Raw genomic sequence first — 60,948 nt, forward strand, 5'->3', positions numbered from 1 at the left:
AATACGATAGTTAACTTTCTTTTCATCTTAAATTGAGACGTTTAGAGCATTCTAAGTAATAGCCTTAGTATAGCATAGCAACTATAGCAACTAGCAAGTATAACATAAGTAAAGACTTTACTTGCAGGTTAAAAAAATGAAGGTATGTTTTAAATCAGAGCACCGACATCAGGCAACGACAAGAAAGCGAGTTCATTAACTAATCATTATTGGGAGAGAAGATAAAAGGAACTTTTGGTTTTCTTATAAAGTAACTATTATATTTTGTTAAGTATATATTGTTATCCCGCCAGTTGAGCAAGCAACGTGCAAACCCTTTATTAAATTGAAAAACTTCAATCGTTATAATTTCGCGGAGGAAAGGTTGTTTGAGAAATAAAATTGGTTAACGCCATGAGACTGTTTACTTTTAATTAATTTACATTTACTTCATTACACCCAACAATATTGATTTAACATTAATTTATTTAAACACTACACGTCTAGATGATTCCCGCAGCTACGGCCACGTCATTTTAAAAATCCCGCGGGAAGTCTTTGATTTTCGTCAAAATCAGGCGTATGGGCCGTGAAAAGCTAGCAGACAGACAGACAGGCACGCTTTCGTATTTATGATATTCGGGTGGATTTATCGCAACCCCACTGAGGACGCGTCTCCTCTCAGAATGAGAAGCATTTAGTCTTTAGTCCACCACGCTGGCCGATAATATATTTGAGAACATTTATTTACAGTAATGTCCTCGTTTGCCAGTTATTAAAGAAGAAACAGATTGATATATTAACGTAAAGCGGGAAAAACTTGAAAGTTTTATTAGTATAAAGGAGAAAGTAGTTAGATACATATTTTCAGAAAATTCATGCGAGCGAAACCGGGCTGGTCAGCTAGTTCGATAAGTTATACGTAGATATAGATAGATAGAAATACTTTATTGCACACAAAAAATATTACATAACTATTACAGAAACTAAAACTTAAAAATAATAATTGTATGCAAAGGCGGCCTTATTGCTCACAGCAATCTCTACCAGGCAACCTTTGGTGAAAGGAGAAACTAGGTGTGTTGGATAGTACTTACACGCAATACAGAAAAATGAAGTAGTATAATATTATATAATATAATTAACTATTTCAGTAATACATACATAACTATCATACATATACATAACTATTATAAATATCAATATATATACAATCCATAATAGAAATATATATTTATAACTACAAGGCAAGGATTTCGAATCCCGGATATTTTTGGGCAGAGCATTCCACAGTTGTACAACAGCTAATGTAAAAGATTTTCCGTAGAATTTTGTGCAGTTACGTGGGGTTTGGAGTTTGTTATCTGTGGATGAGCGCAACTTCCTGTCGCGATCGGCAGCACCAAGAAAAATGAAGCGATCTTTAAGGTACGAAGGAGTGTGGGGAGCATAGAGGATAGAGAAGAGTAAGGTGAGTGCGTGGAAATCCCGACGCCGTCTAATTGTCAACCACTTGAGACGCGTACGGTATTCGGTGATGTGGTCAAATTTCCTTAGTCCATAAATAAATCGAATGCAAAGGTTTTGCAACCGCTCCAACTTGTTTAGCCGACAGCAGCGAGTTAGCGTAGTTACCTACAACCTTGCCTACAACAGAAACGTGAGTCCTGTCAGATAATCTGTCAGAAGTTTTGACAGATTATGATCGGGGGGACGTGGGGGGGGGGGGGTTCCCTCTCTTTATTTAGAAGCTTAGTCAGTGTGCGTCGGAGGTTAAAACCAAAGTAAATCTAGGTGTTATGGTAATGTGTCGATTTGTAAGCAAATAGCAGCTGGGTGGACGTCACGGCCGCGCCTCGTCGTCGCCGCGTCGTCGCCGCGCCGCTGGGTAGCGCCTAGCGACTAGCGAGCAGGTAGTGGAGTGGAAACATTAACTTGCTACACATCGTCGCGTCGCGTTAAGTGACGAAACTTTACCTAGCATATGATAGTAGGTAAAGTTGCAGTATAGAGAGGCACAGTAGGCCGACGCCTTCGATCTCGTGCTTTACCACGACGTGGTACTGCCGAGGACCGTTGCGTAGGCCAGTTCGGGTCACTCCTTCGTCCCGCACTTATCGCACGAGGGTAATACGTGTAGAGGGCATCGTGCTCGCCCGAGGTAGCGGTAGGCCCCCGCGCCCCCGCGCCCCCGCGCCCCCTCTCGCTCCTCCGGTATCCGTCCGCGACGGCGACGCGCTATTTGTTACGTGCCTACAATAGGTGCGCGTGCGTCAGTCGATCGCAGCTATAGGCCGATCCGTGTGTCCGAGTTAGATTAGCAACTGTAGGCCGATTTAACTAACCTTGTTATATAATTTCCCGTGGTCAGGTCCACTCCGTGTTGTAAATAACTTGTATAGTAGGATTAAGGTTTTAGTTTAATAAATTGTTGATACCTATAGGTACGTTCCTCGCAATAAACCCCGACTAGATGTCAAGTTAAGCAGGAATCCCTTATTGTTATGTACGTAGACAGGGCGTTGCAGGCACGACCTCTTCGCTACGTTACATTACGTTACGTTACGTTACGTTACGTTATTACCCAGTGATCAAATCAGAAATGAGAAGATCCCTAGGAGAACTGACATAGCGCAGAAGGTTGCGAAGCTGAGGTGGCAAAGGGCAGAGCACATAGTTCGAAAACTGATAGACGTTGGGGTCCCAAGGTGCTAGAAAGGCAACCTCGGATCAGAAAGACCCCACTAGGATGACAGACGACATCAAACGAGTCTGCGGGAGCCGCTGGACGGCCTCCTCCTTTTTTGAAGTCGGTTAAAAAAACGATACTATTTTTAAGGTAATATAGAATGTTTTTCATAATAATTATTGGCTTTTAGGTAATGGCCGGTCGTGTTGGTGGTCGCGTGATAATTAACGATATTATATTAATAGCCACTTAAACCGCGAATGAATTTTATGTATAATAATATATTTTTTAAGCATTATTTCATGGATTTCACCATCGAGGTTAATTACTTAATTGCGCTAAAACATGGAAATGATTTCAGAATAATTTCAAAGTTCCAGTACCTAACTTAAAAAAAAATATAATTATACAATGTAGATTGTAGGTATGTATTACATTACCCACAACAAAAACTACTTTTAGTTGAAGCTCTGCGATCAGACCCTGCTTTACTCGGGTGGAACTGTTTTAGAATCCTTCCTTAAAAGGGGCCGTAGTTATAACATGAAAAATCAAGTTTTTGGACCCGGCGGTTTCATCTGTGAAAAATCAGTGATAGCCTACTGGTTAAGACGTCCGATTCCGAGTTGGGGGGTCCGGGGTTCGACCCCGGGCATGCACCTCTAAATAATTATTGTCGGAGTACCTATCTCCCTAATGTGCGTTTTAAGTAATTAAGTATCACTTGCTTTAACGGTGAAGAAATACACAGTGACAAAACCTGCACGCCTGAGAGTTCTCCGTAATGTTCTCAAAAGTGTGTGAAGTCTGACAATCCGCACTTGGCCAGCGTGGCAGACTATGGTCAAACCCTTCTCATTCTGAGATGTGAGTAATTAATTTGATCTGTTCACTGAAATATCAGACGCAGTTAGATGGGTGTACCGTAGACTCTCCCCCAAAAACCTGCTTCGTCCACAGAAGTGCAGTACCTACTACGTCTGTCCGAGTCAAGAGCACGAAAAGGTCCCTTTTCGACGTCAATGCCAATTATAAAAATTAAAAATAATTTGGTTATAAAAACGTCAGCTGAAAAAACGCGTTTTATCCTGATTCCTGAAAAAACACGAGCCTCGCCTCGCTCCAATTAGTTAAGTACATTCCCCGACAATTCCGAGTATCTACTTGATACTACATTATTGTGCGTGAGTAATATAAATTTTCAGAGTATTTTTAACTGCGGATCTGAAATAGGAAGTGATCATCATCATCATCATCAACCGATAGACATCGAACGTAGGTCTCTTGTAGGGACTTCTACACACCACGGTCTTGCGCCGCCTGAATCCAGCGGTTCCCTGCAATCCGTTTGATGTCGTCTGGCCATCAATTGGAGGTCTTCCAACGCTGCGCTTTCCGGTGCGAGGTCGCCATTCCAGCACCTTGAGAGTCCCAATGTGTATCGGTTTTTCAAACTATGTGGCCTACCCACTGCCTGCAGCCTCGCAACCCGCTGAACGATGTCGGTTCTCGTACGGATCTCCCCATTTGTGATTTGATCACGTACAGAACATTTCCCGACGTGATCAAATCAGGAAGTAATAAAAGGATATGAAATAGTATTGATAATAATAACTCGTAATCGTGTCATTGCATCATTCGATTGTGTTCGATTGCTTCCGTCAAATGAGATATATCGTGTCCTCTCAAGCTGCAATTTTCCCAAAATTCCATACATACAAGATACATACGGACAATCAAATGTCATTGAGCATTAGAAGTGGTTCAATCATAAATAGAATTGAAGGGAATTGAAGCGCTCAACTTTTAGCCTCGGGGTTTAACTGAATTGCTTGGGCGCGACTGCGACTTTAGTACGGTAAGTAGGTACCTACCTTGTTCATTGGGTCGAGTTAACATAGGGCGCTCTCTCACACAATTGTATGGAAGTGAAAAAGAGACGCTATATGCTGTGATCAGTCATTGCGTGTGACCATTCCTTAAAAAACTGGTCAAGTGCAAATCGGAACCGCACACGAAGGGTTCCGTACCATCGCTAAGATTATCAGTATGTACTTTAAATAAAAAATTGCATGGCATGGCAGACATTTCAATTTTTTATTTATTTATTGTTATAGCGGCAATAGAAATACAGATTCAGTGAAAATTTGAACTCTCTACCTATTACGATTCACGAGCAACACGCTGAAAGACAGACGGACAGACGGACGGATGAACAGCGGAGGCTTAGTAATAGAGTCCCGTTGGCAACCTTCGTGTACGGAACCCTAACAAATGTAAAGGTGCATTCATATTGCTCACTACAAAACACTCAAAGTACGTGAAGTACCCTCCTCCCCCTCAATGAGGAACACTTAAAATAAGGTGTTACAACAATTTGTCATATCAACATCAACATTCAACGCGAAATCTTGAAAACAACGGCAATTAATTCCTCGCATACGAGCCGTTTATACAAAATATTAACGAGAGGGAGTCGGGGTGGAGGTGGGGGGGGGGAGGGGGGTCTGTCGTGTAAACAATGCGCGAGATTAATCGGCCGTTTATGAGAAAACTTTTATGTAAGCCTTCAGCGAAGCAGCAGTGTCCTCCTCGCGGAGTTGTCGCACCGATAGAGCAGCAGTTCGCCGCAGTGACGACATCGACAGGGTCTTCTCCAGTTTGTCAAGGACTACGCGTGGGTGGGCGACGGGCGTGCTATCCCGTTATAGTAGTGTCTGCGGACGATGCGACGAGCCAGTGTCGTGTCTCGCGTCGTCATCATCATCGCTAGGAGCGCCTGCGTGCCGACACCAACTAGGCAAGACGAGCATGAGACCTCCTATTACGGTGGTCAGGAGTTCGATCCCGGACACGCACCACAGTTCTCCATAATGTTCTCTAAGGTGTGTGAAGTTTGCCAATCTGCACTGGGCCAGCGCGCTGCAGCGTGGTAGACAATGGCATAAACCCTTCTCATTCGGAGAGGAGACTCGTGCTCAGTAGTGGGCCAATAATGATCGTGGTCTGCACGGATGAGCGAGTGCCCCGGCAGCGGGAGGCTGCGCGCTGTGAGATGAGATGTGATCATTTCGGCAATTTTCTCGCGATTTGTTACAATGCCCGCCATTTTAACGACATACCTATCTCAAATAAATGTCCATTTATAACTTTTTCATTATTCTCGGATTGTTCAGTTGGTTTTATCAATTTATTTTTACGAGCCCAATGTTTTTGTTTACCCTCGTTCAATTAGCTGTCCCTTTAATTCAAATATCCCTTTCAAAGATAAGCTTCTGTGTTATTGTTTGTAACTTTTAAAAGCCATTTTCCTTACGAACCTGTCTACTTACCTACCTACCCAGTACCTACCTACCCAGTACCTACCTACCCAGTACCTACCTACCCAGTACCTACCTACCCAGTACCTACCTACCCAGTACCTACCTACCCAGTACCTACCTACCCAGTACCTACCTACCCAGTACCTACCTACCCAGTACCTACCTACCCAGTACCTACCTACCCAGTACCTACCTACCCAGTACCTACCTACCCAGTACCTACCTACCCAGTACCTACCTACCCAGTACCTACCTACCCAGTACCTACCTACCCAGTACCTACCTACCTAGTACCTACTCACCACAGAACAGGGAATCTGCTTATTTATTTACCAAAAAGTAATGAAAGATCAACAACAAAATTGTGAATGTTGTTGATGTTTATACAGCTCGTATCTTCTGCGTGTGATTTCTCTCCGTTCGTGTCGGATGTCCAACCGGACTATGAGAATGAGGGAATAGAGAGTGCACCTGTGTTCGCGTTCACTTGTGCACTATACCTACTTACTATTTCCTGGATAGCAAGACTCAATTGAGACATATTTTCCGTGGTTGAATTCAGACTATGAAAAAATCATTTCCAGAAATGCGTAACAACAGAATAGGTTGTTTCCACTTTTTTATTATTCAGATACAAGTTGAGTTGAGGACTGCAACTTCGCACCTGTGATGGTAAGTGATGATGCAGTCTAAGATGAAAGCGGGCTAAGCTGAAAGGGGTATGGTAGTTTTTATTACGTCCATGCCCCGTTGGTTTCTACACGGCATCGTACCGGAACGCTTAATCGCTTGGCGGCCCGGCTTGGCCGGTAGGGTGGTTACTACCGGCCAAGCCGGCCGAAGGCTCCCACCAGACCAGACCAGAAATTTAGAAATCATTAAATTACAAAGCCCTAGCAGGAATCGAACCCGGGACCTCCCTCTAAGAAGGCTGTGCTTATCTCTGCGCCAGGGAGGTCGTCATAAATAATAATTTTCAGCAACAAATTACACGGACAATAATTACTCTGTTTTTGTTGACAAAGTTCGGAAATTGTTGTTGTGTTTAATATTCAGAACACGGGACGCTGAAAATTGTAAAACAATACCATTTCATTATCGTCCAAGTTTGCCGACGACAACATGCGGCGCTACAACAACAACATCCGTCTACCTACTTCGTCCAACAACAACAACATCCGTCGTCACAAGGAAGTCGTTACTTATACATCGATGCTTCGTACCTACTTCGTCCAACAACAACAACATCCGTCGTCACAAGGAAGTCGTTACTTATACATCGATGCTTCGTACCTACTTCGTCCAACTTTGAACACGTGTTATTTGATTATTGCAAATGATTGCAAAGTTCTTTTTTTTCGTCTTCATCCTAAAAATGAACTAGACTTCACGGACTCATACGAAGCGATTCTAATACGCACTGCTAGAATACAGAATGCCCTTCTTTCTGGCTTTCGTTTTCCACTCCAATTACGATATAGTGTTAGCTTATTGAAGTTAGTTTAATGAATTAGACAATATTTGACTCGTGCGATGTCACGCAATCTGTGGTGGGCCATCTTGATTTGTATAAATACGAGTGTTTGACAGTTATTACTTCAGTCTCGTTCCGACTCGAGACTCGACGACTAATAAATACTTTTTGTGTTTAGGTCGCTATTTTGATTATGTGGTTGCAATAGCAATTGTGCCCTAATCAAGTTTATATTGCAGTTAGGTTATAATAAAGATTAAATCTCTCGATTAGCCTCTACGCGTTGTGATCTATATCCACGTGCAAGCTTTATATGAGGGAACATTTTAATAACTTATAAAATTAGTTAAATTTAACCTGCTTTTCTGACTTAAGCTTAAAATAGGGACGGGGGATCTTTAAAAGAAGAGTGATGAGCCTATGTACAGCAGGCAAGCGCAAGCCTATTTTAATAATAAAAAATAGATATTTTAAATAACATACTCCTTTGAGTTATTTGTGATGTTCAGAGTACCCTAAGGTACACTTCTTCGTTCTTCGAGAAGTTCGAAAACTTCGGAGGTTTCTTCTTCGATCTTCTAATAGAAGTTACGCATATCCTTCCTTACTTCCTTACTTGTAGTTGATGGATATGCAGACTTACGAATCTTCTCATAAGTGATAGGCATTAAGATCATAAATTATTATCTAGGTAAGTACAGTTATTTTACACAGTCGTTCCTTTTTATCTAACCGTAGTGGTTACAAAGTTTTCAAATAAACGAACACAATTACACGCTAAAATTACCTCTGTACAAGTCTCTGTTGGCCCGCCTGGCGCTCTAAGCTAGTTACACAACTATTTCACTCAACTCCGGCACCGGCAAGGCAACACGAATCCGTGCTGAAGCCTGCAGCAAAGCCGCAAACGGGCGATTCTAACCGCGCCGGAACTTCCACTGCCGTGCTCACTTATATATATATATAAGGTAATAAATAGTACATTACTGCACGAGACCGGGAAGTAAGCGTTTTCTGGTCGAGTGTGAGTTATATATAGCTATAACACGAGGCCAGAAAGACACTCCCGGTCGAGGAGAGACTTTTCTAAAAAATTATAATATGAAATGAACACATACCATTACTCTATAGATTGGTTGGAAAGTTACACTTCCCGGGCAGTATTACAACTGTCAAGAAAAGTAATTTCCGCAGTAATCCGCCGTCAGTTAGCTGACGCGGGCGTATAGGCAATGCGGTTTTACAAAATAAATCCAAGCTGTACCTGTAAAGGAATCAACATATCACAATATAAGACAGACCTTTTTTAATTTTCATGGAACTCCAAAGTAACATACCCAGCATTTTATTCATAAACCATATTTTAAAGGATAACATTTCAGCATTACCTTCACATACGTGCCGCCCGTGTCGCCGCCTGGTGGTCTGGGGCTTGCATTATGTTATCATTTAGCGCGGGAAAGCTTTTAATATCCGGTTGACGAAGCTCGAGAGTTTTTCAAAACCAACCCTTTTATGTTGCGCGTGGAGCGGTTGTCGAGTAGCTGCAGTTTTTAATTATATCCCGGGTGCCTTTCTGCTTTTATTTTTCCTGTTAACATTATTATAATTGCAGTACATTAAAACTAAAATGTTCCTCCATATTTCGGCTGAAGCGGGATTCTGTTAGTCGTGATAATTTAACTTTAGTATTTAGTACAGAAACTTTTAAAGAGTTATGGCAAGTTTTCACTTCCTAATGAGTTTGTGCTACCTAGACGCCTTTTGAAAATTTTCGTCTCGGATTGGCGTCCTCTCTGACGCAATGACAGGCGCTGTAGTTTTGTATTGGGTTCGATTCTCGGCCGGGGCAATTGGGGAATTTATTATTGCAAAATTATAATGCGGAGGGGTTTCGGCGAAGCTATGCCGCCGAGCGATTTAGCGTTCTGATACGATGTTGCGTAGACAACAAAATAACATTTCATTTTTTTGTTTTTTTTTTTCATCACCGTAGTTTTTAGATTCTTTGTTTTTTGTCTTGTTTATTTCATGTTTTGTGTGCTATAAAGTATGTCTACCTACCCATCTATCTGTTTATCTATAATATTGAAAATTCAAATACTACTTAAGTAAACTTACTTCAACCCTTTGTTATTAGATAAATTGGAAAGTAACATGGCCCTTTTCGATTTTATTGAACGTATTTGAGTTCCAAATCCGAGCCGCGGCACACGGAGGTCACTAATTTGATTTAGTTTAACCTTCCCAGTCCCCGACGCCGAGATCTTTTATTGTAGGAGTTTGTGATAATAGTGCTTTTTCATGTTGCTTTATCTTGTTTCTCTTTTTTTCGAATTTATCTTAACTATTATTTCTATCTGCCTAAAAATCAGGGTCTCAGTTAAATAAGTCCCCGGACTTAAATGTATTCAAGTCTGCAAGTTATCTTACCGTATAACCGCACAACTACTTCGCTGATATAATATTATAATCCGGTCTGTGTTTGCCGACCGTACACCGAGCGGCGGTGAGAGATGCTGTAATATTCAGATGCAATCTCGGAGAAGGCGGTTAATATCACACTAATGATGTGGAAGCAAGCTGTGATGTTATAACATCTACAGAAATGCGACAATGAAAACAGAAATGTGATGATGAATATATGTATAGAGAGCGGACCCGTGCTCAGTAGTGGGCCAGCGATAGGTCGATCATGATATGCCTTTCTGCTTTCTCATTCTCATTAATATTAACCAATTTATTGACATCTCAGTAATGTCATAATTTGTAGCTCAGAATAAATTACTACTTACGCAAAGTCATCAACATCGGAACAGCCATAACCCGGGACAGAACCTCTTGTTCTCATTGTGCGGGCCCGGAACATCCCAGAACGACAAGTATTGAATAAATAATTAGAGTTCACAGCGGTATGAAGGCATGGCGGGGAAGTCATTATTTTTATCTTCAGTCCCATGAGTTTACCCACAAATGGCAGTTTGCTTGCAAATGTTATCGCTCGACCCGGCAGCTTCCCGGACAACTAGGGCTTGCTTATTATTCATAACTGATTTGATTTTCACAACAAATCGAGGATGCTCCTCCGACGGACAGAAGAACATTAATATGTAAATACGTTGGTAAATTGATAGTTCACCCATCTCGACACCGGGCTTGGGTTATCTTTTTATTTCATCATCATCATCAAACCATCGCCGGCTCAATACAGAGCTTAGAGTGAGAAGGGTTTTGGCCATATACCTAGTCTACCACGCTGGCCATGTGCGGATTGGTAGACTTCACACACCTTTGAGAACATTATAAAGAACTCTCAGGCATGCAGGTTTCCTTACAATGTTTTCCTTTACCGTTAAACCAAGCGATATTTAATTAATTAAAACGCACATAACTCCGAAAAGTTAGAGGTGCGTGCCCGGGATCGAACCCCCGACCTCCGATTGGAAGGCGGACGTCCTAACCACTACTGAAAGCTAAAGTCAGAAAAGCAGGTTAAATTTAACTAATTCTATAAGTTATTAAAATGTTCCCTCATATAAAGCTTGCACGGGGATATAGATCACAACGCATAGAGGCTAGTCGAGAGATTTAATCTTTATTATAACCTAAATGCAATATTAACTTGATTAGGGTACAATTGCTATTGTAACGACTTAATCAAAATATCGACCTAAACACAAAAGTATTTAATAGTCGTCGAGTCTCGAGTCGGAACAAGACTGGCTTAAAAACCTTCAAACACCGGTATTTATACAAATCGATTCAAGATGGCTCCTCCTCCGGCACAGATCGCGTGACATCGGATGAGTCAAATATTGTCTAATTCATTAAACTAACTTCAATAAGCTAACACCAGGCTATCACAGCTTTTATTTATGTGTAGCCATAACACAACCTATTTCAGTAATCAATATAAGTAAGTACATATTATTATAAAAATAAAAATCCTGCCTCATTATAACGCCCAGCCTAAACCTTTATACCAACAAAGCGGATATATGTATTTTTGCACAGAAGTTCCCTTTATAATGTACCTAGACAAAGAACAACGCCCGATTTTTCGAAATTCCTGTGTGATAGGGATTAAAGATTTGTTTTTTCGACGGACGAAACCACGAGCGGATGCTAGTCGTTAAATATTATCAATTTTATACCAAGTGTTATAAATTATAATACTGATATATAATAATATATAATATCATAATTTATTATCAGTTTCGCTAAACCAAAGTAGGTACCTACCTAATTAATTTCAGTCTGTGAGGCGTTAATTTTAGCGAATCATAATATTTAATTAATGCAAAGTTAAGTGCTATAATTAATACACTGATGTATATTATGTTACGCTCAAAGACGAAAAACGCTCATTGAGCGAAAAAAACGCTCACACCGCGTTGTGGCAATCACAGAAAGGCCACATAGTGAAATTCATGTCGTGGCTGTCATGCTATACGCGTTGTGGCAATAAAGAAGAGCCCTGGCGCATATGGAACCATATTAGAAATTCTAATATGGTGAGCACAGTGATTTGCGATATGGGTTATTAAAAGATGGCCTCTCTCCTACAGCGCCTTCGTAGCAGTCACAGTCAACAGCATTCTGGGTGCAATTAAAGATAGAGTAGGCTGCCCAATAACTAAACATTGGGTGGCTGTGGCCACGGGGCGTCTAGAGCTGCCACAGCAGGCCATTTTATTTATTCATTTAGTACTAATATTTCTAGCATATTTATAAGTAAAAATATGAATCACAGAGGTTTGTCGGGCACAGATGACAACTTTGAAATGATGAAAAAATGTGTTTTTATCTTTATCACTCTTCAGAGCTTTTCTATACACCTAGCTTGCTCTTACAAGGTATTATTATTTTGATGCTAAATCTGCTTGGTCTTTAGTCTGAGTGGCACGAATTTCACGACGTGGATGTCTTACAGTGACCAGAACGCGTCGTGAGCAGATTTTTCGCTCAATGAGCGTTTTCGGATAAAGTAAAGCTTAACCTAACGTGACAGCTAAGGGTACCCCGATATTACTTAACATTAACGTGATGTAATTTAACGTTAAGAAGGTTAATTTCGTGAAGAGCTTTTAGTATAACTTGTTTGTGTTAAGAAGTTATAACTACTTACTTATTGTCGGTAACTCTATTACAGAAAACATAAACTTAACTCTTAGAGGATCTTATTAAAAACTACCGCTGCCTAGCTTTAGCAAATTGGTAAAGTTTATAAAAGCAAGCGAACAGATTAGCTCTACGATCCTTTCTTATTTTTATGGTGGTTTTTTAAACCGGCCAAGTGCGAGTCAGACTCGCGCACCGAGGGCTCTCGCATCGCCGGCTCACTACAGAGCACGGGTCTCCACTCAGAGTGAGAGGATTTGGTCATAGTCTACCACGCTGGCCATGTGCGGATTGGTAACTTCACACACCTATGAGAACATTATGGAGAACTCTCAGGCATGTAGGTTTCCTCACGATGTTTTCCTTCACCGCTAAAGCAAGTGATATTTAATTAATTAAAACGCACATAACTCCGAAAAGTTAGAGGTGCGTGCCCGGGATCGAACTCCCGACCCCCGATTAGAAGGCGGACGTCCTAACCAGTGGGCTACGTAATATTCAAACCATACCTTCAAATCAGAAGTGAATAGATAACATCTTCACTGATTAATTGGCTTTACCAAAGCCTATTTACCTAACCATAAATTCACGGTTTTTAGATTTTTCCCCTCATGCCTGCTATAAGACCTACCTACCTGCCAAATTACATGGTTCTAGGTCAACTGGAAGTACCCTATGGGGGACAGACAAACAGACAACAAAGTGATCCTATAAGGGTTCCGTTTTTCCTTTTGAGGTACGGAACCCTAAAAAGAATGACAGCTTAAAATTCAGAAGAGATTTAAGATTCCAGATTGAATCTACACGATCCCTACACGAATGAAATCAGTTCACTAAATCGTTCGCAATATACTGCCGTCTGCCACACGTGACACACGTGACACACGTGACACACGTGACACACGTGACGCGACGAGCCCTCGAGCCTGGCGAGGAATCCAATTAGGAAGGCGTGGAGCCTTAAGTGACGTCATTAAGGCCACGTCGGCACCGCGCCACATGTCGGCGAATTACCTACTGACTGCTCAAACATGACTCTGTACTTTCAGATTGTATAATTAATGTAGATTGTGTTGTATAATTAATAGATTGTATAATAAATTTGAAAGATGACTCGGGAAATTAATTTGGAGACTTTCCTCTGTGCTTTCATCGTTTCCATTTAATGTATATCTCTTTGGGAAACAACATCCGTAGGTACTCAGAACTCAGAACTCTGAATATAATTAAGGGAGACATGACGGTTAAGTGGTTTTCACTGTGAGACGAAAATATTACTATCAAAGGAGGCGAAAAATATGTTCAAAGTAAGAAAAGAAAATAAAGTGATTTATTTTGTTATAGTGCATTCAAGTCTACCAACAATCAGCACATGGCCAGCGTGGTAGACTATGGCCAAAACTCCTTCTCAGTCTGAGAGGAGACTCGTGCTCTGTAGTGAGCCGGCGATGGGTTTGATCATGATGATGATAGTGCATTCAATATCAACTGGCGTGTTGTTTCCACTTGAACGTAAACAATAGGGGTAATAAACCAAACACTCATAGAGCCCATTCATTTTTAAAGGTTCAAGTTCAAAGCCGGTTCAACTTTATACATATTATTTTGTTGCAAACCAACCAGTGTTGATACTTTTGAATTCACCCGCCACGACTTAATCCTATTGTTATTGCTAATGACGGTCTCAAGTGGAAACACGCCAGTTAATATTGAATGCACTATACATTTTATTGATGACTAGCAAATAACAACCGCCCGCGGTTTGGCAACCGTGGCGTGGGAATTTACGATTTACAATGAACCAAAAGCTTAATTTTCTAAAATCCACTGAACCAGGTCGAATCTGTATGGTGCAACATACAGCATGCGATATGCACCGCTCGCCCTCCCACTGCTAAACATGCAGGAAAAGTCAGCCACCACGCAGCACCACACAAATCCCAAAACACACTCGACGGCATCCTCAGGAGATGTACACCTTACAATGCACAATTGCAAAGTGTGAGTTGAATTATACAATTCTATTCTAAATATATTCTATTCTATTGAGACTATAAGGATACTCGTAAGTGGCGAAAAGATCAAAGTAGTTTTAAATATAAACATCAAAAGAACAGAACCGTGTACTAAAACTAGTCGTGAAATAAATTCATTTTTCTTTAGAATTCAACAAAGCAGAAAAATATGTTGAGTACCGCTATCAATCAATCGTTGCGAACGTATTGACAATTTGACAGTTGTTCGAGCGGGTGTATTGTTCTGCTTATCATTCAACGCCTGCCTGTCTGTCTGTCTGTCTGTCTGTGTGTTGGGAATACGTCTTATTTGCGAAAAGAATAAAAGGTGAAATATTTCCGACCTACCTACCTGTCATTAAATTAGGATAAAGTTACACCAAAGAGAGAAAATTGTGTGAAAATAAATACACTGTACACGTACTAGCTGATGCCCGCGACTTCGTCCGCGTGGATTTAGGTTTTTAAAAATCCCGTGGGAACTCTTTGATTTTGACTCGGGATAAAAAGTTGTCTATGTCCTTCCCCGGAATGCAAGCTACATATATCGCTATACCAAATTTCGTCAAAATCGGTTGACCGGATGGGCCGTGAAAGGCTAGCAGACAGACAGACAGACACACTTTTGCATTTATAATTGGATTTATGTAAATTGATGCTAGAAGATGCTACCGTGGAACATACATAAATACAAACAAACATACACAGCTACATACACACACTGCTAAAATCATAACCCTTCATTTTGGCTTTGCCGTGGTCGGGTAAAATAGGTCAATAGCGAGTATTGTAGGTATATTCAGTATACATCCCACTGGTGGGATTAGGTCCCCGGGCGCGTGGGATTTATCGGCCGCTCGGTGGGATCTGCAATTCAATTAACAACGGCTTCAGATAATTCGTTTTCATTACAGCCAATTATTTTGTTTGTTTACTTTCGTGGATCCCCACGTAAGGCTACGGACACATCTAGCGGGAAAACGCGCGCGGAATTTCCTTAGAAAGTCACACCTTGGAAAACATGATGGAAAATTCTTATGCATGCAGGTTTCTTCACGATGTTTTCCTTCACCGTTAGAATATTATCATATCACCCATCGCCGGTTCACTACTGAGCAAGAATCTCCTCTTAGAATGAGAAGGGTTGAGACCATAGTCCGCCGCGCTGGCCCAGTACGGATATACAGACTTCATACACCTTTGAGAAAATAGATTCTTGGAATGTAGTAATAAAATGACGTGATTTTTGTACAGCGGTAGTTCTAGAATTTATTATCAAAGAGAATAATTTGAAAAAATCATGATTTATATTCATTTTTAAAATAATAATTAATTAATTTAACCGTCACGCTCTACAGAAAGCGATTAATGACGTAACAAGACGTAAACGACAAATATTTTTCAATTTTTTAACATAAAAAATCACTCTTATTTTTATGTTAAAATTGGAAAAAAATTGTCGGTTATGGATTGTGAAGTCATTAATCACCTTCCGCAGCGTGACGTGTTTTTTTCACGTGAAAAATCGTGATTTTTTTCAAATTATTCTCTTTAGTAATGAATTCTAGCCCCATATAAAACATCACATCATTTTATTACTACGGTCCAAGACCCTATTACTTAAAATGCGCATAACTCCGAAAAGTAATGCACGGATCGAACCCCCGACCTCCCCATCACTGCTCAGTGCTCACTGCACTATCGCCGGTCCTAAGTATTGTGTGCCCAAGCCTTAAGTGATTGACGCGGCATTACAAGAGTGTAGACACAATAGTATTAATTCAAACGGAATAGAATGAATGTAATAAGTGTAAAGCAAACATTACCTGCCCCCTGCGACGTAACGGAGGTCGTTACGCCCTAGTGCGGTAACTACCGCTAATTGATTAGAGCGACACTCGGCGGGTGTCACTGTTATTACAATGACACCGCCTTGTCTAATTAACGATATGTATGTTTTAATTGACTTTCTGCCGCACCTAGCTCACCTACCACCTACCACCTACCACCTACCACCTACCACCTACACATACATACGTACTCTACTATATCATTGACCTATTAGCTGTACTATACATCATCATGATCATGATCAACCCATCGCCGACCCACTACAGAGCACGGGTCGCCTCTCAGAGTGAGAAGGATTTTAGCCATAGTCTACCACGCTTTTTTTTTTTTTTAATGTGTTCCTCCCTTTTTTTCCTCCGACATGGCGGTCGGAGACTGTTCTTGGTCGGTACTAAGATTGACTTTTTTTTCCATTTGCCTTTCTTATTGCTTTGTTGAAATCGGTGCTACTACGCACTAAGTGCAGTGCGTTAGGGATACTACGTTACACTAGGCTTTACTTAGACTATGCCAGTTTTTTTTTTTTTTTTTAATAATAATATTCTTATTTTTCTTTTTTGTCTTTTTTTGCATCTTTGCAGCCTTTATGCAGCGCGCGGTGTGTGTAAGCCTTAACTCGCCAGCTGCGTTCTTTACTATAAATAACACAACTGACTGCCGGTATCGGGTTCTCTTCCCGCGTGAAGCATTCGGCGCTCGCGAGCATCACTCCGAGCTGAAGCTGTGATTCATATTATAATCTATCTTGTTTGCGCCGACCAAACAATGCTGCAAAAAACCTTCTAAAGCGTCTTAGGTTTGCTGAGAAGTTAGCTGTAGATACATTCCAACTTCCAATTTAGGTGTCAATTCGTGTGTATTTCCGAAAAACACATACCTCCGATGAAGCTGAAATTTTGAATTCTTATCACGAAAATTGGCGCAAAAAAAATACAAAAAAAAAACACCCCACAGTTCCTAATATACCCCTAAAATAGTCTAAATCGGTTAGGAATGCGCGATTATGCACATCGAACGAAACGGTCTCGTTCGTTTTTGATATATTATATTCAAAAACCAACTTCCAAAACCACTACAAAGTAAAAAAGTCGGGCGAGCATAAAAGAAACTAGAAATCAAAGCGTGTAGTTCGCCCGACCACCCGACTTCAACATACATACCTACACGTGTTGAAACTAGAAACAAAAGTTATTTTTTACTTTGTAGTGGTTTTGGAAGTCGGTTAAAAATAGCGTTTGCGCCAATTTTCGTTATGATGTTTGAGACTAGGAGCTCATAATACGTTATTAGATATACCAAATTTCAGTTTCATCGGAGATACGTGCTTCTCCAAAGTTTATCCTAATTCGTTAGACTTATACCATTCAAAAAATGAAGCGGAGACAAATGTGCAGCGAAAAGAATTTGCAGTTGGAACGTCTGTTGATGCCTTAAGAAAATATTATTTCATCTTTGAAATATTAACGGATTCGGAATGGAAACTCCAACTCTGACAAAGTAACGAATTTGAGAAAATCAACATAAGTTAATACTTAGTTCATCCATTTTCCATCGTTAAGACCTAGAGATAATAATGTAAGCTAAAGTAAATCTGTTTTTAATTGAATCCCGAGCATTAATGAGCGGAGGTATCCCTCGGAGCGTGCTATACATCTCCCCGCCTGCGCCGGCATTAGCAGCGTGGATAATTCAACAGAGGTAATCTCGGGATGTACGAAGCTTTGTTAAAGTTAATTGATAAGCTAAGATCAAAAACCGATCTCTGCGGCCAGCGACCCGTACGATGGCGGTCAAACTTCACTTCAACAAAACGGTCGACTGGCCGGTATATATATAGTATATACCTACCGAAGTTGTGTCCACTTGCAAAAACTTCCTGAAGTCTAAATATACAAAAGGAAAAGTTGACTGACTGATCTATCAACGCACAGCTCAAACCACTGGACGGATCGGGCTGAAATCTGGCATGCAGATAGCTATTATGACGTAGACATTTGCTTAGAAAGGATTTTTGAAGATTCAACTCCTAAGGGGGTAAAATAGGGCTTTGGAATTTGTAAATATACAAATAATAATAAACCTGCGACTTCGTCCACATGGAATACCATGGGGACAAAGTCGCAGGTTTATTATAATGTAAAATAAATACCCATTAAGTATAAATGATAAATGGCGTACACGAAATAAATCCGCAAACTCAGTGGCTTTCGAGCCAATATTCGTTTCAAATTGAAATTGATTTGAAGATGAAGAAAATATGAAAATGAAGGATGGAGACTGGAATCAACCATTAACGCCGACATAATATCATTGTGGAGGTCGGGCTGCTGGATGTTAGGGAGATAAAACGAGCTATTTGCGGTGATAGCCTTGTGGTTGACACGTCGGCTTCCTTTTCGGAGAGTCCAGGGTTCCATCCCAGGCACGCACTTTTAACTTTCTAAAGATATGTAGATTTTGAGCAATTCAACACACGGGCATGATTTGTATAGTAATTAGATAAGGCTAACTTTAAGTTTTATTGTTTTTTTTTTCCAGGTGTATTTATTTTATTTATTTAATAGGAAGATACAAAAAACAAAAATACCAAACTTATCAAAATATCGACCTAAACACAAAAGTATTTAATAGTCGTCGAGTCTCGAGTCGGAACAAGACTGGCTTAAAAACCTTCAAACACTTCAAACACAGAAAGGCCACATAGTGAAATTCATGTCGTGGCTGTCATGCTATACGCGTTGTGGCAATAAAGAAGAGCCCTGGCGCATATGGAACCATATTAGAAATTCTAATATGGTGAGCACAGTGATTTGCGATATGGGTTATTAAAAGATGGCCTCTCTCCTACAGCGCCTTCGTAGCAGTCACAGTCAACAGCATTCTGGGTGCAATTAAAGATAGAGTAGGCTGCCCAATAACTAAACATTGGGTGGCTGTGGCCACGGGGCGTCTAGAGCTGCCACAGCAGGCCATTTTATTTATTCACTAGCTGATCCCCGCGGCTTCGCCCGCGTAGATTTAGGTTTTTAAAGATCCCGTATAGCCTATGTCACTCAGGAATAATGTAGCTTTCTACTGGTGAAAGAATTTTTAAAATCGGTTCAGTAGTTCTAAAGATTACCCCCTACAAACAAACTTAACGACATTACCTCTTTATATAATATAGCTGATCCCCGCGGCTTCGCCCGCGTAGATTTAGGTTTTTAAAGATCCCGTATAGCCTATGTCACTCAGGAATAATGTAGCTTTCTACTGGTGAAAGAATTTTTAAAATCGGTTCAGTAGTTCTAAAGATTACCCCCTACAAACAAACTTAACGACATTACCTCTTTATATAATACTAGCTGATCCCCGCGGCTTCGCCCGCGTAGATTTAGGTTTTTAAAGATCCCGTATAGCCTATGTCACTCAGGAATAATGTAGCTTTCTACTGGTGAAAGAATTTTTAAAATCGGTTCAGTAGTTCTAAAGATTACCCCCTACAAACAAACTTAACGACATTACCTCTTTATATAATACTAGCTGATCCCCGCGGCTTCGCCCGCGTAGATTTAGGTTTTTAAAGATCCCGTATAGCCTATGTCACTCAGGAATAATGTAGCTTTCTACTGGTGAAAGAATTTTTAAAATCGGTTCAGTAGTTCTAAAGATTACCCCCTACAAACAAACTTAACGACATTACCTCTTTATATAATACTAGCTGATCCCCGCGGCTTCGCCCGCGTAGATTTAGGTTTTTAAAGATCCCGTATAGCCTATGTCACTCAGGAATAATGTAGCTTTCTACTGGTGTAAGAATTTTTAAAATCGGTTCAGTAGTTCTAAAGATTACCCCCTACAAACAAACTTAACGACATTACCTCTTTATATATAAAAATAATACAACGGGCCGTGCAGCAGAAATCGTAATATTTTAATTTCGCCATAACTTCAAAACCAAACGTCCAATTTTAATCATTCAAAGACCAAATATTATCTCCATAAACTGTTCTTAGTGATGAAATCATTTATTTTGATAAGGATTAATAGCATGAGTAAAATAAACGCGTTTAAATGTAGTCCAAAAAAAAATTCAAGATTTTTAAATAAAAAAATGGTTGCTGTGCCTCACTCGACATAGATGGGTATAGTGTGTCGCGGACTTTTTTGTAGATATTTATAAGATCTACAATTAATTAGAACATTTTATGGTTCTATCTTTATAGTTTAGGCAGCGTACGCAAAATAAGTAACTTTTCTGGTTGATTTTTTACACCTTGTGTCCGAAAAACCCAAATATCTTACGGAACCCTATTTTTTTCCAAAATAAAATATAGCCTATGTTACTCGTGGATAATGTAGCTTTCGAATGGTGAAAGAATTTTTAAAATCGGTCCAGTAGTTTTTGAGCCTATTCAGTACAATCAAACAAACAAACAAACAAACAAACAAACAAACAAACAAACAAACAAACAAAGTTTTCCTCTTTATAATATTAGTGTAGATAGCTGACCTGCCCCGGCTTCGCTCGGGTGGAGTTTAGAAAATTGAGGGGGAGGTTGAATTAAATTTTTCTCTCCGTAAGAACCATCCTCGAACTTCAAGAAATATTATAAAAAAAGTATTAGCGAAATCGGTTCAGCTGTTCTCGAGATTTGCGATGAGCAATACATTTAGTGATTCATTTTTATATTATAGAGCCGCGCGGATACCTTACTCATAGATCTAAACTCCCCTCCCGCACGCGCACCCCCGCCTTGGTGACGCCCACTTCGCAACGGGCCGTGCAGCAGAAATCGTAATATTTTAATTTCGCCATAACTTCAAAACCAAACGTCCAATTTTAATCATTCAAAGACCAAATATTATCTCCATAAACTGTTCTTAGTGATGAAATCATTTATTTTGATAAGGATTAATAGCATGAGTAAAATAAACGCGTTTAAATGTAGTCCAAAAAAAATTCAAGATTTTTAAATAAAAAAATGGTTGCTGTGCCTCACTCGACATAGATGGGTATAGTGTGTCGCGGACTTTTTTGTAGATATTTATAAGATCTACAATTAATTAGAACATTTTATGGTTCTATCTTTTATAGTTTAGGCAGCGTACGCAAAATAAGTAACTTTTCTGGTTGATTTTTTACACCTTGTGTCCGAAAAAACCCAAATATCTTACGGAACCCTATTTTTTTCCAAAATAAAATATAGCCTATGTTACTCGTGGATAATGTAGCTTTCGAATGGTGAAAGAATTTTTAAAATCGGTCCAGTAGTTTTTGAGCCTATTCAGTACAATCAAACAAACAAACAAACAAACAAACAAACAAACAAACAAACAAACAAACAAAGTTTTCCTCTTTATAATATTAGTGTAGATTTAGTACTAATATTTCTAGCATATTTATAAGTAAAAATATGGATCACAGAGGTTTGTCGGGCACAGATGACAACTTTGAAATGATGAAAAAATGTGTTTTTATCTTTATCACTCTTCAGAGCTTTTCTATACACCTAGCTTGCTCTTACAAGGTATTATTATTTTGATGCTAAATCTGCTTGGTCTTTAGTCTGAGTGGCACGAATTTCACGACGTGGATGTCTTTCAGTGACCAGAACGCGTCGTGAGCAGATTTTTCGCTCAATGAGCGTTTTCGGATAAAGTAAAGCTTAACCTAACGTGACAGCTAAGGGTACCCCGATATTACTTAACATTAACGTGATGTAATTTAACGTTAAGAAGGTTAATTTCGTGAAGAGCTTTTAGTATAACTTGTTTGTGTTAAGAAGTTATAACTACTTACTTATTGTCGGTAACTCTATTACAGAAAACATAAACTTAACTCTTAGAGGATCTTATTAAAAACTACCGCTGCCTAGCTTTAGCAAATTGGTAAAGTTTATAAAAGGAAGCGATTAGCTCTACGATCCTTTCTTATTTTTATGGTGGTTTTTTTAAACCGGCCAAGTGCGAGTCAGACTCGCGCACCGAGGGCTCGCGCATCGCCGGCTCACTACAGAGCACGGGTCTCCTCTCAGAGTGAGAGGATTTGGTCATAGTCTACCACGCTGGCCATGTGCGGATTGGTAACTTCACACACCTATGAGAACATTATGGAGAACTCTCAGGCATGTAGGTTTCCTCACGATGTTTTCCTTCACCGCTAAAGCAAGTGATATTTAATTAATTAAAACGCACATAACTCCGAAAAGTTAGAGGTGCGTGCCCGGGATCGAACCCCCGACCCCCGATTAGAAGGCGGACGTCCTAACCAGTGGGCTACGTAATATTCAAACCATACCTTCAAATCAGAAGTGAATAGATAACATCTTCACTGATTAATTAGCTTTACCAAAGCCTATTTACCTAACCATAAATTCACGGTTTTTAGATTTTTCCCCTCATGCCTGCTATAAGACCTACCTACCTGCCAAATTACATGGTTCTAGGTCAACTGGAAGTAACCTATAGGTTTCTTGACAGACAGACAGACAACAAAGTGATCCTATAAGGGTTCCGTTTTTCCTTTTGAGGTACGGAACCCTAAAAAGAATGGCAGCCTAAAATTCAGAAGAGATTTAAGATTCCAGATTGAATCTACACGATCCCTACACGAATGAAATCAGTTCACTAAATCGTTCGCAATATACTCCCGTCTACCACACGTGACACACGTGACACACGTGACACACGTGACGCGACGAGCCCTCGAGCCTGGCGAGGAATCCAATTAGGTAGGCGTGGAGCCTTAAGTGACGTCATTAAGGCCACGTCGGCACCGCGCCACATGTCGCTGTATTACTGGCTGCTCAAACATGACGGTGTACTTTCAGATTGTATAATTAATGTAGATTGTGTTGTATAATTATTAATAGATTGTATAATAAATTTGAAAGATGACTCGGGAAATTAATTTGGAGACTTTCCTCTGTGCTTTCATCGTTTCCATTTAATGTACATCTCTTTGGGAAACAACATCCGTAGGTACTCAGAACTCAGAACTCTGAATATAATTAAGGGAGACATGACGGTTAAGTAGTTTTCGCTGTGAGACGAAAATATTACTATCAAAGGAGGCGAAAAATATGTTCAAAGTAAGAAAAGAAAATAAAGTGATTTATTTTGTTATAGTGCATTCAAGTCTACCAACAATCAGCACATGCCCAGCGTGGTAGACTATGGCCAAAACTCCTTCTCAGACTGAGAGGAGACCCGTGCTCTGTAGTGAGCCGGCGATGGGTTTGATCATGATGATGATAGTGCATTCAATATCAACTGGCGTGTTGTTTCCACTTGAACGTAAACAATAGGGGTAATAAACCAAACACTCATAGAGCCCATTCATTTTTAAAGGTTCAAGTTCAAAGCCGGTTCAACTTTATACATATTTTGTTGCAAATCAACCAGTGTTGATACTTTTGAATTCACCCGCCACGACTTAATCCTATTGTTATTGCTAATGACGGCCTCAAGTGGAAACACGCCAGTTAATATTGAATGCACTATACATTTTATTGATGACTAGCAAATAACAACCGCCCGCGGTTTGGCAACCGTGGCGTGAGAATTTACGATTTACAATGAACCAAAAGCTTAATTTGCTAAAATCCACTGAAACAGGTCGAATCTGTATGGTGCAACATACAGCATGCGATATGCACCGCTCGCCCTCCCACTGCTAAACATGCAGGAAAAGTCAGCCACCACGCAGCACCACACAAATCCCAAAACACACTGGACGGCATCCTCAGATGTACAGTTACACCTTACAATACACAATTGCAAAGTGTGAGTTGAATTATACAATTCTATTCTAAATATATTCTATTCTATTGAGACTATAAGGATACTCGTAAGTGGCGAAAAGATCAAAGTAGTTTTAAACATAAACATCAAAAGAACAGAACCGTGTACTAAAACTAGTGGTGAAATAATTTCATTTTTCTTTAGAATTCAACAAAGCAGAAAAATATGTTGAGTACCGTTATCAATCGTCGCGAACGTATTGACAATTTGACAGATGTTCGAGCGGGTGTATTGTTCTGCTTATCATTCAACGCCTGTCTGTCTGTCTGTCTGTCTGTCTGTGTGTTGGGAATACGTCTTATTTGCGAAAAGAATAAAAGGTGAAATATTTCAGACCTACCTACCTGTCATTAAATTAAGATAAAGTTACACCAAAGAGAGAAAATTGTGTGAAAATAAATACACTGTACATGTACTAGCTGATGCCCGCGACTTCGTCCGCGTGGATTTAGGTTTTTAAAAATCCCGTGGGAACTCTTTGATTTTGACTCGGGACAAAAAGTTGTCTATGTCCTTCCCCGGAATGCAAGCTATATCGCTATACCAAATTTAGTCAAAATCGGTTGACCGGATGGGCCGTGAAAGGCTAGCAGACAGACAGACAGACACACTTTTGCATTTATAATATTAGTATGGGATATCCAGGAAGATGGTAGCGCAGGGGTAGGTCTACCTCCTCATGTGTGGCGCAACTAAAAACCGGTCAGGTGCGAGTCGGCTCTGTAATTGATGCTAGAAGATGCTACCGTGGAACATACATAAATACAAACAAACATACACAGCTACATACACAGACTGCTAAAATCATAACCCTTCATTTTGGCTTTGCCGTGGTCGGGTAAAATAGGCCAATAGCGAGTATTGTAGGTATATTCAGTATACATCCCACTGGTGGGATTAGGTCCCCGGGCGCGTGGGATTTATCGGCCGCTCGGTGGGATCTGCAATTCAATTAACAACGGCTTCAGATAATTCGTTTTCATTACAGCCAATTATTTTGTTTGTTTACTTTCGTGGATCCCCACGTAAGGCTACGGACACATCTAGCGGGAAAACGCGCGCGGAATTTCCTTAGAAAGTCACACCTTGGAAAACATGATGGAAAATTCTTATGCATGCAGGTTTCTTCACGATGTTTTCCTTCACCGTTAGAATATTATCATATCACCCATCGCCGGTTCACTACTGAGCAAGAATCTCCTCTTAGAATGAGAAGGGTTGAGGCCATACTCCGCCGCGCTGGCCCAGTACGGATATACAGACTTCACACACCTTTGAGAAAATAGGGTCTTGGAATGTAGTAATAAAATGACGTGATTTTTGTACAGCGGTAGTTCTAGAATTTATTATCAAAGAGAATAATTTGAAAAAATCATGATTTATATTCATTTTTAAAATAATAATTAATTAATTTAACCGTCACGCTGTACAGAAAGCGATTAATGACGTAACAAGACGTAAACGACAAATATTTTTCAATTTTTTAACATAAAAAATCACTCTTATTTTTATGTTAAAATTGGAAAAAAATTGTCGGTTATGGATTGTGAAGTCATTAATCACCTTCCGCAGCGTGACGTGTTTTTTTCACGTGAAAAATCGTGATTTTTTTCAAATTATTCTCTTTAGTAATGAATTCTAGCCTCATATAAAACATCACATCATTTTATTACTACGGTCCAAGACCCTATTACTTAAAATGCGCATAACTCCGAAAAGTAATGCACGGATCGAACCCCCGACCTCCCCATCACTGCTCAGTGCTCACTGCACTATCGCCGGTCCTAAGTATTGTGTGCCCAAGCCTTAAGTGATTGACGCGGCATTACAAGAGTGTAGACACAATAGTATTAATTCAAACGGAATAGAATGAATGTAATAAGTGTAAAGCAAACATTACCTGCCCCCTGCGACGTAACGGAGGTCGTTACGCCCTAGTGCGGTAACTACCGCTAATTGATTAGAGCGACACTCGGCGGGTGTCACTGTTATTACAATGACACCGCCTTGTCTAATTAACTATATGTATGTTTTAGTTGACTTTCTGCCGCACCTAGCCCACCGACACATACATACGTGCCCTACTGTTTATACAATTATAATAAATCGTCCGCCTTCTAATCAGAGGTCGGGGTTCGATCCCGGGCACGCACCTCTAACTTTCGGAGCTATGTGCGTTTTAAGTAATTAAATATCACTTGCTTTAAAAAAGTCGGGCGAGCATAAAAGAAACTACAAATCAAAGCGTGTAGCTCGCCCGACCACCCGACTTCAACATACATGCCTACACGTGTTGAAACTAGAAACGAAAGTTATTTTTTACTTTGTAGTGGTTTTGGAAGTCGGTTAAAAATGGCGTTTGCGCCAATTTTCGTTATGATGTTTGAGACTAGGAGCTCATAATACGTTATTAGATTTATTATACCAAATTTCAGTTTCATCGGAGATACGTGCTCCTCCAAAGTTTATCCTAATTCGTTAGACTTATACCATTCAAAAAATGAAGCGGAGACAAATGTGCAGCGAAAAGAATTTGCAGTTGCAACGTCTGATGATGCCTTAAGAAAATATTATTTCATCTTTGAAATGTTAACGGATTCGGAATGGAAATTCAAACTCTGACAAAGTAACAAATTTGAGAAAATTAACATAAGTTAATACTTAGTTCATCCATTTTCCATCGTTAAGACCTAGAGATAATAATGTAAGCTAAAGTAAATCTGTTTTTAATTGAATCCCGAGCATTAATGAGCGGAGGTATCCCTCGGAGCGTGCTATACATCTCCCCGCCCGCGCCGGCATTAGCAGCGTGGATAATTCAACAGAGGTAATCTCGGGATGTACGAAGCTGTGTTAAAGTTAATTGATAAGCTAAGATCAAAAACTGATCTCTGCGGCCAGCGACCCGCAGATATATATGATGGCGGTCAAACTTCACTTCAACAAAACGGTCGACTGGCCGGTATATATATAGTATATACCTACCGAAGTTGTGTCCACTTGCAAAAACTTCCTGAAGTCTAAATATACAAAAGGAAAAGTTGACTGACTGATCTATCAACGCACAGCTCAAACCACTGGACGGATCGGGCTGAAATCTGGCATGCAGATAGCTATTATGACGTAGACATTTGCTTAGAAAGGATTTTTGAAGATTCAACTCCCAAGGGGGTAAAATAGGGCTTTGGATTTTGTAAATATACAAATAATAATAAACCTGCGACTTTGTCCACATGGAATACCATGGGGACAAAGTCGCAGGTTTATTATAATGTAAAATAAATACCCATTAAGTATAAATGATAAATGGCGTACACGAAATAAATCCGCAAACTCAGTGGCTTTCGAGCCAATATTCGTTTCAAATTGAAATTGATTTGAAGATGAAGGAAATATGAAAATGAAGGATGGAGACTGGAATCAACCATTAACGCCGACATAATATCATTGTGGAGGTCGGGCTGCTGGATGTTAGGGAGATAAAACGAGCTATTTGCGGTGATAGCCCTGTGGTTGACACGTCGGCTTCCTTTTCGGAGAGTCCAGGGTTCCATCCCAGGCACGCACTTTTAACTTTCTAAAGATAATATGTAGATTTTGAGTAATTCAACACGCGGGCATGATTTGTATAGTAATTAGATAAGGCTAACTTTAAGTTTTATTGTTTTTTTTTCCAGGTGTATTTATTTTATTTATTTAATAGGAAGATACAAAAAACAAAAATACCAAACTTATTCTAGAACATAAAAATTACAAATCAATCAAATTACAAAATATCATTGCGGTGGTTTAGATGATATTTTCGATTTGTAATTTTTATGTTCTAGAATAAGTTTTATTGTTAAATTTTATTTAAAAAAAATTGTATCTAAGTATCATCAATTGTTTCAACAGTGAAGGAAAAGAAACCTGCATGCCTGAGAGTTGTCTATAATGTTATCAAAGGTGTGTGAAGTCTGCCGATCCGCATTTGGCCAGCTTGGTAGACTATGGCAAAAACCCTTCTCACTCTGAGAGGAGACCCGTGCTCTGTAGTGAGCCGGCGATGGGTTGATCATGATGAATTGACAATCAAAAAGTGTACTAAGGTAGGTACCTATTTTGAATAAATGGCTTTGACTCTGTTTACGGCGATGGTTATAGGTATGTCGGCAGAGAGCTCTAGGATCGTCGTATTTCCTTCTATTGGGCGTTTATCTACAGGTTATTATGTTGGCTTAATAGGAACGCGGGATACGATTCTACACAAGCACACAAATCGTTTCTCTTACCATCTTCAAACCATATTGTTTTTCTTACGTGTCCATGGTAACCCAGATTGTGTCATAATGCGTAGACTCGATCAACGCCACTAGACAACGTTTGCGTCCCGATTACTGGCGAGTATCTCCGACAGGTATATCATATAACCCAGCTTGCTCTTTTCTTTCATTCAATATAAAAAGGTAGGTTGCTAGATCGCTGGAACAAAAGGAACAGCGCCACTTGAGTCGAAGCAAAGAAACGGAACAAACGAAGCACGAGGCAGGAGGCACACTCTCAAATGGATTAGAACCCTAATTGCCTCTTCGCAGTCCGCTCAACCGATAGTATTCATGAAGCGACCATTTCCATACAGGGCTGATAAAACTGGAATAATTCATTATTACATTATGGAACAAGGTGCTGGAATGGCGCCGGAAGACGCAGCGTTGGAAGACCCCCACTAGGTGGACGGATGACATCAGACGAGTCGCAGGAAGCAGCGGCCCTACCGCGGTTGTTTGACAGCTACAATGTCACGATCGCAATCATCTCTGATTGGTTAAAGCTCGCTCACTATTGGCCACAATGCATTGTTGCAACAAGGATCGCACAAATTCAGCCAATCAGAACAATTGAGATTGTAATAATGATTGATGCAGGTTTTAGACAATCGCCCTACTGCTGGATGGCGGCGGCGTAAAACCGCAGCGAGTGAAAGTCCCTACGAGGATCCTACGTCCAGCACTTGACGTCTATTGGTCGTCTGTCCAACTTGTGGGGAATTTTCCTACGCTGTGCTTTCGTAACATACCAATGATACTGTAATATGTACGAATTGTCAGTTTAAACGTAGCATGTTCATATTAGCTGTAACATAAAAATGCAACTCCTCAATATATCGAAGTAGGTTGCCTGCACATCGGATTGAAAGAGAGGTGATGCTAAATTATGTGGGTTAGGTAGTTAGGCAATACGATTAAGACAATAGTATGTAAGATTTCTTTATTGATATTGTTAGTCCATAAGTTTTGTAGATCATAAGCCGGCTCTCAATAAACATCTTTCACCGTTGCCGCATTTAATTATTACCATACGGCCACAACATATCTCATGGCGACCCTGCCAGGATCTATTATCAAAATCTATTTAATAGTTTAGCAGATTGTTGGCATCAGATGAACGTACCACAAACGTTAACGTACACACAGTACTGCTGGACTGAAACCTTCTCGTTCCCACTGAGCCTGAAAGGAGGCATGCTTTTGTTCACAATAAACCATCAAGCGAGAATTACTGGTAACTTCAAAATATCTATATCTATTCCTACTAATAAATTAAATTGAAGTGTCTGTCTGTAGTTTCGAAATAACTACCTCATATGAAGCTCATATGGTTATTTGAACTGTACCATGACTGAATCACACGTTTATAAAATTTTTGTCTGTCTGTCTGTTTGAACGGGCTAATCTTCGAAACGGCTGAACCTATTTTTACGGGACAGACAAGTAGAGGATTGACCAAGGAGTAACGTAACATAGGCTACTTTTTTAACCGACTTTCAAAAAAGGAGGAGTTGTGTTTTTCTACCTATGTACCTACACCGAAATCTCCAAGATTTCTGGACCGATTTTTAAATTTGTAATTTTTTTTAATCGATAGAGAAACTTTGGGATAACTTACATGCTGGGGCGGGCTAATACAGGTAAGCTACTTTTTGTCCTGGAAAGGATAAAGCCGCGAGAATTAGCTAGTTAAGCAATAAAAACCCTCCCGCCTTAATTTGCCAGCCCTACTTATCTCCCCCACCCCCTCCTCGATTCTATTATTACTAATCGATTGGAGACAATTGCTCCACAGTTTTAGCGCCGCAGCATCCCGCCGCCGCCCGGCTGCGCCAATTAAGAGCAATCTTCTTTAGATTACATCACTTACCAGACGTTGACAGTTCTCTGCAGGACATTAAGAAGTTGGCTAGGCTTTGTTCACACCTAGCTGCTGTTGTAAAATTAATATCGGGATTACAGCATCTCTGAGGCGGACATATACTACCCAAATTATAAATGCGAAAGTGTGTGTAACGGTACGTTAAGAAGCTTCACTTCAAAAATAAAAATACTCTGTTCACCAGGCATATGTATAAATAGTACACTTTAGAAAACAATTGTACAGCGGAACTACAACAGAAAGAATAAAGCGCATGTAATTCTCTCCATTGTGTCCGCGGACCGGACGTCGGACGTCGGACGTCGGACGTCGGACGTCCGCTCCGAGCACGTTCCGCGAGCATTACAAACAAAACTGCAAAGTGGCTTGCTCGACTTTCAATGTGAGCGCACGAAGAGTGTGCAGGAGAACAGGAAAGCTCTGTTGAACTTTGTTGCAGTCTTCCAAAAAGAAACTTATTCGGCTCATTTCAATACTAATAGACTTTTTTTTAATTTATTTTTATAGAGATACGAACGAAGCGATTTGCCTCCTCATTTCTAATCTGAACCGCTAAGATTTGGAACATCTTTCCAGCATCAGTTTTCCCCTCCAATAATTATAATATGGGTACCTTCAAGTCGAGAGTGAATAGGCATCTTCAAGGCAAGCGCGCTCCATCTTACGCTGCATCATCACTTGCCACCAGGTGTGATTGCAGCCAAGCGCTAGTCTATAAATAAAATAGACGTATACTAGCTTATTTTCGCAACTTCATCCGCGTGGACTACACAAATTTCAAACCCCTAATTTACCCCTTCAGGGGTTGAATTTTCAAAAATCCTTTCTTAGCGGACCTCTACGCCATAATAGCTATCTGCATGCCGAATTTCAGCCCGCTCTGTCCAGTAGGTACTTTGAGCTGTGCGTTGATAGATCAGTCAGTCAGTCAGTCAGCTTTTCCTTTAAATATATATATACCTATATAATAATAGATAGACAAAGGTTCGACCCTCACAGGCTCTTCTATTAGGTACATGAAACGTTTTTGGTAAGATCAATGTTATTAATTAATTTTGGAACTAACTATACCCGATCTACGAGTAATCTAAATTTATAACAGGATTGACTGACTGACTGATCTATCAGCGCACTGCTCAAACTACTAGATGGATCGGAATGAACTTTTGCCATGCAGATAGCAATATGACGTAGGCATCTGCTAAGAAAGGATTTTTAAAAATTCAACCCCTAAGGGGGTGAAATAGGGTTTTTAAGTTTGTGTAGTCCACGCGGACGAAGTCGCGAGCATAAGCTAGTAGGTAGGTACTACGTTATACCCCTCACATAATCGTGAATTCAGAACGCTTCGAGTTGATAGCTTTCAGGATTAAAATTCCGCGAGGGCGCCTCCGCGTAATCTCCGCGAGACACGTATTGGAGTACCTACCATGAAGTACATCCACCAGCCACCAGCCCCCAGCCCCCAGCCCCCAGCCCCCAGCTATACCGACGCCATTTATTATTGTGACGACTGACAATCACAAATCGCCTGGAGTTAGGTTTAAGAATCCCGTGGGAAATCTTTGATTTTCCGAGATAAAAAGTAGCGTATGCACTTTGCAGGTCTTTAACTCGACGTCGATCGTTGCTCCGTTGTGGCGTGATTGAAGGACAAACCAACAAATATTGTACAACAATATTGTTTGCTTTTCATAGCTATTTCTATGATTATTGATAACGTTTGCTGTTCCTGTGACCTTTGGCTCGTTTGCTCGTTATTTTTATGAAAAAGAAGTTTAGAATGTACCTAAAAGATATTCTCCGGAACTAATGATCGATGCAGAAGAGTCCTTTCACCGATTGATCTACATCATTCCTAATAATATATACCTACTATATAACTCGTTTTTGCGAACATCACATTTCACTGAGCTGATTCTATTTTCGCAAATTGAAAGGCTCTAATCGGACTCATATCTTCAATTAAAATCGGTGCAACTGGTTCACGTGCACCTGGTTCACGTGCACCTGGTTCACGAATTATTCGTGGGCGAAATCTACCTACCTACTATACGCACTTATAAGGTACTTATGTCATATACCTATTATTACTTATATTCAATTTATTTTATTACAATGTAATATTTCAATGTTCAATTGTGACAAAAGGCCGCGAGCAGCTGCGCCTCGTCTCACAGAATATTGGAAGTGATACAAAATGGCTGCCGACTCACGTGCTCGACGATTAATAGGTACTTTAATCCAATCAGTTTCGCGAAAACGTTGAAAAACGAGGAAAAATTACACTTGTTCAGTAAAGTGTGTAGGTATTCTACAGGGTAAAATAAATAATAATAATCTAAGTAGGTACCTATGCTTATTAATATTATTGGTGAATGCTAAAGTGTGTCTGTCTGTCTGTCTGTCTGTGTTTGCTAGCTTTTCACGGCCCAACAATTTAATGGTTAAAAGTAAGCTAGTAGCTTACATCACGGTCACATGACCTAGACTCTTTTATCCCGGAAAATCAAAGGGTTCCCGCGGGATTCTTATAGGCCCATCTGTTTAACCGATTTAAATGTTTGGTATGTAGGTAGCTTGCGTTCCGGATAGTTAGGCTACTTTTTATCATAATGTAAAGTATGATAGAGTATCACAACCCAATCCGCATCGCGCACTTTGCTGCAGTGACCAGCCAGGAGTGTGACTCGTTGGGAACCCACCAATAATTGTGACTAAATAAGAATAAATTTTCCCATCGAATCACACCCAGATTAACAGTGTGATTCGTTGGGAACCCACCAATAAATGTGACCAAATCTTCCCATCGAGTCCACCCAGATTAACGGTTTGACTTGTTGGGAACGCACCAGTAATTGTGACTAAATAAGAATAAATCTTCCCATCGAGTCACACCAAGATTAACAGTGTCAGTGATGGGAAATTCGTTGACTTCCCATTCCCAACGATTCCCCACTGTGGCACGATTCATGACTCAAGATTCTTTATTTGCAGAAACATTTTCGTTGACTTCCCAACGATTCCCAACTGTGGCACGATTCATGACTCAAGATTCTTCATTTGCAGAAACATTTTTTACAATCAGATGTTATAATATTATGTTGTCCAGTAGAAATGATTGAGTGTGACTCGTTGGGAGTTAGGAGCCCACCCAGTATCTAACTGGCTGTAGCCGTGGCCACGTAGTGCGCGAGGTCCATTGCCGCGAAAATAAATCAGAAATGTGCAGCGCTTGTACCACCGTCCACCAGGCGCCAGGCGCCAGGCGCCAGGCGCCAGGTGGAGTTCTAATGAACTGTAAAAGGATTAAATTCCTCGTTGGCTTGTTTACTCTCTCCGACTGATCAATGTAGCTAGGTACCGGGCGAGGGAAGATTCAATTATTTCATTACTGCGGAGCGCAGCGTTTTATATCTTCATTTTGTAAACAGAAAGGTCGTTAATTACCTGATTGCCATTTGTTTATCTACCAAACATCTATACTTATTCTGATTGATTAAAATAAAACACCGGTCAAGTGGGAGTCGGACTCGCACACGAAGGGTTCCGTCCGTGGATAAAATAACACGTTTATGTGCAACACTGCAAGTTAATGGCGAACAGCGCCATCTACATGGGATTTAATTAAATATGTGTTCCTGAACTCTTTTTAATTATTTTTTGTGATGTAACAGTAAATTCACGGTTTTCGGATTAAATCCTTTATACTTGTGCTATAAGACCTAGTAACCTACTTGCCTAACTTCATGATTCTAGATCAACGGGAAGTACCTACCTACCCTATAAGTTTTGATTTACTTTTCTTGACAGATACGACAGACAGACGGACAAATTTGAGACAACGAAGTGATACTATAAGTGTAAGGGTTCTTTTTCCTTTTGAGGTACGGAACCTTAAAAACTGACCAAGTGTCGTTTCATCATAATCATTATCGCCGTCCCACTACTGAGCACGAGTTTTCTATAAGGAAACTTGCATGCATTAGAGTTTTCTGTAATGTTGTGTAAATTTTCTGTAGTGTAAATTCAAAGGTGTGTGAAGTCTGCTAATCCCCACATAGCCAGCGTAGTGGACCACGGCCTCATTTTATTACTACAGTCCAAGACCCTACAAACGTAATATACGACACCACAAAAGAAATATGAACTTAGGTTCGCAAACATTCTGTTGCCTCCATAGTCCATATTAAAGGGTCATGTTTTATTTAGGAGCTTTGTAGCTGAGGACGTGGACAGTGGACCCTCTCTAAATAAACATTTTTTGGAGATAAAAACAAAACGGAATAAAAGGCTTTGCTGAAATACATAATAATATGTAAGGCTCATCACCCACAGCTAGAGCGACACGCGACACTTGAGAAGCGACACGACACGTCGTCACTACAACGGACGGCCTCCCTGGCGCAGTGGTGAGTGCTGTTGTCTTATAAGTGGGAGGTCCTGGGTTCGATTCCCGGTGTACGGGAGCGGTGTGCAGGGTCTATACCCGCCACCGTACTACTAAAGGTGAAGATTTAATTAACAGTTTTGGAAATAGAGGGAACTCCTCAACGGGTACCTATAATAGCAAATCAATCGCGATTAGTGTAATAGTTTAGTAAAAAGTAGACTCTTGACCATTTCATGTTTCATTTCACCATAGTTTTGCATGAATATAGTTAAAGACCTGGATAGTGACATAGGCTACTTATTATCCCGGAAAATCAAAGAGTTCCCACAAGATTTTTAAAAACCTAAATCCACGCGGACGAAATCGCTTGCATCAGCTAGTTCTTCCTATTTCTGTAGATATTCTGCCGTTATAAATAAAATGCCAAAGTGAATGAAATCATATTTTATTAATTTAATGCAATATGCATCAATTGAGTCAAGAGTTACTTAAATAGTTCTTATTACTATAGTTAAATAATATACACAGTATACCTAAAATTGTACTATAGAAACCTTTAAACAACAAGGTAATTTGGTTTTCGATTAAAAACTAGGTAGGTACATTATTACTACGTAGATTCAATGCTTCTTGAGACTTTTTAAGCTCAGATTAAATAATAATTTATTGTTAGCTCTCAGTCGGGCCACACGAGTAGATATAGACTTAGACATATCTAGTCATGTGGTCTGGCTGTGTGCCTGATGGGATTTATTTTCCCATATCTAATACCGTTCTTTCTTTCTTTGCTCTTCCGCACTTAAACGTTTCCGTCTGTTGAGCGTGATCTAACACCGTCGGGGTCGGTTCACACTGGCCGCGATTCAAAACAAAATTAATAAATACTAAATTAACTAATAGCTACATAGAATCTCCACCACGTAATATTAAAGCACCTATGAAAAAATTGCGATTAAAAGTTCGCAGGATTATGCTTTCTGGAATTTTTGCAATTCGCTGCCAGTGTGAATCGATCCTTTTGGAAATAATTTTATCAAAATCCTTTCATAGTGCTCACATAAAGAACTCCTGTGTAAAATTCCATGCTTCTAGATCCACCGGTTCAAGCTGTGCGTCGTCAGTCAGTCAGAATTTTCTAACCTCAGCGGCTTAGGTTGTGCGTTGATAAATCAGTCAGTCGGTCAAGAAAAGTCTTTTGCATTGCCGGCGACAGTTCATAGCTCCCATTATTGATTACGAGGTCATCCGTTAACGTCCACTTTCAGAAATCTCCAAACCGAAATTCCTCGTTTTCTCGTTTCTGAATAATCTTCATCACTGATAGATCTACCGTCACTCGAGAATTACATCTCGATCTTCTAGTAGGAAGTCTGCTAATCGTTCTCCGATCGCGATGATAGCAGCAGCGGTGTTGCCGCGCGGCACGTGCGGCAGCACCGACGCGTCGGCCACTCGGAGGTTCCTGACGCCCATGACTCTCAGCCGCTCGTCGACGACTCTGCCCAGGGCCGCCGTGCCCACCGCATGATGTACGGACTGAGTCATGTGCCGCGCGTAGCACGCCCAGTAACCCTCCTCCGGAAAAGCAGGGCAATCAGGAAAACGAACGCGTACGATCGACGCGTTATACTTCTTATAGATCGGCGTTTCGACGACGTGCTCCACAAACTTTAACGCCCGCACCATCTCCTCAACGTCCCTCTCGTCGTCTAAGTAGTTGGGCGTGACGGCGGGAGGAACCAGCGGGTCGGAGCTCGCCAACCGCAGCCAGCCTCGCGATTCAGGCTGAAGCAATATCGGAGATATTACGACGAGGCTCCTTTCTGCGTTTAGGGAAAACACCTGCTCGAAAACCTCGTCACATTGAGAGAATATGTGCTGCGCTACGGATCGAGTGAAGCTTCCGAGACCCTTGTCCATGTAAGCGTGAATCAGCTGCAGGGTCGGCAGCTCGCACTCGGGCCGGTCGTGCAGCAGGCGGCGCTGCGTCAAGTTGTAGCACGCGGTGTTGATGAACGCGGTGACGTCGGTGACGCTGATGGACGCCATGGGGCCGCGCCGGGTGGCGAGCCACTGCACGGCTTGAAACGCCTTCGCACCGAGGGTAGACAGCTGGGACGACGACTTGTATTCATCGTCGACTTCGATGTAGGTAACTGGTAAAATGTGGTCCGACATCCCTTCCCCGACCGGCAGATCAGCTTTCACGGGGATACCGAATTCTTTCAAATGGTCCGTCGGTCCCACTCCGGAGAGCATCAACAGTTGAGGCGTCACGACAGCGCCCGCACTCAACACCACTTCATGTTTCGCGAACAAATGCATAGTTTCATTGGGTTCCCGAAAAACTGTCACTCCTCTCGCGACGTTGTGTTCATCGATAATGACTCCGGTGCATCTCGTGTTCTTCACTAATTTTAATTTCTTTTTAACTCTCTTTTGTTCTAGATAGACTTTGGCAATGTTGACTCGTTCGCCTCCCACCGTGTAACCGAGCACCTTGGATACCCCGATTTGGGAGCGAGCGTTCACGTCAGGATTGTACGGAACGTCGAGGGACTGGAGTCCTTCGATGATTCTCTCGTGCCACGGGTTCGCGGAGTCACCGAAAAACCCGACGGGAACCACTCCGGACGTGTTGTGGTGGCGAGCCGAGGAGGCGGGAAGGCGATGCGAGTCGTAGAGACCTTCGTATTTCAGGAAGTACGGCTCGATGTGTTCCCAGGTCCAGCCCGGGAGGTCGTAGTCGTAGTCCCTCGTGTTTCCGCGCGTATACATCATGAAGTTGATGCTGGTGGAGCCGCCCACGCAGCGGCCGCGCGCGAAGCGGCACGAGCCGCCCGCGCTGCACAGGCACGACTTGCCGTTGGAGCGGGTGGCGTACTGCCAGTCGAGGGACGACCCCGTCAAGCCCAACACTACGCCCGGCATCTGAAATTGCAATTAATGATCATCTATGTTTTTTCTAAAGTTAAAAATACTTTTCTGAATATTCCTATATTATAGTTCTTACAAAGATCTCCGCTCTGCAAAATGCCAAATCATCATTTTCAGAGAAGCATTTAATCACCTCTTCCGAGCTCCTGCTAGTTGATAGATATCAGTGATGAGTTTAATTTTTTGGCTGACTTATATAGTGGCGACCTAGTCCGTCTGCAGATCATGGGGTCCCGAATTCAAGTCCCGGCTCGGGTCAATAAAGTAACTGGGGTTTTCTGCCAAGAAATTGTCAGTAGCATCCCGGAGTCGGAAGGTTACCCCTGCCGATCGGAGGGAACAAACGAGTAAAGAGTATAGCAGCGTACCTTGCTCATGAAGCCAGGGTCTCCGCCCGCCTCCAGCAGCAGCACGCGACTGCCGGCGAGCGCCAGGCGCGCCGCCACCGCGCTGCCCGCGGCGCCCGCGCCCACCACGATGTAGTCGAACTCCTCGCCATCTGCAACACCAACATATCCAGCTCAGGACTTGCAATCTACACCGCACTGACCTAAGAGCGACGTGACGTGATTGTGAGGAGAAAATAGGAGAGGAATTGGATAACAGGAGGCATCACGACAGGCTGCGGGAAACGACACATAGGGATAAGGAATTGGAGAGAGAAAAACTTGGAGGGAGTCAAGAAGGCGCTTCGGGATACGCGCCAAAAGCAAGTAGCGAACGGGTGTCCTCCCGTATTTTGGTTCATGTCACCCCGTTGGAGGTGGGAGTTGGGAGCTATGGGAGGTGGTGGATTGTCGTACGACTAGGCCAACATTGGGCAATTTCCGGGCGCTGTGGTAAGCGGTATGCTCATAAGTGAGAGGTCGTGGATTTTCGTAATATATTATCTGCAAATTATCTCCAGCCTAGGTTAGTGGATCCCTTTCAGTGTGATTAGTTACCACCCTACCGGCCGAAACCTGCCGCCAAACAATTTAGCGTTCTGGTACGATGCTCGCGTGGAAACCGAATAGACTTTTGAATATCATTAATCTGCACTTCCATGGTGCACATGGTGAGTACTACTAGGTTAGGTTGATCCGACACGGGTGCCCACATTCTGATCAGCCACTCTCATCTCAGAGCCCCGGAAAGGAAGATTTCTGTCGAGCGGTGACGCAGTGGTGTAAAACATCGGGTGTGGGCGTCCGCAGGCTGAAATGATGATGACGATAAGATAGTCGTAGATGACGTACCAGTTACAGAATCTCCGAAGAAGTGCTCGCTACCGAAGTCTCGCAGACTGCTGGCCCGGTGCGTCGCCCACACCGCCGCCGCGACCGTCAGCACTGGTATACAAAAATACCATGTTAGTTTTTAGGGTTCCGTAGCCGAATGGCAAAAAACGGAACCCTTATAGATTCGTCATGTCTGTATGTCTGTCTGTCTGTCTTTCCGTCCGTATGTCACAGCCACTTTTTTCCGGAACTATAAGAGCTATACTGTTGAAACTTGGTAAGTAGATGTGTTCTGTGAACCGAGTGTTTCCATAGCAGTACAACTGTTTCATAACAGATGGCGCATTTAATAGTAACCGCTTTAAAAAATTTTATCTGCGACAGTTATCTTACTTTGAAAGTTGAAAATACCAATTATTTGTTCATAAACAAGTTTTAATTGTTTTCAGTGATGTAACCACAAATTCACGGTTTCACGATGTTCCCCCTTATAATATCTGCTAGAAGACCTACCTACGAGTACCTGCCAAATTTCATGATTCTAGGTGAACGGGAAGTACTCTATAGGTTTCTTGACAGACAGACAGACAACAAAGTGATCCTATAACAGGCCTGCCATAATTGCTAAGAGGACAACCGGCTGATACTGTAAATTCGAAAGTGTCAGTCTGTCAGTCTGCACTTGGAAACGGCTTTTTATCCCGGAATATTAAAGAGTTCTTACGCGATTTTTAACCGTTTTTCCGTACAGACCCCTAAAAACTCCTAAGTAGTATTAGAGCACAGCGCTCACCTCTGCACCAGAGAGGTCGAAAGCTATAACAAATCTCATATTTCACCATTTAATCAAAGTGCTTCATGAAGCGACAACAAAGCGACACTTCGCTCAACTTTCCGCTTGAGATGCTCAGATTGTCGCTAACGAGGTTTTAAAAATATTCATTGAGCAATTTTACAACACTAGAGCTTTATATTGATGAAACTTTATTAATTATGAAAATATTCCAATACCTTTATAATTGGCCTAGAACTATCGCGATCGCTTCGTCTAGAATATTTTTCATAATATCAAAATTATTACACGTCGATAGCCTAGTGGTTAAGAGTTAAGACGGCAGTCTCCTATTCGGAGGATCGAGGGTTCGATGCTGGACATGCCGTGAAGGAAAACCATCGTGAGGAAACCTGCATCATCATCATCATCATCATCAACCAATAGACGTCCACTGCTGGACATAGGTCTCCTGTAGGGACTTCCACACGCCACGGTCTTGCGCCGCCGCCATCCAGCGGCTCCCTTCGACTCGTCTGATGTCGTCCGTCCACCTAGTGGGGGTCTTCCAACACTGCGTCTTCCGGTGCGAGGTCGCCATTCTAGCATCTTGGGACCCCAACGTCTATCGGTTGTACGAACTATGTGCCCTGCCCATTGCCACTTCAGCTTCGCAACCCGTTGAGCTATGTCGGTTACTCTAGTTCTCCTACGGATCTCCTCATGTCTGATTTGATCACGTAGAGAAACTGCAAGCTAGCTCTCTCCATCGCAGGAACCCTGCATGTCTGCAAAAATTTAAAACTGATACATATTGTGTGCAATCACAGATGATTTGTGTTATCCCGTACCTACCCCGAAGAATCCCTAATTTTTTCGGGATAAAAACTACCCTATATGTTAACCCGGAGTATCGGCTACCACTGTACCAATTGTTTACATCCGTTCTGTAGTTTCGCGTGATATGCGCACATACAGACAGACAGACAGATAGACAGACAGACAGACAAAATTCCAAGAAAAATGTTTTGGGGTCTATATCGATAACCAGTTATATTACAAGTATAGATAATGTATTTTTCGATTTTTTTCAAATTACAGTTTTATTATAAGTATGGACGTAACAAAACCTCAACTCACATAGTTTTATGTGGTTTTATGTTGGAATATTTCCACCAAAAACCCATAAACTCAGTTGGGACCTACTTGTAGAGTAGGTACCTAGGTACGTGCCCCTTGCCACTTGTTGTGGACTGTACCGTGTTCAGTACCTACGTAGGAGGTGCGTGCGAGTCACACGTCAGGTGCCGACTGCCGACTGCCGACTGCCGACTGCCGACTGCCGACTGCCGACTGCCGACTGCCGACTGCCGACTGCCGTACACCTTGACCTGCTGGTCATCGCTTCGAGACCACAAATAACTGTACCTATTAGTTTTTGCAAACGTTTTTAGGGTACTTGGTGGCTTAAGACGAAAAACAGGCCAAGTGCGAGTCAGACTCGCGCACCGAGGATTCCGTACTCGGGTTTTTTTTTTGACATTTTGCATGATACACAGATTGCACGGACATTATGCATAAAAATTTGTTGTAGAATTCACAGGTAAAGCCCTTTCATGTGATACTCCACTTGGTATAATTATCTTACTTTGAAAGTTGAAAATACTAATAATTTGTTTATGAACACATTTATTTATTTTTAAATACTTTATTGCACACACAAATATATACATACAGAGAAACAATATAAGATACAGAAGATAAAAAATGAAATCCACACGGACGAAGCTGCGGACATCAGCTAGTATAAAAGAGCAATAATTAAAATGACATTGTCGGCATGTGGACTTGTCTGCATATCTCAAGCAAATGGTAAGTAGGATGTTTATGGCGCGAATGAGCCGCAACTCACCTCTCGCAACTTCCGTCCTACTCATTGATGCCCATAAAAGTTGCCCTAAGTATTACTTACTGATTTAGTACACGAGGCATGTTAAGCTGGACACTGACTTGTGACATTTTGGTGTAATATGTCGAGTTCTTGTAAGTAACTCAAACCAAAGACTGACTTGTAAATGTAACGTTAGTTTGTATAATTCCGCGTGCTCCACTCGACTGTCGGTTTTCGCGAATTCCCTTTGACTACCTACATTACAAGTCGCTGCAGGTCGCGGGTGCAGAGTAAAATTGGAGCACACTTGAGCCAACAGCACGAATATTATGATACATTACAAACACACGCTACTAGTTCAATCTCAAGCTTTACGTTGAAATGCCAGTCAGTTTCTTCTTTTATAGTATACTCGTATAGCACCCTAGATAACTGGAAATGATGTGATTAGCGGAAATAGCATCATTTCTGATGGTCGATACCTCTTGTACCTAATGACCTATGACCTATGGTATAGACAATTATCGCAATGTAATGTTTTTGAAATGTTGCGAACCCAGAATCGCGATACGGTATTGATAGTGTAACCCGCAGGACGCACCGCTCCCACCTGGGCCGCAGACGGGGTTAGGGGAAACGTCCTAACTCCTATGCCAATAATTGATAGTGTAACCCGCAGGACGCATCGCTCCCACCTGGGCCGCAGACGGGGTTAGGGGAAACGTCCTAACTCCTATGCCAATAATTGATAGTGTAACCCGCAGGACGCACCGCTCCCACCTGGGCCGCAGACGGGGTTAGGGGAAACGTCCTAACTCCTATGCCAATAATTGATAGTGTAACCCGCAGGACGCACCGCTCCCACCTGGGCCGCAGACGGGGTTAGGGGAAACGTCCTAACTCCTATGCCAATAATTGATAGTGTAACCCGCAGGACGCACCGCTCCCACCTGGGCCGCAGACGGGGTTAGGGGAAACGTCCTAACTCCTATGCCAATAATTGATAGTGTAACCCGCAGGACGCACCGCTCCCACCTGGGCCACAGACGGGGTTAGGGGAAACGTCCTAACTCCTATGCCAATAATTGATAGTGTAACCCGCAGGACGCACCGCTCCCACCTGGGCCGCAGACGGGGTTAGGGGAAACGCCAATAATTGAATCGAATTAAATAACCTCTTTTCATGGCAATCTTAGGTACAAAAATAGCGATGTGACGTCACAGAGAGAGGTTCTCAGTCTCAGATATCACAAAGGGGGCGCAGGTGTTCCCTGTAAGGCGATGTAGGAAGGTATTCACTCGCACGCCGACTGTTTCCTTAATTACTGGGAATCTGTGATTCCTTTGTGTAAGCGATTTCTATTCGACACGTTGGGCTTGACACGATTTTTTGCCTCTGGAAATCGCGATTCAAAGTGTTATACTTACTTAATCTTGATAAGTAGGTATACGTAAGTATTATCTATACCTACCCATACTAATATTATAAATGCCGAAGTGTGTCTGTCTGTCTGCTAGCTTTTCACGGCCCACCAGTTTAGCCGATTTTGATAAAATTTGGTACAGAGTCAGCTTACATCCCAGGGAAGGACAAAGGCTACTTTTTGTCCCGGAAAATCAAGGAGTTCCCACGGGATTCGTAAAGACTCATCCATTTAACCGATTTATATGAAATTTGGTACAGAGGTAGCTTGCATGCCGGAAATTCAAACTTTTTATCCTGGAAAATCAAAGAGTTCCCACGTTATTTTTAAAAACCTTAATCGACGCGGACGAAGTCGCGGGCATCCTCTAGTATTTCATAAAGCAGCAGTGATATCCTACTTCTATTCGGAACGTCGAGGATCTGATTCCGGGTTTAACTTTTCGGAGTTACGTGCGTTTTAAGCATTACATATTATAGACGGAAGAAATCAGTGTAATTCCTGCTTCCATAGACAATCTCCCGCTAGAGATGCTAAGCACCTCTACCGCCGCGCTGCTAAGTGCTAGAGAGATGCTAAGTACCTATCTAGTTTTATTGCTTATCGTATCTGTTACATGACCGCCAATGACCTCAAGTAGGTGACTCTGACTTTACCCTGCAATGTAACTTGACATTGCCCTGAGGGGTGTATTATCTACAACAGCGAGTTAGAGTTTACGTGCTCGGCATGGTTGGCGCTTCGTTTACCAGGGTGACCAATTATTTTGTTATGGTACCTATATCTTTGTTTATACAATAAAATTTTAAGCTAGCTTTATCTATTTACTATACAAATCATGCCCGCGTGAAATGGTGCCAAGAGTACTGGCAGCATTTCCGCGCTGGACTGCCAGGTTGATCCGTTGTGCAAAAAATAAGCCAGCCCTTCGCGGTGAAGTGTCTCGTAAAAATTTTGTAGCACTAAGACTCCATTTTTCACCCTCACCACCTCACCACCTGGGTGTCTGGTGCACTTCGACCGTCCGTTGACCGCTGTGCCAGATCCTTTTTCCACGCACATGCAAACTGTAGAATCAACGACCTTCGGCGGTGTTCCAACTAGATTACAACATGGGGTTATTCAAGGGGCGGACCAACAAATTCCTGAAAGGCCGGCAACGCATCGGCGGTTCCTCTGGTACTGCAAATGTTCATGGGCGGCGGCAATCACTTAACATCAGCTGACTCACCTGCTCGTTTGGTCGCCATTTTTTTTTAAAGACTGCCTTGTAACGTTAGTTTGTAATGTATCATTCGCTCCACTCGACTGCCAGTTTTTTCGCGAATTGCCTTTGAGTGTTACATTACAAACCAGTGCAAGTTCCGGGTGCACAGTAAACATGAGGACACTTGAGCCAAACAAACGGTACAAGTCAATCTCCAGCTTGACGTTGAAATGTCAGTCAGTTTCTTCTTTTATAGTATACTCGTATAGCACCCTAGATTACTGGAAATGATGGGATTAGCGGAAGAGGTCTCGACCATCAGCAATGATACGACGTCTGAGAGAGAGAAGCGAAGTCGCTTTTCTGATCGTATCGTCACTCTACAGGGTACAGGGTACAGTGTAGGTACACCAACAAACCGCCACAGAGACCCCCCAGCCCCCAGTGACGTCACGTAGCTCACAGCACAAATTAACATGACCTCTAGCCACTAATTACTCTTGTACGAAGCTTTTACAGCGCTATTTGTTTTCTGTATTTTCTTTTTAGGGTTTCGCACCTCAAAAGAAAAAGAAACCCATAAGGGTGTCTTTTTCTTATAAAAGTAGGATCACATCGTTGTCTGTCTGTCTGTCGTGTCTGTCGAGAAACCTATGGAGTACTTCCCGTAGAGCTAGAATCATGAAAAGCAGATAGGTTAGTGTTATAGCACAAGTAAAGGGAAAAATCTGAATAGGTAAATACTTACTTACCGTGAATTTGTGATTACATCACAAAAAAACCGGCTAAGTACGAGTCAGACTCGCGCACTGAGAGTGCCGTACTACAATCGTAGTCGTCGACATTTTGCAAGATAAATCAAAAACTATAATGCCTAAAAATAAATAAAAATCGGTTTTAGAATGTAGATACAAATAAAGCCCTTTCATATGATACCCCACTTGATATAGTTAACTTATTTCGAAAATTGAAAATACTAATTATTAGTTCATGACAACTTAATTTCTTTGTGTGATGTAACCACAAATTCACGGTTTTTAGATTTTTCCCCGAATGTCGGCTATGAGATCTACCTACCTGCCAAACTTTATGATTCTAGGTCAACGGGAAGTACCCTGTAGGTTTCTTGACAGACCGACAGACATACAGACAGACAACATAGTAATCCAATAAGGGTTCCGTTTTTCCTTTTGAGGTACGGAGCCCTAAAAAGTGTTAGTTTTCGTACGATGATACAGAACCCTCCGTGTGCGAGTCCGACTCGCACTTGGCTGGTTTTCTTGTAAGACCACGACCGCCCTCCTGTTATCTGCCCGTTACGCATTTCAGAGAGAAGCTACTTATTGTTTACCTTTTCTTCATGATAAGGAAAAACGGACTATAATAAAAAGCTTTTAATTAATTGAAGTCGGTTACAAAACCCACAAAAATTATACATTCGTCTCACGTTCGGAAGGATTCTGGTAAATACGGTCACAATTCTACGTACACGAAATTACTGCGTTTATCTGCGAAGTGAGTAAACCCGAGCCGAGATAATTGTGTGCGTGTGCGGAGCCAGGGGGGGTTGGGAAATATCACCCCCTCTTGTACGTTTTTTAGGGTTCCGTACCTCAAAAGGAAAAGCGAAACCCTTATAGGATCACTTTGTTGTCTGTCTGTCTGTCAAGAAACCTACAGGTTACTTCCCGTTGACCTAGAATCATGAAATTTGGCAGGTAGGTAGTTCTTATAGCTGACATTCGGGGAAAAATCTGAAAACCGTGAATTTGTGGTTACATCACACAAAAAAAATTAAGTTGTCATGAACTAATAAATAGTATTTTCATTTTTCGAAATAAGTTAACTATATCAAGTGGGGTATCATATGAAAGGTCTTCACCTGTGCACTCTAAATCAGATTTTTATTTATTTTTATGCATCATGGTTTTTGATTTATCATGAAAAATGACGAAAAAATACCACTGTACTACGGAACCCTCGTTGCGCGAGCCTGACTCGCACTTGGCCGGGTTTTTTTTTATTCCTATACAAGTTGGGCTAACTTGTATAGGAATAAAAAAACCGGCGTTGAATACGATCTCACCTGGTGCTAAGTCATGATGCAGTCTAAGGTAGCGGGCTAAGGGAGAGGTATGGCACTTTCATTAAAGTCCATACCCCTGTTAGGCTAACATGCGCACCACGAGAAAATTTTGTCTACGCATTTACTCGTCGTATTTGTATGAAGAAACACGAGATAATGCGTAGACAAAATTTTCTCGCGGGGCGCATGTTTGGCCCGCTGGTCGGTTTCTACGTGGCATCGCACCGGAACGCTAAAAATCTTCTAGAACACATTTAACGTCCATTTCAGTCCGAAACCAAAGCATCCTCAGGAGATAGAGACGCCACAATACACAATTGCAAAGTCTTACAAGTATTGTACGGCAGCGATGCATGTGCAGGCTCGACCGTACCAAAAGGAGATCTCCCACCGAGCGGTTGGTTTGTTGCTTTGTGCCGAGTGGTTGGTCACTAGGTAGCGCCAGCTGGGCCGACGCGACGGTTGTATCTTGAAAATTCTTGATATAGTGCAGATTGTACAAAACTCCGTTAGTGCGAGTACTGTCGGCGGTACATTAGTTCAGGACTAGGTCATGAAACGTTATCGATTGAATTGCGCCATCTACATAGTTGCAACTGCGGCACCACCACAAAAAGTTTATTTCATGTAAAACTTATGGCTCTTATGATATTTTATCAATACTATACCACCAACCGGTTTGGATATTGAAGCATCTAGCATATGTTATGCCCTTCTAGCTCCATTTTCCTCGATATTATTAGTACCTTCAAAAGAAGAGACAAGAGTCTCTTCCATCTTAGGTTACATCATCTTACATAATAATCTGAGTCTACCCACTTATATTATGGGTTGATACGCTTGCAATAAAAGTTTATTTATTTTATTTATTTATTTATATTATTGTACACTGAAAATGCCTTCCCCTTACATATTTAGCTGTGTCCGTCCCTGGCCGTGTTTGGGCAAAAAATGGCAAAAACACGGTGGAGATAAATTTGCCTCACAAAGGCTAATAAATTACCAGAAAGGAGAGATTTCAAACTTGTTTGTTTGAGGTAAACAGACATTTTTATAAAATAACAAAGATCCTTCCAAATTGAGATTCCTGCGTAATAGTACCTCCTGGGAAACACACGGGGATGGAAATATTAAATTTGAAAAGGTATTACAAATATTACAATAATACGGGTCGCTCATTAATTAGCTAAGTACCCACTCAGGTATTTTTATTTTGTTGGCATTCTAATCTGCATAATTTTTCATAAAGATATAAACTCGAATTTTAATAAGAAAGTAAGAGCTATCCGTTTTATTGTATAAAAGTGTACCGTTTTGTCTCAAAGTAAATTTTTATAAATGTTTATTGTTGTACTCGAACCTTCTTTTGCTTTTTTAACCGACTTCCAAATAGGAGATGGTTCTCAATTCGACCCGTTTCTTATTCGACTTTCTTTTATTTGTGGTACATCGATTTTTTTCTGGTTTCTAGACCGATTTGCAATTTTTTTTTATTCTGCTTGTAAAGTCGTCATCTCCTCAGGATGCTCCGCTCGCGTGCAAGAGTCTGGCTGGTGGCGGTGCATGTTGCTTGCTTTTCCTGCACATGTAGTAGGACATACTGTACGTTGCAGCACACTACAGATTCAACTGGATTAGAGGATTATAGCTTGCGAATCTAATTACAGATTTTGTTTGAGCAGTTAGCGACTATTCGAAGGTCAGGTTAGGTCTATTCTAAGCTCCAAAGTGTAGAACATCGGCCTAAGTTCGCCTGTCTGTCGGTATTTTACAAGATAAATTTCATAGAATATGCTAAGGAACTATTCCTAGTTCCCCTTCATCATTTTTGAGTTTGCACTCCTAGTTCTACATCGTCGAAATTCTATGACCTCCCTGGCGCAGTGGTAATCACTGTGGTCTTATTGGTGGGAGGTCCTGAATTCGATTCCTAGCAGGCGTTTGGAATTTTCTAATTTCTAAACTGGTCTGGTCTGGTGGGAGGCTTCGGCCATGGTTAGTCACAACCATACCGGCAAAGCCGTGCCGCCGAGCAATTTAGCGTTCCGGTAAGATACCGTGTAGAAACCAAAAGGGTTTAATAAAAACTGCCATACCCCTTCCAGGTTAGCCCGCTTCCATCTTAGACTGCATCATCACTTACCACCTGGTGAAGTTGCAGTCAAGAGCTAACTTGTATCTGAATAAAATAAAATAAACTCGATTCGCTTCCTCGTTTCGAAAAGCGTTTTTTCCCACTAACTGTAATATTGAGACCTTCAAACAATGAGTGAATAGACACCTTCCAGCAGGTGCGCTCTGCCATAAGCTGCATCATCTGCTACGGTATGGAATGGGTATCGGCAGTCGGCACATACCGAGGGCAAGGAGCTCGAGCAGTCCCCTGGCGCGCCTCTGGAGTGCCTCGGCGCCGCCTCCGCAGGCCAGCAGGCGAGCACGCGCGCCGCGCCACGGCGCCAGCCACTGCTCGCGCCTCTGCGACCACCTGCGAACAACACTTGTCAGCACCAACGACGCCAGGAACTACCCCCCACAAGCTTGCGGTGCGACGTCGCATCGTAACGATCTACGACAACGCATCGTGCGAATTTGCATAGGAATTACACTGAGATGCGTAGTCGTCTTGCGATGCGACGCGCACCGTCGGTCGCACCTCGCACCGCAAGAGTTGTGGAAGGGCTCTTGTTTGGCGTCTGTTCCCTTTCATATTATACAGTGTGTCTGGTTACCGATGTCGGACCCGTTAAGGGTAAGCGATACAAACAATTTTATCGACAAATCAATTTTTTTTAATCAACTTTGTGGAAACGGCAGCCATTTTAATTTTCATTTCGACTAACCAAGAGTACTTGCATTTATTTAGCAATTTCTAATGATGTAGCAGTGTTACAGACACAAAACTAGTTTTGTTCGATAGCTAAAAATGTACCTCTAACTTTTCGCTTTAACGGTGAAGGAAAACATCGTGAGGAAACATCCTGAGGAAACCTGCATGTCACAGTCAAGGTCTTTTTTATTCAGAATAGGTAACATGTTACGCTTACTGATGGTCAAAATTGTTAATTTGTAAGATTATAATATAGTGGTGATAATTAATTACGTACTTAAAAACTAAAGCTACGAGGGTTCCAAACGCGCCCAGGTCTGAGAAGAGCCCACAACAAACTCAGCCGGGTATTCTTTTTATTATCACCACTTGCCTAAGAGGTCTCCATAATGTTTTCAAAGGCGTGTGAAATCACTCTGAGAGGAGATCCGTGCTCTGTAGTGAGCCGGCGATGGGTTGATCGTGATGATGATGATGATGATGATAATGGGAAACAGTATTCAAAGAACAATAACAAGAAAAAGATTCTTAGAACAAGGTAATTTCGACCTAGCCAAAAAAGTTTCTAGGTACCTACACCGCACAGGTTTATATGTACCTACCTAGCTTATGGCTATACGTCATAGTAGTACCTATCTGTGCCTAAACAGCATAAACATAATCGTTTTAATCTTATTAAAGTCATAGTAATTTTCCTAAACCATTGAGATTGGAATGTTCAGAGTCAGTCAGTCAGTGACAAGTGTAGCGCGTGTTGCAAACACGCGGCACATTCACTTCCATGCCTATTCCGTCAACAATTAATCAAGATGCCAACTTTGTAAAACAAAGTAAAAATTCTTAAAATCGTAGTCATACACAGTTGTAACTTGGAAAATATGTAAATTACATCTAGATAATGTAAATAACATAATAATAAAGCCTCAATACCTAACTGGCAATCACTTAGTGGATACCGCTATTTTTCTTGGAATAACGTTAGATGCAAAACTTCAATGGGGCTCTCATATAAATAACTTATCGAACAGACTTAGTTCTGCCGCATATGCGGTAAAAAAGATTCGCCAGTTGACAGACATAGAAACCGCGAGACTAGTATATTTTAGTTACTTTCACAGCATTATGTCATATGGTATATTATTATGGGGTAATGCTGCTGATATTAATTCTATTTTTGTGCTGCAGAAAAGGGCTGTTCGAGCCATATATAGTATGGGGCCACGAGAGTCGCTGAGAACTAAATTTAGGGAAGTTAAAATTATGACAGTGCATAATCAATATATTTTTGAAAATTTACTGTACGTACATAAAAACATAAATAAATTTAAAAAAAAGTGACTGTCATAATATAAATACTAGAAATAAAAATAAACTTGTATTGCCCGCCTCTAGGCTCAGTAAAGTTAGCAATTCATTTGCTCGTAATTCCATACGTTTCTATAATAAGCTTCCAGAAGACATATTGGAGATGTCTCTCAACAAGTTCAAAGTGTTCATAAAACGTAAACTAATTGAAAAATCCTATTACAATGTAAAGGATTATTTAAATGATAAGCAAGCTTGGGAATGAGTTGCTTAACGACTTTGTGATAGTTCTAATAAGTTTCAATAATTTTGTAAAGTGGTGATAATAAAAAGAATACCCGGCTGAGTTTGTTGTGAGCTCTTCTCAGACCTGGGCGCGTTTGGAACCCTCGTAGCTTTAGTTTTAAGTTTGCGTTATAATTATCACCACTATATCTTACAAATCGAACACTATACCAGACAATCAATAAGAGTAATTTATTACCTATTTTGAATAAATCATTTGACTTGACTTTGACTTTGACTTAGTATAAAGTGCGCGTTTAGTTTTCATTAATTTACCTACGAGTAGGTACGGCCTACCTGCCCAATAATTTAGTTGTCAGCAATTTGGTAATAAGTGTTAATTTTTCGTTGGAGACAATTTTAGGATAACATCAATTTTATACTCCACAGCTCCGTCAAATTTGAACCGATTTTCACAATTTATTTTTACAAAGGTTGTACTGTCAGGTTGGTACCATGCAAGTTTGGTGAAGATTGGATGAACAGTTTCGCAAATAGAAGACGGAACTCCTCAATGGGCAGCAGCAAATCGATCGCGATCACTATACCTAATAGCTAAGTAAAATACATAACATAAGCAACAGCTTTGATTCCTATAAAAATAGTATATTTCATTACAAGTGTGGAAAGGCTGTCATTGCAAAGAGTTCCGACAGTCGGAACAAGTTGCAATGCCGGTTCCGCACGTGTACTGAACAACTATTTTAATACAGTTGCGAAAAAATGAAGCAATTTAATAAAATAATAAAAACTCAATAAACTCAAACTAACTTAACATTTTCTGAAAAACTATTTGCTTTTGTCTCTTCTCTCCACGCAATAAATTCGTCGTATGTAGATATGTAGCGACTTTTTGACTTTTCCGGTAAAATGTTCTCCGAAGCATTTTGAGCAATTATACTGAGTTCCGGTGGTGTTAATTAAAAAAACTAGGGTCGAAATTACTCATTTTGTGCAACAAACAACTAAACTCGCAAAAAAAATTTCTGAAAAATGGCGCCAACCGTAGAATATAAGCAGAGTTTTTTTTTCTTCTCCCATTCTGGTAGGCAAAGGGAACTATGCCCAGTCTTCAGTAGAAGTTTCTTATTGATATGAAATGAAAATGAAATTTAATGAGATGAAATGAAATGAAACCTAACCAAACTCATTCAATCAAATCACTAATAATCTGATATTGAAACAAATTAGTAGCTTCTTTTTAGAAATATACGTATTTGCATGAATCATAAAAGCTTCTATGATTTTTTTTAGTAAAAACTTCATGGTTGGTTTTTCTTTTTAATAGACATTATTTTAACAGTTGGGAAAGAGAACGCACGAGTTCGGGAAAGGTAAATAAAAGCACGAGTATGTAATAGCCCACATCCCGCACGCTATACGTCCCTGCAATACGCCACTTTTTGAGCAACTGTATTAAAAAATTTTTAAATTTCTTAGTGCAATTCAATACGGGGTTTATCATTTTTCACGAGTAGGTAATGTTTATAATATTTCAATGTACCTACCTAAATAACTAAATGTTGAAATATCGACAAATGCAAACATTAAATTAATCGTGGTATGTACCTACCCGTTTTTTTGCATGAGTATAGTTAAAGACCTGGAGAGTGACATATGCTACTTTTTATCTCGGAAAATCAAAGAATTCCCACAGGATTTTAAAAAACCTAAATCCTAGCGGACTAAGTCGCGGGCATCAGCTACTGATAATAATAAAAATAAGTCATTATTTTTTATAACTTATATAATATTTTGTGGCTGAAACCAGGGCCACTCACACTAAAGTAATTAAATAAAAAAATACCTATCACTAGACCATCGCGAGGGCGCCGGGCGCCGGACGCCTTTTGAGACCAAAACTAGCATTAACAAGGTCTCTGATCAAAGGACTAAGTGCGAAACATTAAAAAACTTTTTTCCAAGAATTATACAATGCTTACAATTATTATAAGTTCATATTAATTGTAATAGCATTGTTTTATTCCGGCAATAAGTTTTTGTATGAACATATAACACAATAACCACAACGAGGTAGTCGGAACGGAAACTCGGCCAGGGTACAAATTCTAAGGAAGACATCGCACGGAAATCTACGCATACAATTCCGACAACGCATCATATTTAAACAAACCGGTCAAGCGCGAGTCGAACTCCCACACGAATGGATCCGTACCATCGTACAAGATAACAGATATAACACGTTTATGTGCAACACTGCCTACATGACGTGATATAACACGTTAATGTGCAACACTGCCTACATGACGTGATTTAAGTAAACGAATTATTTTGTTCATGAACACATTTTTTGTGTGAGGTAACCACAAACGCATGGTTTTCGGATTTTTTCTACCTACCTTTCATCTAGAATGATCAACGGGAAGTACCCGCGTTTTGATTCCCTTTTATTGACAAACACAATAGACAGACAACGAAGTGACCCTTGGGGTTCCTTTTTTAGATGGGATGGGACCTACAGACAAACACAAATACATGACCTGCCGAATTCAAAACTTCCTCCTTTTGGTAGATGGTTAAAATAGTTTAGGTAGGTATTTCAATATCTACATCTAAATATAGAAAAGGATGACTGACTGACATGCATGCCTTTCAGCCTGATAGTCCAGTAGTTTGAGCTGTGCGTTGATAGATCAGTCAGTCAGCTTTTTCTTTTATATATGTTACGGGTAAGGTTGGAAGTTGGAATAAACTTAGGTTTACCCGGTTTTTATATCCATTTCATCATCATAAATTCCATCCATCGCCGGCTCACTACTAATGGTGGGTCTAATCTCAGAATGAAAAGTGTTTAGACCATAGTCCACTACGCTAGCCAAGTGCAGATCGGCAGACTTCACACACTTTTGGGAATTTGATGGAGAGCTCTCAGGCATGAAGCTTTCCTCACAATAATTTTTTTCACCGTTAAAAGAAGTATTTTTTTTTAATTAAAACGCACGTAACTTTGAAAAGTTAGAGGTGCGTGCCTAGAATCGAAAGCTGCACCTGCCAAATAGGAGACATTATTATGTTTTAACTTCTAAGCTATCACAGCTTGTATAATCTATAGAAAAATGAAATAAAATAGACAAAAACTTTATTTTTGTGTGTTTGTTATCTATTTATTACCGATTGGAAACGGGCCGCACTCATTAAGATAGCGAGTGTATACCTACTATACCTTTTGTTATCCTCCATGCCTCGGGAACCACACAAAAGTTATGCAAAAATGTAATGCACAAAATTTTATATTTCCTATTTCACAAAAAAAATTATGACTTTCACAACTTTCATGGACATCTCGATTTACTTTACGAACATATATTAAACAGATAGTTTTACGATATTTGGTAGTTATAGTAAATACTAGACTACATATTAGGATGGTCTAGGTGCCAGGTGGTGGCGGCGCGAACTTCGACTCGCGACTCAAGTTAAACCTTGAATTAATCCTTATATTAACATCAAGAATCACAGCCAATTCTCGGAAAAAAATATACAAATACGCACCATTAATTATTCAAATCAGTCCACTCCGTCCGTCCGTCTGTGCGTCTCAAAATGGTACCAAAGGCTTGTCGCACTCCGAACCAGGTAGTGGTACATTTACTTGACGATAGGAAAGTAGTTTGTAAAATTTAATATCCGTACCAACCGTTCGCAGTTCGAAATCCCACTTAGATAAGTTTAAGACATAAGTATAATATATTTGACATTGGTTGGTTCTACATTGCTACTTGACTAAGCGATACAAAAATAATATTCCGTAGCAAACCTTCAATGGATTACAAAAAAAGAGCTTGGTGGCTTTCATTCAGTGATGATAACCGCGAAATGGTAACAAACAAAATATAAATGGTGGTTCGCCCCGAACTAGGACCTCGCGGTACCCCATAATTCCATCATCCCATAACAGCACCATCTGTTAACATTATTGTGAAGTTATGACAGAAGACAGACGGACAACCCACCACCCCCCCTTGCGACGTGATTGAAGGACAAACCAACAAACAACACACACTTTCGCATTTATAATAAGGGTAGGTACTGATTACCTCGTGCGTGTAAATAACAAATTGGCCACGCAAAATGTCAGGGTCCCATTACCTACTTGTTGAAAAATTATCCATTGATTTGTTTATTTTAATTAATTAATTATTTATTATTCATTAGTAGATATTTCATTCATTAAATGTGTTAACCAGTATACAGAGAACTAGTGGATTGCCCCGAACTTAGATCTCACTTATATATTATGCATTTATCGTTTTAGGGTTGCTTATCTGCAGACAAAAATGGAATTCTTTTAGGAACACTAAGTTGTGATAGCCTAGTGGTTAGGACGTCCACCTTCTAATGGGAGGTCGGGGTTCGATCCCGGGCACGCACCTCTAATTTTTCGGAGTTATGTACGTTTTAATTAATTAAGTAAATATCACTTGCTTTAACGGTGAAAGAAAACATCGTGAGGAAACCTGCATGCCTGAGAGTTCTCTATGATGACCAATCCGCATATGGCCAGCGTGGTAGACTATGGCCAAAACCCTTCTCACTCTGAGAGGAGACCCGTGCTTTGTAGCGAGCCGGTGATGGGTTGATCATGATGATGATAGGATCACTCCGTTGTGTGTCTGTCTGTCTGTCACAACCCAGCAAGAGGATCAAAACCTATTGGGAACTTCCCGTTGACCTACAATCATGAAATTTGGCACTAGCAATGTCTTATGCGTGAAACGTGGACACTAACAAACGGCCTTGTCCACAAATTCAAAGTCGCTCAGCGAGCTATGGAGAGGGCTATGTTAGGAGTTTCCTTGAGGGACAAGATCAGAAATGAGGAGATCCGCAGGAGAACCAAGGTCACTGACATAGCCCAAACTATTAGCAAGCTGAAGTGGCAGTGGGCAGGTCATGCTTGTCGTAGAGGCGATGGCCGTTGGAGCCGGAAACTCCTTGAGTGGAGACCGCGTTTAAGCAAGCGTAGTGCGGGACGCCCTCCAGCACGATGGACCGACGATATAAAGAGGCTGGCGGGAAGTGGCTGGGTGAGGAAGGCTGAGGACCGGGTGTGGTGGCGCTCTTTAGGGAAGGCCTATGTCCAACAGTGGACGTCCACAGGCTGATGATGATGATGATGATGAATGTCTTATGGCACGGAATATTATTGTGATGGAACCACAAATTCGGTTTTCGGATTTCCCCTTTACTTTTGCTAGTTACGTTTGATAGCAATGTCTCATACATTGCTATCTGCCAAATTTTATGATTCTGGGTCAACGGGAAGTGCCCTATAGGTTTCTTAACAGACACAACAGACAGACAACGAAGTGATCCCATAAAGGTTCCTTTTTTAGGGTTCCGTACCTCAAAAGAAAAAACAGAATCTTTATAGGATCACTTTGTTGTCTGTCTGTCAAGAAACCTACAGGGTACTTCCCGTTGACAATCTTCATTTTATGGATCATAGTTTTTGATTTATCGTGCAAAATTACGACGACGACGAATAATACGACTGTATTAGGTACGGAACCTTCGGTGCGCGAGCCTGACTCGCACTTGGCCAGTTTTTTAGGGTTCCGTAGCCAAATGGCAAAAAACGGAACCCTTATAGATTCGTCATGTCTGTCTGTCTGTCCGTCCGTATGTCACAGCCACTTTCTTCCGAAACTATAAGTAAGAGCTATACTGTTGAAACTTGGCAAGTAGAAGTATTCCGTGAACCGCATTAAGATATTCATACAAAAATAGAAAAAAAAACAATAAATTTTGGGGGTTCCCCATACTTAGAACTGAATCTCAAAAAAATTTTTTTCCTCTAACGCCTACGCGTGGGGTATCTATGGATAGGTCTTCAAAGATATTGAGGTTTCTGATATCATTTTTTTCTAAACTGAATAGTTTGCGCGAGAGACACTTCCAAAGTGGTAAAATGTGTGTGGGTCCCCCCCCCCCCCCCATCTGTAACTTCTAAAATAAGAGAATGATAAAACAAAATCTAAGTATGTAAAACGAAAAGGTGACTGACTGACTGACTGACTGACCGACTGACTGACTGACTGATCTATCAACGCACAGCTCAAACTAGTGGACGGATCGGGCTGAAATTTGGCATGAAGATAGCTATTATGACGTAGGCATCCGCTAAGAAAGGATTTTTGAAAATTCAACCCCTAAGGGGGTGAAATAGGGGTTTGAAATTTGTGTAGTCCACGCTAACGAAGTCGCGAGCATAAGCTAGTAAAATATATATGCACATTACCATGCAAACTTCCACCGAAAATTGGTTTGAACGAGATCTAGTAAGTAGTTTTTGATTTATCGTACAAAATGTCGATAAAATACGATTGTAGTACGGAACCCTCAGTGCGCGAGCCTGATTCGCATTTGACCAGTTTTTTTAATGAATGAAACCCTAAAAACTCCTAGCATAGCATCTCTCCATCGGCCGTTGAGTGACTCTGAGCTTTCTTCGGAGGACCTTGCTCCGCTAGGTCAAAAAACATGAAGTTGTTACCCTTGTTAGCTACTGTATACATCTAGTTGACGAGGAAGTCGTTTACGAGTTGAGGTTCCAAGGCCAACCGACTACCGACTGCAGGCGACCTGCGCCGTACGCGCACAGACCTAGGACATCGAACGGACTCCTTGCGACTTGCCTACGCGACGCTTCATGCGAGAAAAATACTCATTTACGAGTATTATTGTGACTTATCGAGGATTATTTTGAAAACCTTTTCGAGAATTATTATTACTTTTATTTTATTTTATTTCTATTTTATAGGAAAACTAGCTTATACTCGCGACTTTGTCCGCGTGGACTACACAAATTTCAAACCCCTATTTCACCCCCTTAGGAATTGAATTTTCAAAAATCCTTTCTTAGCGGATGCGTACGTCATAATAGCTATTTGCATGCCAAATTTCAGCCCGATCCGTCGAGTAGTTTGAGCTGTACGTTGATAGATCAGTCAGTCAGTCAGTCACCTTTTCCTTTTATATATTTAGACTTGCAGCTAAGGAAAAAGTAAATAGATAAGAACAAAAGATAAGTGAAGCTCATGACAAGTTTTCATAGATAGAATTTACATAGAAAACAAAAAACTCGACTGGGGGATCCCCTCCCATGGTATGGTATGGTATGGTATGGATGGAAGTACCTAACTAGGTACTTATACTTATGCTTTTACATTATACCTTACTTACCAACTTTTTGACTTGTTGGCTTTGGCAACCAATATTACCTAGTAAGTATTATTTATGATAGCTGTGCTGTGACACTGACATACTGACAGCCTATCGGTATTAGAGGACGTCCGCCTTCTAATCTAACTTTTCAGAGTTATGTGCGTTTTAATTAATTAAATATCACTTGCTTTAACGGTAAAGGAAAACATCGTGAGGACACTGAGCCTGAGAGTTCTTCATAATGTTCTCAAAGGTGTGTGAAGTCTACCAATCCGCACATAACCAGCGTGGTAGACTATGGCCAAACCCTTCTCACTCTGAAAGGAGACCCGTGCTCAGTAGTGAGCCGGCGATGGGTTGATCATGATGATTATTTATGCGGCAGACAATGACATAATATTACTTAGAACCGACTAGGAAGAAGTCCCTACCTACTGCCTTACTAATTGGTAGAACTTAGATTTTATCTCCTTTTTTCTGAAGTAGTAAAATAAAAGATCAACTGGACCAGATAGAGGAACGAACTATTTTGATGGACCTTTCACAGACTAATGGAATAATCTACACAAGTAATGGACGGATCACGGAGAAGCCGATTTCTATCATTTGTCTAGGTACATCTAATTAAAAGAAAAGTCCTGACTCACTGACTTAACTCTTTATTGCCCAGCGCAAACTCTTGGGCTAGCTGAAGTTTTGCACAAGACTTCCCGTCTAAAACAATCGCAAAACTATATTTACGATTTGTGAACTGTAAATACAAGAAATTGACGAACGGCATCGCGAGACAACTACTGGGGCACGGCTCCTATATGCTTGCTTTGCAGTGCACGACATAATTATAATATTATGTAAGTACATCTTCTTCATTTATAGTTTCTTGCCTTCTAGGAGCGGCGTTCAATACGTTGTGCCTCACTGCTGTCGCCCGTGCGGTTGAAACACAGTCAATCAAACTATCCAGTAGGGCGATTGTCTAAAACCTGCATCAATCATTATTACAATCTCAATTGTTCTGATTGGCTGAATTTGTACGATTCTTGTTGCAACAATGCATTGTGGCCAATAGTGAGCGAGCATTAACCAATCAGAGATGATTGTGATCGTGACATTGTAGCTGTCAAACAACCGCGGTAGGGCCACTGCTTCTGCTGCGCTATGACAGCTACAATGTTACGATCGCAATCACCTCTGATTGGTTAACGCTCGCTCACTATTGGCTACAATGCATTGTTTATTTTATTTTATTTTATTAGATATGCCAACGATAAATTGTAACAACATTCACAAATATTAAAAACATGTCACAAACAATTCCAGTCCTACTACAATCATCAATTATTGGCATATACAGCATTACGTAAGTCTCCGGTTCTGTTAACAATAAGATACAAACTTTTGCAAACTTCTAACATTAACAACTAATTAATACAATATAATTAGTAGTTAGTAGTATGTAGTTACAATATAATTGTTGCAACAAGAATCGCACAAATTCAGCCAATCAGAACAATTGAGATTGTAGTAATGATTGATGCAGGTTTTAGACAATCGCCCTACTGGCCTCACTTTCCCGCGTGCCATCCATGTTCCATTTAGTCTCTGAGGCATGTTATGCGTCTGTATGGCGGCGGAGGTAGATACTTGTCATTAATTTAGTCGCGGTAGGTCATGCAACTGGTAGGTACAATAATATGATATCGTACGTGAAACTACTTCATAAATCATATAGGTATTACGACGCGACGACGACGCGGCGACGCGGCGCGGTGACGTCACTAGGTAGGTATATCAGGTAGGAAGCGTGAAATAAGTTTTAAGATTATAAATACTATCCGTCCCGGCTTTACTCACGTGTGTAGTCGACGTTAGCCCGACTAGTTTCGAACCCATAAGGGGTCCTATTTAAAATGGAAATGGGGGGGATAGTATTTATAATGGAAATCACTCACGGTAGTTTAAACACTAAGTTTTAAGATTTTTAAAAATGTACACTAGAATAGATTAGAATATATTTTTATTCAAGTAAACTTTTACAAGTGCTTTTGAATCGTCAACTAGTTTAATTTACCACTGGTTCAATACACTGGGTAGGTAGGTACCTGGGCAAAGAAATCATGATCATAGTAAAAAAAAACTGGCCAAGTGCGAGTCAGGCTCGCGCAATGAGGGTTCCGTACTGCAGTCTTATTTTTTCGACATTTTGCAGGATAATTCAAAAACATAAAAATGTATAAAAATCTGTTTTAGAATGCACAGGTGAAGACCTTTTATATGATACGCCACTTGAAATAGTTATCTTACTTAGAAAATTGAAAATACTAATTATTAGTTCATGACCACAATTAAATTCTTTTTGTGTGATGTAACCACAAATTCACGGTTTTCAGATTTTTCCCCAAATGTCAGCTATTAGATCTACCTACCTGCCAAATTTCATGATTCTAGGTCAACGGGAAGTACCCTGTAGGTTTCTTGGCAGACCGACAGACAGACAGACAGGCAACAAAGTGATCCTATAAGGGTTCCGTTTTTCCTTTTGAGGTACGGAACCCTAAAAAGAACCTGTTTCATGGCAATATAAAAAAAAAGTAATAAAATGCCGTGTTAAGCTATACAAAGTCTCCGATAACTATGTCGGACGGAGGATTGCCAGCGAAACATACATTTAAGACAAACCCGGTGCGGGTGTGTGGGGCTGCCCCCACCTCATACCCCAATTGCCATATACCAAGGGATATGTCCGTCTCCAGGAGGCAAGTTGACTTCTGGGTTCACTGTTTACAGCGGTTGAGCAGTGAGACGGCAACAGACAGATACTAGTTGACTTTATTCTGGTGGCTCTCGCGGCAGTGTGCGAGCAGTTTAAGGATAATTAGTTTTGCGCATTTTGTCGATGCTTTCCGAATCTTCAAATTAGTCGAAGTAAAATTAATGATTGGTTATGGTTAGTAATTAGTATGGACAAAAAATATTTCTATAAGTTT

The 60,948-nt window shown here is 41.0% G+C and overlaps 1 protein-coding gene across 1 annotated transcript; it reads right to left on the reverse strand.

Annotated features, from left to right (window-relative positions):
* Positions 1-35,268: 35,268 nt before the first annotated feature.
* On the reverse strand, positions 35,269-54,182 carry LOC117988985 (ecdysone oxidase-like). The gene is made up of 5 exons (XM_069503325.1): positions 53,958-54,182; positions 48,714-48,841; positions 38,995-39,087; positions 38,125-38,255; positions 35,269-37,750 (listed from the first exon to the last, which is right to left on the reverse strand). The coding sequence occupies exons 1-5, from the start codon at positions 53,972-53,974 to the stop codon at positions 36,152-36,154; spliced, it is 1,968 nt and encodes a 655-aa protein (XP_069359426.1). The 5' UTR covers positions 53,975-54,182; the 3' UTR covers positions 35,269-36,151.
* Between the last annotated feature and the right edge of the window lie 6,766 nt (positions 54,183-60,948).

This window comes from Maniola hyperantus, chromosome 15 (assembly GCF_902806685.2).
Source record: "Maniola hyperantus chromosome 15, iAphHyp1.2, whole genome shotgun sequence".
NCBI classification, from domain to species: domain Eukaryota; kingdom Metazoa; phylum Arthropoda; class Insecta; order Lepidoptera; family Nymphalidae; genus Maniola; species Maniola hyperantus.

What these genes read in the sequence shown, in the direction of transcription:
- LOC117988985 (XM_069503325.1), bottom strand. An exon ending in CTTCGGAGATTCTGTAACTG is followed by an intron (nt 38,256 to 38,994) that starts GTACGTCATCTA and finishes TTGGTGTTGCAG; the next exon opens with ATGGCGAGGAGTTCGACTAC. An exon ending in ACCCTGGCTTCATGAGCAAG is followed by an intron (nt 37,751 to 38,124) that starts GTACGCTGCTAT and finishes TTGCAATTTCAG; the next exon opens with ATGCCGGGCGTAGTGTTGGG.